The 71,382-nt window shown below is 31.1% G+C and overlaps 8 protein-coding genes, 1 long non-coding RNA gene, 1 other non-coding gene and 1 pseudogene across 11 annotated transcripts; 5 read left to right on the top strand and 6 right to left on the bottom strand.

The window, feature by feature from the left end:
• Positions 1 to 10,562: 10,562 nt before the first annotated feature.
• LOC123194263 (serine/threonine-protein kinase RIPK-like) lies at positions 10,563 to 12,825 on the top strand. 2 transcript variants are annotated; one of them, XM_044607420.1, is made up of 5 exons: positions 10,563 to 11,185; positions 11,515 to 11,650; positions 11,751 to 11,890; positions 11,984 to 12,107; positions 12,199 to 12,825. In XM_044607420.1, the coding sequence occupies exons 1-5, from the start codon at positions 10,784 to 10,786 to the stop codon at positions 12,663 to 12,665; spliced, it is 1,269 nt and encodes a 422-aa protein (XP_044463355.1). In that variant the 5' UTR covers positions 10,563 to 10,783; the 3' UTR covers positions 12,666 to 12,825. The 2 variants fall into 2 exon arrangements, with proteins under 2 accessions (XP_044463355.1, XP_044463356.1); XM_044607421.1 differs by having other exon boundaries at positions 10,564 to 11,185; positions 11,754 to 11,890.
• A 10,819-nt stretch (positions 12,826 to 23,644) lies between these two features.
• On the top strand, positions 23,645 to 26,438 carry LOC123194742 (trimethyltridecatetraene synthase-like). Its single transcript, XM_044608121.1, has 2 exons — positions 23,645 to 24,606; positions 25,619 to 26,438. Exons 1-2 carry the CDS (start codon positions 23,689 to 23,691, stop codon positions 26,240 to 26,242), a joined length of 1,542 nt encoding a protein of 513 aa, XP_044464056.1. The 5' UTR covers positions 23,645 to 23,688; the 3' UTR covers positions 26,243 to 26,438.
• A 1,987-nt stretch (positions 26,439 to 28,425) lies between these two features.
• LOC123194745 lies at positions 28,426 to 30,202 on the bottom strand. The gene is made up of 4 exons (XR_006497325.1): positions 29,963 to 30,202; positions 29,780 to 29,886; positions 28,716 to 28,916; positions 28,426 to 28,604 (listed from the first exon to the last, which is right to left on the bottom strand). It is a non-coding gene; the product is annotated as an uncharacterized LOC123194745 (long non-coding RNA).
• Positions 30,203 to 31,148: 946 nt separating this feature from the next.
• On the bottom strand, positions 31,149 to 31,934 carry LOC123194744 (trimethyltridecatetraene synthase-like). The gene has a single exon (XM_044608123.1). The coding sequence runs from the start codon at positions 31,913 to 31,915 to the stop codon at positions 31,280 to 31,282; it is 636 nt and encodes a 211-aa protein (XP_044464058.1). The 5' UTR covers positions 31,916 to 31,934; the 3' UTR covers positions 31,149 to 31,279.
• A 6,389-nt stretch (positions 31,935 to 38,323) lies between these two features.
• On the top strand, positions 38,324 to 41,286 carry LOC123194743 (trimethyltridecatetraene synthase-like). The gene is made up of 2 exons (XM_044608122.1): positions 38,324 to 39,286; positions 40,431 to 41,286. Exons 1-2 carry the CDS (start codon positions 38,369 to 38,371, stop codon positions 41,052 to 41,054), a joined length of 1,542 nt encoding a protein of 513 aa, XP_044464057.1. The 5' UTR covers positions 38,324 to 38,368; the 3' UTR covers positions 41,055 to 41,286.
• Positions 41,287 to 42,719: 1,433 nt separating this feature from the next.
• Positions 42,720 to 45,164, bottom strand: LOC123194173. The gene is made up of 4 exons (XM_044607332.1): positions 45,160 to 45,164; positions 44,398 to 44,581; positions 43,077 to 43,277; positions 42,720 to 42,962 (listed from the first exon to the last, which is right to left on the bottom strand). The coding sequence occupies exons 1-4, from the start codon at positions 45,162 to 45,164 to the stop codon at positions 42,933 to 42,935; spliced, it is 420 nt and encodes a 139-aa protein (XP_044463267.1). The 3' UTR covers positions 42,720 to 42,932.
• A 257-nt stretch (positions 45,165 to 45,421) lies between these two features.
• LOC123195104 (trimethyltridecatetraene synthase-like) lies at positions 45,422 to 48,201 on the bottom strand. The gene is made up of 2 exons (XM_044608708.1): positions 47,241 to 48,201; positions 45,422 to 46,230 (listed from the first exon to the last, which is right to left on the bottom strand). The coding sequence occupies exons 1-2, from the start codon at positions 48,153 to 48,155 to the stop codon at positions 45,607 to 45,609; spliced, it is 1,539 nt and encodes a 512-aa protein (XP_044464643.1). The 5' UTR covers positions 48,156 to 48,201; the 3' UTR covers positions 45,422 to 45,606.
• A 4,036-nt stretch (positions 48,202 to 52,237) lies between these two features.
• On the top strand, positions 52,238 to 56,145 carry LOC123193858 (RING-box protein 1a-like). The gene is made up of 5 exons (XM_044606928.1): positions 52,238 to 52,449; positions 52,566 to 52,616; positions 52,704 to 52,763; positions 55,616 to 55,687; positions 55,786 to 56,145. The coding sequence occupies exons 1-5, from the start codon at positions 52,317 to 52,319 to the stop codon at positions 55,821 to 55,823; spliced, it is 354 nt and encodes a 117-aa protein (XP_044462863.1). The 5' UTR covers positions 52,238 to 52,316; the 3' UTR covers positions 55,824 to 56,145.
• A 555-nt stretch (positions 56,146 to 56,700) lies between these two features.
• On the bottom strand, positions 56,701 to 56,782 carry TRNAS-GCU. Its single transcript has one exon. It is a non-coding gene; the product is annotated as a tRNA-Ser (tRNA).
• Positions 56,783 to 58,605: 1,823 nt separating this feature from the next.
• On the top strand, positions 58,606 to 61,568 carry LOC123194172 (annotated as a pseudogene).
• A 902-nt stretch (positions 61,569 to 62,470) lies between these two features.
• Positions 62,471 to 65,576, bottom strand: LOC123194301 (guanine nucleotide-binding protein subunit gamma 3-like). Its single transcript, XM_044607473.1, has 5 exons — positions 64,487 to 65,576; positions 63,581 to 63,633; positions 63,432 to 63,476; positions 63,306 to 63,350; positions 62,471 to 63,162 (listed from the first exon to the last, which is right to left on the bottom strand). Exons 1-5 carry the CDS (start codon positions 64,634 to 64,636, stop codon positions 62,532 to 62,534), a joined length of 924 nt encoding a protein of 307 aa, XP_044463408.1. The 5' UTR covers positions 64,637 to 65,576; the 3' UTR covers positions 62,471 to 62,531.
• Positions 65,577 to 71,382: the final 5,806 nt, after the last annotated feature.

The raw sequence follows: 71,382 nt of genomic DNA, 5'->3' as shown, positions 1-71,382 counted from the left end.
AGTTGGTGGGTGAGAATTTGAGAATTCACTATACCTTGGGTGGGATAAGTCTTTTGGCCTAATAATAATAACAATAATAATAATAATAAATAGTTAAAATTAGTTTATTTTTAATTTTAAACTGTTTAATTATATAATAATATATTATTATTTATATATAAAATTATATATATAATACTATTTTATCAATAAAATTATATATTATTATATAATATAATTTTAAATAAAAGATAAACTAACATTTTATCATATAATAATATATAATTATTTGAGAGATTTTCTCATCGTTCTTTATTGTTGGTCAACATTTTCTTTTGTTTAATTGATCGTTTCAAATATTTGATGAATTTGATTGTTAGAAATATAATGAATTTGATTATTATTTTAACGATTGAGTTGTAAATGTCATTAAATTAAAGAGAGTAGAATTGTATTTGCATGATATTGGAAAATTGGGCAATAAACTCAAGCTATTGATTGGATTTCAATAGTTCATGTGTGTTATCATACATGAACTGGGTAAATGTTAAATGAGAGGTAAGTGCAAACATGTAACTCTAAAAAGATGCAATTGTAAGTTGCTTGCATAGAATAGGGGGTGTAGTTAATGTAACCTCTAGATAAACAACGTATAATTTTAAGTGTGGACTTGAGTCTTAGTAACTTGGGGTTAAATGTAAACATTCTACGTGAATGAAGGAGATAAGTTAAACATTCTTCGCATAAAGGGGCAATGATAATTTTCCTTTGCAAAGTTGAAGGGTCCATCAACTATCTTGGTTCATTTTTTGATTTATGTATGAATTTGATTATTTTTAATGACCATTAACTAAAATTTTGAGAACTCTATTAAATGAGACAATTTCAACGTCTGAATTGAGAACTGACCCTTCTTATCTTTTTTTAAACAAATAGCATTTCTCTATTCGAATTATTCTTACAACTGAAAATACATTTGAATCTAATGTCATAAAGCCTTTTAATCTTACCAATAGATGTTTCATTTTTTCATTTCTTATGTAGAATTCTATCTTTAAAATTCAATCAAATAGTTCAACCTCTCAGATCGTTTTTTCAACCTTTTGATTCTTTTAAAACACTTTCACAAAGGGTATCTGCTTGTTTCAAAGCACCTTGACTAATCTATCTAGAATTTGAACTGATCACACCTCATAGACAAGGTTCTCTAACAACTCAATCTTGTATGTCCTCAAAATGTGTTAAGATCTCTCACATACTAGTAAAGAAATGGGACAAAGAATACATTATGAATGTGATGCACGCTTGTTGGCAATGTGAGTATGCACAAACCTTAATGATTCACTCCAAAACCTCAAATGGATTGATAAATTTGTGAGCCAATTTATCTTTTCTCTCGAAGCTCATAACTAGTCTGTATAAGGCTACTTTAACAAAAACCTTGTCATCAACAATAAACTTTAGATCTTTCTTTCTCTTGTCCACATAACATTTTTTAATAATCCTAGGCATGCTTCATTCTTTGCCTAATTAGTCTGACATCTTTAATCATTTTCTCAATCATCTCCGACCTAAGTGATTGCTCTAGTGTAATTCTCTCACCCAAATCATCCCAATGAGTAAGGGACATATAACTTCTACTATAGAGTGTCTTATATAACTTTATTTTGATCGTTGTCTGATTACTGTAATTATAGATGTAATTCATTAATGGTACTAGATCTGTTCAACTTACCCTATGATCCAGACAACAAACCCAAAACATGTTCTCAATAATATGATTGGTCATTTCATTTTGTCTATTTGTTTAGGGATGTAAGCAATACCAAAAGCAAGTTCAATACCAAATGATCTCTGCAAACTCCTCCAAAAGTTAGATACAGTCCTTGTATCCCAATCTAACACTATGGTCCTAGGTATCCTATGTAATCTCAGTATCTCCCTTATATATAATTGACTATCAAGGTAGCATCCTTCATTACCAGAAAATACGCTAACTTGGTAAGTTGATCTACAATCATCCATAGCGCATTAAATCCTTTTTTAACCTTGGGAGCCCAACTATGAACTTCTGACAACCTACTCCCATGTTCGCTCAAGAATACTCAAAGACTATAACCTGCTAACAAGTGAGACATCTAGCCACGAACTCACCTGCATCCCTCTTTATGTTGGGTTAATAGAAACTCTTGTTTAAGTCTTGATATATCTTCATACTCCTAATATAGGTCAAAATAACATTATGAGTCTATCAAAATCCTTTGTCTTATCTTGGTATCTTGAGGAACATAAACTCAATCTCTGAATCTCAAAATATCATCGATCAACTTAAAAAATTAATAGGTTGGAATTATTGATTAAGTGGTAAACACCTTGAATATTTGAGTATGATATAGATATTAATATCAATTTGGATCTAGGATTGAATTATTGTACTATACAATCATCAAACATTTAGGCCTTAAAAGACTTAGCAATGTTTAAATTTGCTTTGACCTATATTGTGAAATTGGTATGTTAGTACATTTCAAATTCTTAAGACATACCACCGTAGAGATAACCACAATTTCAAATAATATTGTATATTATATATGTTTTAAAAACACTTATTGATTCATATTCATGTAGGAAAAATAAGATATAAAAGAAGAATTTGACTTTTGAGTACTTACAAACAAGACATGGTTTCAATACTGTAATTTGCCTAAAAGATTGTCAAGTTTATATTATCATGAAGTAATTTCTATATTTTCAATTGAAATCAATAAAACAATCTTCCAATTTGTTTTTCTTTCTAAAGGTGTTTCGGACTAAATATAGTTAAATACTTTAATCTTTATTCTCATCCATGTGAAAATTTGGATTATTTTTGCCACTTCTAAATAACCTGGAAACGATATGTTTCCTACGTAAAAAAAATAGGGGATTTATTTCCACCCAAGATTTTGTGAAATTTTAAACTCCCATTTGTTAATTTTTAAAAATTTAAATTTTTAGATTTTTGTTAAAATTTATTATAAAGATTAAGAATAAAAATGTTATTTAGTTAAAAATATTTAAAGAATTAAAAATTTATCACATTAATTAAAAAATTTAACAATTTTCACCCACCTCAAGTTTGAAATGTGCGTATTTCTTTTTTAGAGTTTTGAAACTCTCATTGAAAATGATGAACTTTGTTATCTCCGATCGTGTTCTCTCTCATTCCCAATCTAAAACCCTAAACCTTGACTGTCCCTGACGAAGATGATCGTCTTTGTCTCAGAGACGAAAACAATTTGTCATTGTTTGAAACAAAGACAATCGTCTTCGTCAAAGACGACCAGAGTTTAAGGTTTTAAATGAGAAGGGAGAGAGAATACGGTCGAAATGGTTTCAAAACCTTAAAGGAAAATAGTCACTTTTTAAACTTTGGATGAAAAAAAATTATTAAATTTGTAAACTAAAGAAGAAAAATATGATAAATTTTTAGTTTTTTAAATATATTTAACTAAATGATATTTTTACACTTAACTCTAATCATGAATTTTAACAAAAAAGTAAGTATTTAGATTTTTAAAAAAATTAACGAATGAAAGTTTAGGAGTTCATAAAACTTTAGATAGAAATAAGTCTTTTGCCCCAAAAAATGAAGTTCATAAAGAGATTAGTCTACTCAATTCAAATACAATCAGAGTTATAAAATATAAATAATATGTATAAATAATAATATATTATTATATAATTAAATAATTAAAAATTAAATAATATTAAATTATATAATAGGATGTTATTTTTCATAGATATAATTTTATATATAAATATTAAATATTAGAATCTTTATTATATCATCTGCACGCTAAAATGATGATGTTTTAGACTTTAATTAAAAATCACGTGGGGAAAAGCCTTTACACGTTTAAGAGGCAGCCAGAGCCAGTCCAACTCTGAACTTCTTCAACAATTTTTTTTTTTAATATGAAAAGCTGGCCCAATCATAAGATTGACTTTGGCCCATTACCTAATTATTATTTACCCTATTCATTACTGCACGTTGTCGTTTCGTTTATAAACACGCTTACACCATAGACTGTTTCCCTGCGTTTTGGTCAGCCCTTTACACGTGCATATTCAAATAGGAAATGGCCAAAATTCTTGTTCCCACCCAAGGTTAAATGTAACGCTAAACTCTTCTAATTTCTACTTTTAAAAATTTAAAATCTCATCTATAAATAATATTTTATTAAAATTATTAATTAAAATTAAAGATAAAACTATTATTTAACAAAATAATTTTAAAAAATAAAGTTTTATCATATTTTTTCTTTAATTTGAAAATCAAATAATTTTTCTTATCTAAAATTTTAAAAGTAGCAATTTCATCTTTAAAAATTTGAAACATTGGTCCTCCTACAGGTTATCTTTCTTTACCAACTTGTTCCCATCCTTTGATTAAAATGATTAACTTTAATAAAGACGATTTTTTTTTTGTCGGAGGAAATGTCTATTGTCAATGGATGAGAATAAGTCAACAGAAAGAGATAAGTTAGGAGAGAGAGTTAAAGTGATTGGAGATTGCAAACTTTACTGTTTTTGAGTATAGTTTTAAAACTCTAAGGGTGAAATTATTATTTTTTAAACTTTAAGTAAAAAGATTATTATATTTTTAAATTGTAGAGAAAAAATATAATGAAATTTTAGTTTTTTAAATTATTTATTAAATAATAATTTTACCATTAATATTAACTAAGTTTTTTAATAGAATTTTACTTATAAGTAGGAGTTTACATTTTTTAAAATTAAAGAGTATGAATTTGGAAATGCACCTAACCTTGGGTGGGAACCAGACTTTTGGCCTATAGGAAATTGGCTGTGTTTCGGACGGTAACCACTAACGAGAGTCTTCGTTAGCTCAACTGGTTCCCTTGCGTGCAATCGTCTACTATTAATTTATGTTTTGAAATAAATGGTTCGGTCAACCCATTATAAACAAGATTAATAAAATAATTAAATATAGTAAATTAATTTGAATATGTTGACGGGGGAAAATGTCAACATTCTGACTCATAGTTCGTATACAAACTAAGACTTTTCTCCTAACTTTAAGTTTACTATTATTATTATTTTTATTTTATTAGCCAGATTTATTGAAATTGAAAACGAGTATATATGAAAGAGTATTTTTAGAGAAAATTTCCAGTCAAAATGCACATAAAATTAAAAAATAAAAATTCATTTGTTTGGTGAAGTTCCAAATACATGCATGTAAAAACTGAGAAGTTGAAAGTAGTTGTGCTTTAATTGATTTGTTCATCTTAATTTTTTGACGAGGACGCGCAAATAATATATGATGACGATAAAAAAGTGTTTGTTTACGTAATATTTATTATAAAAAATAAAAAATAAAACATTTAAAAAGTTATTAAATATAAATTATTATTATATTTAATTAAAAATAATAAAAAAAATATAAGATATTATTTTACTTTAACGTTTTTAAATATAATTGTTTTAAAATATTTTTATATTATTTATTATATTAGTTAAAGTCAAAATATTTTTATCATTAAAACAAATAATATAATTATAATAAAATTAAATTTATTTTAATAATATTTTAATATTTAAGTTGAAAATGGTATTCTTATATTATTTATTACATTATTATTAATAATAATAAATTATAAAAAAATTATTATTTATAAATTTAAAAAATAATTTAAAAAATAAAAAATAGGTTATAAAATAATATTTCGATCCCCTGGACAAACCGGCGCTAACAATAATTAAACATTTCGTTTTAGTATCAATGGATAGGGCTATAAGTAATTAGAGAGAGACATATTTGTCAACTCATAATGCATATGATGATTAAGTTTGAGTGGTGTTGATGGGAATTTCCGTACACCAACAAATATGCGAGGCTGCCAAACCGTGCTAGAAAATAATAATGATGATTGGAATTACTTGAATGATTTTGCAACCACTGTTTGGGATGAGAGGAAATGACGATAATGGGTATATGATTTTAAGTGAACGAATTAAATACAAGAATATTTTTAATGTTGTTTGGTTTAGAGGGATATTAACTAAAATCGACAAAAAAATTTTCAGTCTAAACTTTTTTAGAAAAACATATAACAGTTTTACCTTTATTGACAAATTTAGTTGTGATTCTAAAATTATCCTCTTCCGATTTATTATGTCATTCTCAATGATTTACATCATATTTGATCGCATAAATTTTTTTACCAGATTTGATAATTTCTTATTTGAACTCTCACTAATTCATATTTTAAGGATTAAAAACATACTTAATTGATAAATTTTTGTTTAGGGTTTCAAATAAAGATAGTAACAAAAAAATAACATAAGTAAGGAGTATGATAAGTGCGAAAACGATGCAAATAGGGTGCACATAGAGTGTGTGAGTACATACAGAGTGCGTAGAAGGTGCGTATAGGGTGCATAGAAGGTGCGTGAAGGGTGCATAGAGTGCGTAGAAGGTGCGCAGGGTGCATAAAAGGTGCGTATAGTGCGTAAAGAGTGCGTAGAGTGAGTAAATGGTGCATAAGTTGAGAGCAGGTGCATGGGGTGCGTGAGTTGCGGAAAATATTGAGCTAATTGGCTGGGGAAACTAAAAAATTAATACAACCGCAGTTGTCACTAATCAATTGCATAAATATAATTTATATAAAAAACTGATTTGAGTAATTAATGAGTTGAATTGTTATCTTGAAAGTAGGTGAATCCATTTAGTCCATCAACACAACTTCACTTTTTTACTCTTTATTTAAATGATTAGGAACAAACTATATTTCACTTTCTTTCATTTTCACTTGCTTCAATTGATCTTTGTTGCTTCATTTTCACTTGCTTAAATTGATTGAAAAAATTGATAGAAATGATATTCATGCTTGAATTTAGTGGGCAATGGCGTAAACAAGGTGATAAGAATTTAAAATATATTGGTGGAGCTCAATCGTTAGTTTTAGTACGTAGAAAAATCAATTATGATGGATTTGTAAAAATAGTATCTTCTCGTTTAAGTATCGATAGAAGTTTTTCTGAGATAAAAATTTATATGTCAAATCTAATAGAATTTAGTGATTTGTCATTTTATTAAAAGATGATTATGATATTCAGATGATGATGAAGTTGTCTAGGTCATAGAGAAAGTCTTCCTTGTTTTTTGAAATGGTAGCAAATCAAATTGAGCAATAACATATAGAAGAAGTACAAGCTAAGAATGAACAACAACATCCAAAAACAGAACAAGAGATTCACTAAGTGGTTAATCAAAACCCTTTTCCATCCACTGAAATTCACTCCGTAGATAATATATATATGCAACGAGAAAGTACATCAAAAAAATGTAGAATAAATGTAAACTTTGATCGTGATGATATTGCGATTGATGTTAGTTGAAAGCCTTCTCAAGATTGGGTACATGACGAAAGAGGTCCATCTGAAGGATGTTATCAAATGGGCGACTTACCAACAAATGATTTTTATTTTGACAGAGAAAATGAATATCATTATCATGATGATGGTGCGTGGGTGCGTGCTTGAAGAGTGCGTATGTGTGTGTGAAATGAGCCAAACCCTTTCGTCTCCGTCACTAGCAACACAAACAAATACAGATTCGGCTAAAATATATAGTATAATACAAACTTAATAAACTCTAAACTAAAAACATCTTACATAAACCTAACATAATCATCTCAATCACAATTTCAATTTTAACAATGGCATTTAAACATTCTCAGACGTACTTACCTTAGACAAATCAGACAACATTCTCAATCACAATGTTGATGTCCATAATGCCAATGTGAATGGAAGGATATCAAGATAACAAATGGGTGGGTTGTTTGTGTTTTCGGTATGCAGCGCAAGTAGGTCAAAAATGGCAACTGAATAGCGTACACACTTAAATCGCACCTATACGCACTCACGCACCCTATGCACCCACACACCTTACGTACTCTATGCACCTTACGCAATTTACGCACCCTACTTCGCCCACATTTCACTTTGTTAATATTTTCAATTGGACTAATAATTGATATTTTGAATAAGTTTTTGAATTTTTGGATCATCGAATGATAATGTAACTGATATACTATGCTAAAAGCCTATCAAAAAAAAGTTTTCCCTTATGTTTGATGCATGGCAGTTATCTGATAAGTCGAGAGGGTATTTTTGAAATTAAAACTAAATTTGACAATAAAGGTAAAACCGTTGTACGTTTGCCTAAAAAGGCTTAGACAGAAAATTTTTTGCCGATTTTAATTAATATCCCCTTAGTGTATTATTCGAGAATATATGCCCAAAATTATATTATTTACGTTTCTAAGAGAAATTTTGGTATAATATTTGAAGTTGCTATATAAGAATTATTCCAAGCCCTTAAGGTTGGTCTCCCGTTACTTCTGTATAATTATTTTCCTATAAAGCCGGACGTAACATCATATTCTTATACATTACATCCAAATAGAAAAATGATAAAAAATAAAAAAAAAAGTATGAAAATTATGTAATTATAATACGATAAATGATAAAAAATATGTTTAAAAAAAATTATAAAATTCAAATACAGAAAAGATATAAAACGAATATGTACAAGTTTAATACAATACCTCATCAATAATACGTTTAGAAAAATACTATAATATTGATAATAATTTTTGCACTTTTTATATATTTTTTGGTTAATTTTTAAATGTAAAATATTTAATTGACTATTAAACATAATATAGTATAATATTATAGTAATTAATTAAATTGAGTTTTTTATTTTATATAGTTATAATATTATGGTAATTAATTAAAAATGTAATGGATAATTTTGTATTTTAAAAATTCATAAAAAACAAAAAAAATGATAAAAATATGTGTTTAATATGTTTTAGGTTAAAAAATTCGAAAAAATATATTCGAAACATAAATTAAACTAAAATACGAATAATTCACCCTCTTACTAATTAAAATTATACACATAAAAATAAAATAATTATATAATCTGGATTTAATAAAAATTATTTCTTAGTGATGTAAACATTGTCTCGATATCTTGATTGACCCAAATAAAGATGATGTGTCTTGTAGTTGACGAAATTAACCTTATATAAAGCCTAGAGGATTAGATATATTGTCAGTTCATTTTCCACAAATATTCGTAAATATATTACAATAATATACAAATCTTGTTCTACAGGAGAAAGAAATGATAAAGTCTTCAAAACTTTAATTTTGACGGAGCAGCCAAAGAGACGATGTCATCACGCGGACGTTATTTTCTAAGTAAAATGACAATAATACCCATTGACTTTCCTCAAGTAACGACATCTCATTCTGGCAAATGGCACCCCAGATGTCCACACAGCTCATCTACTCCCTTATTGACAAATTTACCCCTCCTGACTCAAATTCGGAAGCTTCGCCCCAGTCAGATTTGTAAACAAAATCAAGAAGCCAATCTCATCCGCAAGATTAATCTTGGCTTTAATGTTAACATCAAATCTTACAGGATTAAACAATATTAAAAGAGTGACCCGTCAACGACCGTAGAGCCAATCAATCAACTACATGCAATCCTGACCGCCCGATCAACCTCGAGCAGAGAATCCGCACATCGGTCGGTTCACATTGGTTGGTGCCATCTCGTCATGCATAGAGCCTGGTTATGTCATTTTCTGTGTTAAGATAAAAAATAATTTATTTATTTAATATCTCGGCCTAAGCTTCCAGAATCCAGAAGGTTACCCAACACTGCAAATACGTCAGCCTTGTCTGTTAGCAAAGTGCATGATTCTCGATTTGACCATTTTGCCCTTTCAGTTGCCAATATTGTTGAGAAAATATTTTGATAAACATGAGGAAATCAGCATACCTTTTTCTAGCAAGAGATTATTAATCCTTAATTCCATTTTAAATTCAATAAAAATTCATGAGACATAATTTTTTTTCTTTCAATAATGCAGAACTCCATCTGAGTTGGACCGTCACATTAGGTCAAAATCAACCATATCAAATAGAATAAACTCTAAATCTAATAATCGATTTCACAATCACTAAACTAACTATACTGAAAAAGACAAACCTTAAATTTAGTGAACAACTCTACAATTATTGAATTAGATAAGTAAAAAATTTAATCTTGATAAATCGTCAAAAGAGATTTAAACTTATATTTTCTTATATATAGTATATCTTTTTTTACTATTTAAACTATTTCAGGTGAGACATAATTTATATATTTCATACCAACTTTATCAAATAATATAAAAGCTTTTCAGATTTTTCTGGAATTGAAAATGACTTGGTGAAGTAGAAGTATGCCGAAAATATGAATATGGGGAACTTCATTTTCATGGTGGCTGAATTTTTACAGGATTTAGCTATTGAATAATTGCTGATTTGAATACCTGCTTTTCATATAAAAGCTTTCGAGGAAGAAAATCCCCAACGAAACTTTTATTATTTTAACCGTCGAAAGTCAAGAGGGGTAATGAAGTCATTTTACATTGAACCAATTTTGTGGACTTAGCACAATTGAATATGTTTTGACACAACTAATAACATAAATTCATAGAAAAATTTATTGAGGAGATGCGTCCTCCTTCTCAACTTGGGTTTTCAGACGAGAGCAGTTGGCACTTTGAATATTAGTCTTTGCCTCTCCTTTAAAAGTCCCTCCTAATCCTTCTCATTTCATCATCTCCAAACCTTCTTCATACCTACTTCTCTCTCTGTCACATAACATCAAGATTTTGACAACACTTTAACCAGTAGGGCTGTCAAGGGCCATTCATCATTAGCAATGACTGCAGCGAAGAAGAATTTCAGGTGGAGGTCAATTTTTCCCACTTGTTTCTCCGTTCAAGATCAGGAGCCTGCATCAGGCAAGCCCACGAAGGCGGCGGTGACAAAGCAGAGTTCATTCCAAAGGCTTTCATTTTTGGATTTGAGTAACCCCAGTTCTACTACGCTTTCAGAAGATCTTTCCGTGTCTCTTGCTGGTTCAAACCTTCATGTTTTCACGATGGCGGAGCTGAAGGAGATCACGCAGAGCTTCTCGTCGAGTAATTTTCTTGGAGAAGGTGGGTTTGGACCGGTGCACAAGGGGTTCATCGATGACAAACTTAGGCCTGGTTTGAAGGCTCAGCCGGTGGCCGTCAAGCTCCTGGATTTGGATGGTTTGCAGGGACATAAGGAGTGGTTGGTGAGTACTTTCTGGACAAATTTGATCTCTTTTTTTAATGACCAGAACCTGTCGGGTTAGCTAGATAGGTAGACTTGGGGATACAACCTGTCTATCCACAACCACTACACGGTTAATTCAATATTTGACTCGACATGACATTGCCGAGTCTCATGCCCAATTTATTAACTTGAGGATTCCACGGTTCATCCACTCAAACCAACGCTGGGGCCCAAATTTGATCATTATACTTCATCGTTATAGTCTTTTTCCTCTACGAGGAAATATTGGAGCTTCCACTGTTTTAAATTATTAACTTATCCTCTTCCTTTTTTTTTATCCTTTGATAGACGGAAGTGATCTTTCTGGCACAATTGAGACATCCACATCTGGTCAAGCTGATTGGCTATTGTTGTGAAGAAGAACATAGGCTTCTGGTATATGAATATATGCCACGAGGCAGCTTAGAGAATCAGCTGTTCAGAAGTAAGCACTATATATAAAAAAGTTTTTTTTTTTTTTTTCTCTAAAGCTTCTTTTGGTGAAACAAAGAGAATTTAGGCTAATGTGAATTCTCCTTGTGAAGCAGGATATTCTGTATCATTACCATGGTCAACAAGAATGAAAATTGCTCATGGAGCTGCAAAGGGCCTTGAGTATCTCCATGAAGCAGAAAAACCTGTCATATATCGAGATTTCAAAGCTTCAAACATCTTGTTAGATTCAGTAAGAATTGCTTTACATTTTCCTCTATTCATCACATGTTTTTTATTATCTTTTTCATCTGGCTAATATAGAATTTGTTTGTACTCTCTCCAGGATTACACCTCTAAACTCTCAGATTTTGGTCTAGCAAAAGATGGTCCAGAAGGAGATAACACTCATGTTTCCACAAGAGTTATGGGCACACAGGGCTATGCGGCTCCTGAATACATCATGACAGGTAATTTATAAACTTTATCGAAAATACTGTTTTGGGCATTTTTGATCTCTTTAAGTTTCTTAGCCTTGACATAAAGTTAATATTTTTTCAGGTCACTTGACTGCAAAGAGCGATGTTTATAGTTTTGGGGTGGTGTTATTGGAGCTTTTAACAGGGAGAAGGTCGGTGGACAAGAGCCGTCCTCCAAGAGAACAAAACTTAGTAGAATGGGCGAGGCCTATGATAAATGATCCCCGGAAACTCGGCCGAATAATGGACCCGAGACTTGAAGGGCAATACTCAGAAACAGGCGCCCGAAAGGCGGCTGCATTGGCTTATCTATGCCTCAGCCACAGGCCAAAACTCAGACCCACAATGAGCACAGTGGTTAAGACTCTAGAGCTACTCAAAGACTATGAAGACATTCCATTAGGAACCTTCGTGTTTACAGTTCCACCCGACACCAGTTTGCCCAAGGAAGGAGATGTAAAGGAATGTGAAGCAAAAAAGGAACCAAGGAAAGAGAGCAGCCACCATCGCCATAACCACAAGCTCCATAGTCACCAAGGTCACCAATAATTCACTCAGAAAATGGGTTAAAGTCGGCCTTGCACCCAACCAAAAACCTTATTTATTATACTGTAAATTAATAGGAATGGATTTAAGAACTGTCATGAGGAAGAAATGTTTTCGTAAATTGATTCTTTCAAATACGGGAAATTATTGTCGATTTTTTCAATGGTTAAATTGTATCTTAGATTCCTTATTTCTTAGGCAAGAGACTGATTCAGATATTGACAATCAACAACTTAATTCAACTTTATCAACTACAGCAAAGCAGTTTGAATAAACAAAACGCGGAGATACTATCAGTGATTGATAATAATAATTTGATTAATCCCATCTCTAATTAATTAGTACATAATTATTGCTACTCCAAAAAAAAAAAAAAATAGTACATAATTATGGACGTAGAGACGTGATGATTCAAGGATGCGTAAAATTTAATTTTCTTTCTTTGTCAGTTCACACTGAGCCACTTGGCTCCATTTCTTTAATTGAAAAAGGCCAAAGCAGTATTTCCCACCCAAGGTATGGTGTTTGTTCAAGTTTTCCCTCGTTAACTTTAAAAATCTTATTTAATCATCCGTAACCAATTAAAATTAACAGTTTTAAAGATAAAATTATTATTTTATTTAAATTATTAAAAATAAACTTAAATTAAATTTTATTTTCCTTCCTAAAATTTTAAAAATTAATAATTTTTTCTAACCCAAATTTTAAAAAACAACATTTTCACCTTTAGGGTTTTCAATTTTTTGGAGTTAGTTTTTCGGCTCCATTTCTTCCTCTCCGGCGACCTCCAGGTGACGCTTCTTCCTCTCCGATGACCTCCAGGTGACGCTTCTTCCTCTCCGACACGGTCTCCTTCTGGAGATTGTCTTGGGCACGATTGTCGACAAAGACGACCGTGCTTCATCGAGACAAAGACACGTCTTCATCAAACGAAGACTCCTCGTCAACAAAAAGTCTTCGTCGTCGACGAAGACCTCGTCTTCGTCTTGACGAAGCATGGTCGTCTTCGTCGACAATCGTGCCCAGGACAACCGCCGAAAGAAGGTTGTGTTGGAGAGAAAGAATAGTCGCCTAGAGGTCGTCGGAGAGGAAGAAATATTGCCGGAAAACTAATTTCGAAAAATTGAAAACCCTAGAGGGGAAAATGTTGTTTTTTAAAACTTAGGTTGGGAGAAATTTGTTAGTTTTTAAAATTTTAGGGGCAAAAATGAGATAAATTTTTTAAGGATTAGGGTTCTGTTAATTTTAACAACCCATGGGTAAATAAATAGGATTTTTAAAGTTAATAAGAGGAAACTTGAGAAAACCGCGTACTTTGTGTGGGAAATAGTCCTTTGGCCATTGAAAAATAGACAAAAGTGGAAACGTTTTTGCACACTTGTTATCATTAAGAGTTTATAATATATAATATATACTTCACCATACATATTATACAAATAAAAAAAGATATGTATAATAAAATAAATCATAATTAATATAATAGAGTAGATATATTATATAATATAATATATATTTTATAATATGATATATATTATTAATATGAATCAATACTTTTTAAAGAAAATAATAATATAATAGAAATGTATATAAGAAATTTAAAATTTTTATAAGTGTTTATAATATTTTCAAAAATGATAATGTGTTTATTATTATTTTTAGAACAATGCTATGTTTACACATTTTTTATATACAAATGATATGTCATCATATAATTAGGTGTTGTTTTATTTTTAATTTAAAATCATTCAATCACACGATAACACATCATTTATGTACCAAAAGTATATACACAGTTTCATTGATTTTTTTATTATTTTATTTTTTAAAAGTCATATCATATGATATGATACGATACTCAATACATGATATATAAAATTAGATTTTTAATACATGATACGATATACAATTTGAGTACCATGCTTGTTAAATCAATTATCAAGTAAAACAATATCTAGCTTAGAAATCTTTCAATTATCTCTTCTAATTAACAAATATCATTTTAATATTATTTATTAAAGCGTTTCTTTTAGATAATTTTTAACATAATTCGTTAATTCGATAGGAAAAAAATCAGGATAAGGTTAAATTTTTTTACATGAAATTTATTTTAAGTCAGTCTGACACAATTCAAAATTAAATTGGATGATGTTATGGTTCATACAAAAGTAAACCGACATGATCTGAATCTACTCAAATATCCTAAAGAAATGTTACTTTAATATAATTTGTTAGAAATAAATTATAAAAATGTTGAAAGACAATATCAATAGTAGTTGAAATCTTTACAAATTGTACATAGTTTTATATTTATATAATTTAATTATTGACATTATTTTTTATTTAAATATTTTGTTTTATTATTAAGTAGTAAGAATGTGATTTGGATAGTCAGGTCATTGATGTACTTTAAAAGTTTTGGTATATAATTTTTAAACTATTTATAAACAAAATAAAATGTTATGTTATGTGTTTTATTAATAATAAATTTAAATAATTTGATGGAGAAATTAAAATGATAAATCCATTTTAAAAAGTAAAAATAATAAATAATTTCGAGTCTATCAAAGCAAGTCAAGTCAACTCAAATATTCCAAGGTTGGGTTAAGATTAAAATTTTGATATGATTCTATTTTGAATTAAGTTAAAGTTAAATATCTCTAATAGAAAATCTGAACTGATATGATCTTTTAACACGAAGTACCAAGTCTAATTGGCATAAATAATTTTGTATTTCATAAGGAAAAGTAAATTTTAAAATGAAGCTTCTGATAAGTATTCACCGTAAATATTGTTTTAAAAAAGTTTTATTCTTTTAGAAAGTATTCCAAAAATCCCCTTAAATATTAACTATAAGTCTATAATGAGGACAAAACAGAGGATAAAATGAAGCTTGTATTGCCCTTAGGTAGTTTGACTAACAAAAACTGTACATTCTCTATTAGATAGTAGCATATGTAACCTTTTTGTTAGGCCTATTAATAGAGTAATTCTTAGTTTTGTCAAAAAGTATATCAAAATTACAGTAGATCAACATAAGATTTATTATTTTCGAGTACGAAAAAAGATATCTTATGATGTTATTTAATAGATGATTATAATCAATTACATATGGGGTCACAATAGGATTGGGATGGTGCCCAAGTTCAATAATATTTGATTGTTACTTCGAAAGTCAAATTATGAAGTCAAGAGTATTCGAGGCAGACACTATTTTTGTGCTTCAATTTTGATGAGATATCAATATGATAAAAAAATTTAATTACATGGTACCAATACATTGAAATATATAATTGGTTTAACATTAATTCTAAATAAATTAGGTAATCATGATATCTTGTTAGAGGTTACTCGTGATCCGTAAATAAATAAACAATTAATTGTGGGTAATCAAAATTTTATTCACTATCAATTTAATAGAAAACTTATGAGTCACATATAATAGATAGTTGTCTATTAAGAGTGAGATGACTTAGATTTATTACATATATAATGAATTTTCTCGAGTTTCTCAAATATAATGAATTTAGATCTTTATTAATGTGAATTGTTATTTATGAATAAATACAAAACATATTATTGGGCCTAATTGAGTTAAACAAAAAGTTTAGGGGCAATAAAAAAAGTTAGGGGTCTGGAGTGTCATTGATGATGTCTATGGTTATCAAAGTCACATACAAATTTGGACTTATTCTCGTATCAGTTGACCTAACCATCAACATATATGGAGTGAATAAATTCTCTTAATTTCTTCATTCAACATTTTTAAATACACTCACCCAAATCATAAGCTAATGCCTGTGAAATGTCTCTAACCCCTTCATTGTGTTTATGAGATACACAAATTATAAATCTTAAACCTTAAACCAATTTATATACGTCATTTTAGGTCTTACTACAACAATTAGAATATAAGAATACTCAAATAATTTTGTTATGAGTGTCTGAGAATATTTAAGGGATAAATTGAGATAAGTGAACACCATCATCAAAATAGAATTAATAATAATAAAACTATATGTATCCAGTTTTATATTTTTAATTAACTACCTAGATAATATAATAGGCCAAAGGACAATTTCCCACCCAAGGTTTAATGAAAAGATAAATTCTTATCCGTTAGCTTTCAAAAACCCAAATAACCATCTATTTACTGTTATGAATAGAGGTAAAATTATTATTTAATTAAAAATATTAAAAAAAATAAAATACTACCACGTTTTTCCCCCACTCAAGATTTGAAAATTTGCCATTTTCGCCCTAGGGTTTCAGTCCTTCTCCGACCAACCTTCCTTCTATCGGTGCTCCCTCTAGCCTCCATGACGAAGACACGCTCATGAAAAGACCACGAAGATGACAATTGGAAGCGACGTCGTTGAAGATCCGTCGCGCAACAGATCGCCTGGAAGTAATATCTGACGACAACGATCTCCAACTAAGATTTAGGGTTTTAAACTAGGAGGAAGAGAGAAGTTGGAAGGGAGACAAAACGCAACCGAAGACGGTGAACTCCGTTGTCTCTGGTGATAGTTTCAAAACCCTAGAGGGAAAATGTGATTTTTCAAACCTTCATGGGAGGAAATCAGATTTATAAACTTAAAGGGAAATAAATTATTTTTATTTTTTATGAAATAACAATTTTACACCTATTCATAACAATAAATAGGTGGGTATTTGAGTTTTTGAAAGTTAATAAGTGAAAATTTGTTCTTTTATTAAATCTTAAGTGGGAATTTGTGATTTGACAATATATTATTATATAATTAGATAATTTTAAAAAATAATAAAATAATATATAATTATATAATAATATATTATTTAAATACTCAAATTTATATACACGTAATATTTTTCCACTCATAGTTAGATATGTTTACACTTGTCCTTTTCGCAACATTTAAAAATATATAAATTAAATTATCCTTATTACATAATTAAATTAAAATATTATATAAGATGTGAATCATGTGTAATGGATCAATTCATAGACAGTGCGACATTGCATGACAAGAGAGAGAAGAAATCCGGAGATATCTCTTCACAAAAAACGTGAAAGCAGACATAGTTGAAAAATTAGATCAATTTAGGAAACAATATAGTTATATATATATAAATAGTATATATAATTTTATATATAAATAAAAATATATTATTGTATGAGTAAATAATTTTAAATTAAAGATAAAAATATTTAATTATATAATAATATATAATTTTTTATGTATAAAATTATATATATTATTTTCGTACATAATTTTATTGTTTGAGATAACAAAGTGATCTTACACACGTGAAACAAATTATTTGAATTTCCTAATTGAATTTGGATGTGTTGAAGAAACTATTCTAGTATATTTATTAAATGGCCAAAGGACTATTTTCCACCCAAGCTTTACTCTATTCTAAAAAATATATTTATGGGATTTCAAAAATTTAAACATTTACTCATAAGTTAACTTTTGTTAGAATTTTTAGTTATAAATAAGGGTAAAATCATTATTTTACCACTAAATCTTAAATATTAATAATATTTTTCTCTTAGATTTTAAAACTAATATTTTACCCCATTCTTAAAGTTTGAAAAATTAACATTTTACCAATAAAGTTTGTTTCCCTTCTTTGGCCATCACTATTTTGATTGATGGCCGACACTTTTCACCAATTTTTCAGTTTAAGGGACGAAAGACAATGAAAGACGATTGCCCACCATGGTGTAAGAAGGACGATGCCTTCATCATTTAGACAACAAAGGAGGCTACGAAAGAGCGAAAGAAACACCAGAGATGGAGGTCGTTGTTCGCTAGATAATTAGTCGTATTTGTTTTCCAAACCTTAAGGAGAAAAATAAATTTTTAAAAATTTACCCTTAACAGATATTGTTAGTTTTCCAATCTAAAAGAAAAAAATAATATATAATTTTATTTATTTTATTAAAAAAATAATTTTACTCTGATAACTAATAATTTTGATTAAGTTTAACAGTTTATGAGTATATGTTTAAATTTTTAAAATATTGTATATTTTTAAGAACACGCAGCTAAAATTTAGATAAAAAATAGTCTTTTGCCTTATTAAAAACATTAAAATAATCAAATATTAATTTAAATGTATTCAAAATAAACTTATAAATAGCTTAACTATAAATTAAAAAATTTGACATAAATTAATTTAACAGGGTTATTTTTAATATTAAACAAACAAACTGTATCACAACAACTTCTTCACGATTAAAAATAGTGACGTTGATAATGGCCGGCCCCCTACGACAACACTTTTCTCCTAACTTTCTTGTGAAGCTGACATTTTTTGCCGTATAAATAAACGTGTGCCAATGTCTTATTTTCCACAGAGAATTTTTTATTTTTATTTTAAAAAAGTTAAATTCTCGCACGTTTTTCACGGTTATTAATAAATTTATTAATTTTTTTAAAATAACTGTTATATATTTACCTGTTATTAATCACTTAATCTCGTCAGATATATTAAAATTATAATATTGTATTTTTGGTAATTCTTTGAGGGTATATTTATTACTTTTAAAACTATTAAAGAGTATATTAAAATTATAAAAATTTGAATAACATTCTGACTTTTTTTGAATTTTTAAAAATCTCTTAAAAATTTTTAATACTTCTGATATTTTTAAAAATTATGTTTTTTATTAAGTTTTAAAAAAAGAAAGTAGAAAAAAAAAAGAGAAAAAGGAAAGATAAGATAATTTATATAAAATTACTTGTTTACCCTTTAACCAATAGATTTCAATAATAAAAATTTAACTTTTCAAAAAGGTAGAGAATTTATTATTTAAATTCAAAAAGTTAAGGGAGAACTGTGAGGAGAGAGACATTTATGCAAAATAGATCATTAAGATTCAAAAAGAAGAGGATCGTCCTATATGCATATTTAAATTGTAGCATATTTCAACTTTACCCTTCTGTTGTAGCATATATACATGGGAAAAGGACTATGTCCCACCCATGTTTTACTCTATTCTCAAACTTATACCCACGACAGATTAAAATCCATTTTTTCCACCCGTGACCAAACTTTCGTCCATTTTTTCTGTTAAAGGGAGGGGTAAAATAGTCATTTTACTGTTTATATTAAAAAGTTATTAAGTTGATTATTTTTCACTCCCCATAGGTTTTAGAAACTAATATTTCATATTTACCTAAAGTTTTTAAACTTTGAAAAATAATATTATCACCCCCAAACCTAGGGTTTTCATATTTTTCAAAATGTAGTCACCCCCCATAACTTTCAAAAATAGCAGTTTCACTCTCGTTCTTCAATTTCATCTTCCAACATCGTCTCCGGCGTCGTCACCGGCCCCCTCCTTCTCCTGGTGCGACGACGGTGGTGCAACGAAGAGATCTTTATCTTCACATCGCACGAGAGATCTCTTTGTCACACCACCGTGCGACGAAGAGATCCACCCAGATGGCAAAGCATTGTCGTTCGTCTGTTCTTCCAAATCTGGACGACGCTTCGTCGTCCAAATCTGAGCGACGAAGGGTTGTCTTTTGTCGTCCTTTATAGTCGGAGATGAGAGATCGGTGGAATGCATCGGTCGTCGGTGGTAGTCGTAGAAGGAAGCAAACCCTAGGGATAAAATCTAAACTTTTTAAACTTTGAGGATAGGTTGACACGTTAGTTTTTAAAACCTAGAGGGAGGAAATGGTGGACTTTTAAAGTTTTGAGGTTTATAATTAAAATAACGATTTTACTCCTATCCCTAATTGAAAAAATGGACGATAGTTTGGTCACGGGTGGGAAAAATGGATTTTTATCTATCGTGGGTATAAGTTTGAGAATAGGGTAAAACATGGGTAGGAAATAATCCTTTTCCCTATATATATAAAAGAAGAGGAGAATTGTAGCATATATATACAATTAATTAATTTACCCTTCTGTTGCGTGACAAACGGCCTCTACTTGTGGGAAAAGGCATTGCATATTTAAACTTTTTTTGTATTACTATTCCCTTTTACAAATTTCATTATTTTTTCTCAAATTTCACACAATCAAATCTCAATCTCTCATTATTTCATTATTTTTAATCTCATTTTTTTTCATCAACTCTTAATATAAAATTGTTTGAATATGTAAATAATAACTTTTTATATTGATAATTTTATTTTTATTTTAATTTTGCTAATTAAAATATTTAACAAGATATAAATTACTTTATTTGTACAATGTTATAATTAGGGTTGGACTGAACCAAGCTAACTCAAGTTTAAAAGTTGGCTCGACTTGATTCAACTAAGTTCGAATTTATTTATTTTGAATATGAATCGAGTTCGAGTTAAGAGGTTCGATTCATTTTAAAACCAAACTGAACTCGAGCTATAGAGAGTTCGACTCAGTTTGGCTTGGGAGTTGGATGGATGATTCGATTTGATTCAAACTTCACTCATGGCTTAATTTGAATTATATGAAATAATTGTTAAATGACGTTGTTTTGTCAATGAGCCACGAATGCAAACCATGAATTTGAGTCATAATATCTAAGCCATAAATTTGAGTCAAACTTCAACTAAAGTAGAATCACCCTTAATATTGGTTCGATGAATTTGAACCAAACTATTTTTCATTCGAACCGCACTCGAGTCAAAAGGTATTTGAGCTTAATTCGGTTCATATCTATCCCTAGTTATAATATTTTTTATGATGTAATTATAATTTTTTTTGGTCATAAGGAAAAGATTATCAATAAAATATTTTTTTTATTTTAATAATTAGAAAATAGTTTAAAAACATAATTTAAAATTTTTAATTAAAAATTATTTTTAAAAAAAATTCGGGCCACCCGTTACTATAGGCCCAGATATGACCCCATATTATCTATCAGGATAGATTGCCACTTCATATTTTTTCTGTGGTGGTTCAACCTATAACGTCTATCATTGTGCACGTCTTAAACTCTTAAGTTTGATTTGACCTATAAATCTGATCTGTTTGTCAAAGTTGATCTGACCCAATTTACCGCAATCTTTAGACACATATAACATTTGTAGATAGCAGGACACTGACATCCAAATGTGAAAGAGATATCTCCAGACTTCCTCTCCCTTGTGAAGAAATGTGGCACCTTTAACAATCTATGAAACACATGATTCACACAGGTCCATTAATTATCACATGAGTCACAACTGACATGTTCTAGCACCTAGCATGAAATTGTCTTCTTCGAAAATGGCAATTTGGGAGGGTTGAAAATTGGATTTTGCTCTGCATTGGTTGATGTGTACTCGAAGTATGGGAAAATAAGCTCGGCCGGAAAAATATTTGATGAATGTCTAAAAGAAGTTTACGGTTATGGACAACTGTCAGTTTTTGGTATGCAAAGTCTGATAAAATGTAAAAATATTTTATCAGACTGAGGAAACTCTACCGTATAGATGTAAAAATATTTAATATCAATTTATTTTTGGAATTTGATTTATTAATATTTTCTGCAAGCATATTGAAGTAAAATTACATAATTACCCTTTTAATCCAATTTTTCCATTAACGGACTTAATGCATGGGTGGAAAAATGTTATTAATATTAAGAACCTTAGTAGGCAAATGTTTATTACCCTTTTTATTAATATTTTAATTTAATTATAAATAAAAGATTATTTTAATTTATATTTTTTCAAGTGTTGCAAAAAGGGCATGCAATTATTAGTTGTAAAATACTATGTGAATTTAATTTTACGCATCTAAATTATTTATCATCATATAATTAGTTATTAAATAATTTTTAATTAAAGATTATTTAATAGTATAATAATATATTATTTGAATAACTAATTTAGTATACACAATCGAGTATACATAGTTTTATTACGATCATTATATTCACTTTGTACCAAGTTTTGACAAATTATTGGTTATAGAGAATAACACTTTCAATAAACAATAAAATTATGTGCATAACAATGTGTCAATATGTGATTAGATGTTATTTTATTTCTAATTTTTAACTATATAATTATATGATAACACATTATTATTTATACACAAAAGTTATGCTTAAATTATTATTTATACACATTATTATTTTTAACAATGTGTCATATGATGACAAGCGAGCTCGAGCTACAAAATACTGACTTAAGTTTATTTAAAGCTAGCTCATTTTAAATTTATTTGAGTTGAATTTATGTTTAAATTCAAATAAATTTGATTTAACTCTAACTCTAATTTGATTATACGATATTTAATTAATGTTAAAAAATTAGACATAAATTAATTTTAGAGGAGAATTTAAGAGTCAGTTATTTTTAATATTAAATAAACAAACAAACAAACTGTATCACAACAACTTCTTCATGATTGAAAATGAAAGTAACGTTGATAATGGCCGGCCCCTACAGCAACAACACTTTTCTAGCTTTATTGTGAAGCTGACATTTTTTGCCGCATAAACGTGTGCTAATGTCTTATTTTCCACAGAGAATTTTTTATTTTTCCTTTAAAAAGTTAAATTCTCGCACGTTATTCATGGCTATTAATTAATAAATTTAATAATTTTTTAAAAATAACAGTTATAATATATTTACCTGTTTAAAAATTAATCACTTAATCTCCTTGGATATATTAAAATTATAGGAAGTTTTATAATATTGTATTTTTGTTAATTCTTTGAGGGTATATTTGTTACTTTTAAAATTATTAAAGAGTATATTAAAATTATAAAAATTTGAATAACATTCTTTAGACTTTTTTTGAATTTTTAAAAATCTCTTGAAGTTTTTTAATACTTCTAATATTTTTAAAAAATATGGTTTTTATTAAGTTTTAAAAAAAGAAAGTAGAAAAAAAAAGAGGAAAAGGAAAGATAAGATAATTTATTTAAAATTACTTGTTTACCCTTTAACCAATAGAATTCAATAATAAAAAGTTAACTTTTCAAAAAAGTGGAGAATTTATTATTTAAATAAATTGACCTTACATTTGAAAAACCTGAACCATTAGCCTATAAAGACCTCCCAAACCAAACTGAAGTCTCATCTAAAGCGTAAATGCAATCACAACAATGGAAGCCTTAATTTCTTGGGTTGTCTTAGCCACGGCATGGCTAGCTGCGCTAATCTTCCTGAGAAGAATAATCTCAACTTCCAGGAGCCAATCCCTACAGTCTCCACCTCCTGGTCCTAAACCATGGCCAATCATCGGCAACCTCAACCTCATTGGTCCACTCCCTCACCAGTCACTTCATAAACTAGCCGAAAAGTATGGACCCATAATGCAACTCAAGTTTGGCTCTTTCCCTGTTGTTGTTGCCTCTTCTGCAGAAATGGCTAAACTTTTTCTCAAGACACATGATCACATCTTCGCCTCCAGACCATCAACTGCAGCAGGCAAGCACACAACTTATAACTATTTGAATATCACATGGGCTCCTTATGGACCATACTGGCGCCAAGGCCGCAAAATTTACCTCACCCAACTGTTTAGCTCAAAACGACTCGAATCTTACGAGTACATTCGTGCTGAAGAATTGCGAGCCTTTGTCTCTCGTTTGTATGCCTTATCAGGGAAGCCTATTGTGCTCAAAAACCATCTCTCACGAGTTACTCTAAGCATTATAAGCAGAATTGTGTTGGGGAAGAAGTATTTTAGCGAATCGGAATCAGAAAACTCATCGATCGTGACGCTTGAAGAGTTTCAAGAGATGCTAGACGAGTTGTTCTTGCTTAATGGGGTGCTAAATATTGGTGACTGGATTCCGTGGCTAGGTTTCTTGGACCTGCAAGGGTACGTGAAGCGAATGAAAGCCTTAAAGAAAAGATTTGATCGATTTCATGACTGTGTGTTTGATGAACACAAGGCAAAGAGGAGAAAAGTGGAGGATTTGGTGGGAAAAGACATGGTGGATTTACTGTTGCAGCTGGCTGATGATCGCAATGTCGACGTTAAGCTAACGTATGATAGTCTTAAGGGGATCACTCAGGTATTTACATGCCTCCCCGTATTTGATTCAAAAGAGTTAAATTGGATAGCACTGTTTAATAATTTAGATCAAGTTTGATTTAATGTTGTTTAAATTGATAAATTTTTAAAAAATAGTTTTTATTTTAAATTATAATTTGAATGATTTTTTAATTAAATTAAATTATAAATTGTAAATACATATATACAATTATATTTGATAAAAATTTTTATTCAATAATTAAATATATAATTCAATTTTTTTATATTTATTTGATCACATATATATATATATATATATATATATATATATATATATATATATATATATATATATATATATATATATATATATATATATATATATATATTATATATATATTAAAATTATATTCTAAAAATATATAATCCATTTAATTTTATTAAATTATATATATATAAAAATAAATAATTTTAATATTTTTAAACCATATTTTAAATTAAACAAAATTATGTTTTTTTAGTATGATTTAATTTAATTTAATTTGAAATCTGAAATAATTTAATTCAATTTAATTTTTTTTCCCTTTCCATTTCTCCGTCTTGAAGATGTCACTTTAGTTACACATTCATAGAATTTATTATATTTAATTAAAATATGTGTATTTATTTTAAATATATAAATGATATATATTTATATATGTCATCATATTATTAAATAATTTTGAATTAAAAATATAATAATATTTAATTATATAATATATAAATATTACTGTTATTGTATTCGGATTTGTATTTTTCCCTTTCTCTTTTTTTATTATTATTATTATTATTTTTTCTTTTTGGAATGAAAGAAAGGCAGTGGATACCATCAACCTCAAGCAGGCAAATGAAGAATAAGTTTTAATTTCTAAAATTCCTAAAAAAAAAAAATCCTCATATTATCAATTATTTTATAAACAGTAGCAATTAAATTCATCATTAATTATATGATATTGTTGCTATGGTTAACATATATAAATTTTTCATGGGGTTTTCTATTTATGCATGTTCAGGATCTGATAGCTGGAGGCACAGATACTTCAGCTACCACTGTTGAATGGGCTATGTCTGAACTCGTGAAACAACCAGAGCTTATCAAGAAAGCAACCGAAGAACTTGATAGAGTAATTGGCAGAGAAAGATGGGTTCAGGAGAAAGACATCCCCCAACTTCCTTATATTGATGCAATTATCAAAGAAACTATGAGGAAACATCCTGTGGCAGTGCTCTTAGCCCCGCACTTGGCTTTGGAAGATTGCAATGTTGCAGGCTACCACATTCGTAAAGGCACTAGAGTGTTCATAAACTCTTGGAGTTTAGGCAGAGACCCTTCGATATGGGAGGCTCCCGAAGAGTTTCGCCCTGAGAGATTCTTGGGCAAAGCAATTGATGTGAAAGGCCAAAGCTTTGAGCTGTTGCCATTTGGTTCTGGAAGGAGGATGTGCCCTGGCTATAGCCTTGGACTGAAGATGATTGGGTCTGTCTTAGCTAACATGTTACATGGGTTTAACTGGAAGCTACCTGGCAATATGAAACCAGAAGAAATTGGCATGGAGGAAATTTATGGATTGGCAACAATAAGAAAGTTCCCACTTACTGCAGTCGTGGAACCCAGACTCCCACTTCATCTTTATTAGTTGAGATATCGTTATAATTAGTTTCTGCTTTTCCTTTAATAATAATAAGTGGGGGTTGATCATGTTTCTTCAACCTCCCTTGGCACTGTCTCTAAAATCTTGAAATTCGTGAGACAAGTTTAAGGCAGTCCATTTCAAGTATTTTCCATGTAATCCATAGCCATTTACTCAAATTATGCAATCAGATATCCATATATATGCAATCATATAAATAGAACTTCTAGGGAGAGGAAGGGAATGATAGTCTACTTGACTTCTGTAGACTGTTAGAATTTCTCGTGGCTGAGGCATTTCGACTTCCATTTCTCTTTCTGGCGGTCGACCCTTGAATACTCGCATTCTTAGTCTGCTCTGTTTTGCTCTATGAGAGTAACGAGATTTGATTATCCTTTTTTGGCTAAAGGTCATTCCTTCATATATTTTTAGACAAATAAAATCGTGTTGGAGACTCAAATAAAGAAAGAGTCACACATCTAATAAATAAAACATAAGAGAGTGGTATATAAGTGTGTGGATTGAACTTTAACATAAGTCAATTGGTTTTGTGTAATATGGGTTTCAATCTTCACACTTGTAAGCTCAATATGTATTTTCGACATGGTATCAGAGCACGAGCCAAACGGCGGGTTTAACAGCCTAAATGTTCCTGGATACAAGTGACAATGCACCCAACCACACACCGGTTGAGCCGAGAGGCAGGTTTAACAGCGTAGGTGTTTGCACTTAAGCGGGGGTGTTGGAGACTCAAATAAATAATAAAGAAAGAGTCTCATATCTAATAAATAAAACATAAGAAAGTGGTATATAAGTGTGTGGATTGGACCTTAAAACAGCCTAAGTGTTCCTGGATACAAGTGACAATGCACCCAACCACACACCGGTTGAGCCAAGAGGCAGGTTTAACAGCCTAGGTGCTTGCACTTAAGCGGGGGTGTTGGAGACTCAAATAAAGAATAAAGAAAGAGTCTCACATCTAATAAATAAAACATAAGAGAGTGGTATATAAGTGTGTGGATTAGACCTTAACATAAGCCAATTGGTTTTGTGTAATATGGGTTTCAATCTTCACACTTGTAAGCCCAATATGTATTTCCGACATGATATCAGAGCACGAGCCAAATGACAGGTTTAACAGCCTAAGTGTTCCTGGATACAAGTGACAATGCACCCAACCACACACCAGTTGAGCCGAGAGGCAGGTTTAACAGCCTAGGTGTTTACACTTAAGCGGGGGTGTTGGAGACTCAAATAAAGAATAAAGAAAGAGTCTCACATCTAATAAATAAAACATAAGAGAGTGGTATATAAGTGTGTGGATTGGACCTTAACATAAGCCAATTGATTTTGTGTAGTATGGGTTTCAATTTTCACACTTGTAAGCCCAATATGTATTTTCGACAAGTCGGTACTGGATGGGCATTCTCTCTACAGGGTCATTTACACCGTTACGTCCATCCTTACTGTGCCCTTCAATCTTCAAAGACATGGTTATCCAAAATTCAAATTCATACACGGTCATGTATCTTTCACATGCACAGTTATTCATGGCAACCAACTCGTACTGTTTATCTTTATTGTCTGTACAAGTATGTACCACCAATATGCACAATCATATATCTTTTTACACTTAGAGAAATTTCACACTTCATGCATGCGTTAAATGACCCTAATGCCCTCACTACACATATACAAGCGTGTACTCTCGGCATGCACAGTTGTGCAACACTCTTTGCTTAACACATACATAAATTTAATTCGTTTGGGTTTACTTGAGAGCAACGATAAGTTGTTGATTGAAAAACACCTATTAAACTTGTTATCTAGATTTCATTTGGGTGTAGCCGACCTACCGTCGTCAAGCTATGAAGAAAAAGACAATACTTGGCATACGTGGTTGTTCATCAGTACAACCACGACCAGATTTAGATAGCGTCGACAGAGAGAGAGAGTGTTGATGGAGAAGATAGGTTCGATTGAATTCCAGTCATCGAAGATGGGAAGAAAAAAAAAAACCCTAAAGAGAAAAAATCTGACTTCCCACCTATCTAATAATTTTCTATTATGATTAAGGGTAAATATCGTTTATTTAAAAATATTTAAAAAACTAAAAGTTTATCATATTTCTCTTCTCATTTAGTTTGAAAATTTAATAATTTATTTTATTCAAAGTTTAAAAATTGGTCATTTCCCTCTTAGGGTTTGCATTTTCTCTTTTGCTTCTCTGGTGACTGAAACTGACCTTTCCACCTATCTTCTTCTCCCACTCAAGAAACATCATTGGCAATCGAAGAAGGAGGAAGAGCATCGTCCTAAGCCACGAGATCTGTTGCCCAAGTGTTGAGCCACGAAATTCGTTGACAGTCTAGCATGAGCACATCTTATTACAATAATAATAAAAAAAAAAACTATGGAACTAATTCTCTAATCTAGAAATTCACACTAAATGGGGAAAAAGGTATGAGAAGAAAGTCACCTTTGTGTCACCAAGAAATGGCATTGGTGTTCCACCATACCCAACCTGAGAAGATTTTGAGGGATCATTGGAACTAGAATCGCCATTAGGTGCACGCCCAGCGGCACTTGCTCGAGCTTCCCATGCTTGGAGAGTTCCAAATTCAGTCACAGCCAAATCTTTCACTCTGTCGAGTTGACTCATCAAGGGCTCGAGCTGAGTCTGCAGTCATTTAACCAAATCAAAAAACAAAAACACAGATATGGAGCCCTAAGGGCCCAAAAAACCATACAAGATGAAAACAAATATCCAATTCCAAAATATCAACAAAAAGCCTACTGAAAATTTCCACAAAAATCTTCCTTAGCCAGGGAACCAAAGCTTCCCAACAGTGAATAAAGAAAAAACTTCCGGGAACTCAAAATTATAGGACGCACAAAAAGAAGCCCAGCAGCATACTTTTACCCCATGTAACATGATCTCTCCCCAAATTCATCATAAAAAATTCTCCTATTTCTTTCTATCCATAGAACTTAAGAAATTGACAACACTGCACAATTCCAAAACACAACTTTTCTTCCGCATCCCCAAGTGGCATCTGGCATGTCATTTTAAACAAAGCCAAAGAACAAGACCCACTTCTTAGAAAATTCAACACAGAGGCAGTGCAAAATGAAGTGGTCAGGTAATCTTGTAGTCTGTCTTTAAAAGATGCATAAACTTGAAGATAAAGATATATCAGTTCTTTTCTTTCGAATCAAATGACTTATATTGATTTTTCTAAGCACAACAGTTCACACTAACACCTTAACCTTGCTAGAAACTTGGCTTTCCAAATCAATTCAGAAGGCCCAAGTAAAACAGTGGATTATCAATAACACTTTCGATAAGAGGTTTAGAAAGAAAAAAAATAATAAGGACCTGTCAAGCAACAAAATCTACCATCATTCTTTCGCAAAATTATAATACAAACTGTCTGACATTAAATAAGGCTACAATCAACTCAGCACAAGACCAGTAAACTTCACTGCTAATTGCTAAGCAATGACAAGGATCATTCTATTTCAACCAAGGATTACACAAACCTTGTCACCAAACCAGCTACAACGCAATTATCCATAAAGCAGAAAGATATTCTCTTTGACTTATTCAAACCTCCCCGTGCTATAGTGCCGAAGCATACCTATAATCTCTGCAAAGCAGATCTCTATTTAAGGCAAAAATGTGAGTAAATATATCAAATAATGGGGAAAAGTTAAGCGATCTACCATTATGTGATGATAGTACCACAGAAATTCAGATGATGCATGGTAGACAGAGGAAAAGTACCAACATTGTAAAACCTCCAGTTTTTGAAGCATGCTCTTCAGTTTTTCACGGCGCCGCTTCCTTGCATTATCATCTCCATCTCCTCCTTCTTGAGCTGCAAACTTGTCACTCTCTGCCCGGAGTTCTCCATGGCAACTTTCACAGCGAAAATTACCATCTTCCTCACAAACCAATCCCAAATTATCCAAGGAATTATATGTAAATATTTTAACTAAACGATATTTTTACCCTGAATATGACTATTTGAATTTTTGAAATTTCACCCTTAATCTTCGGGCCTAAATTTTTCAATCCAGCAATGCTTGTGCTTCTTTATATTTTAATTCTATGTTTGATTCTGTTCATTCTCAAATTTAAATATCAATTTTAAATAAATGATGTTGACCTTTTTTCCTTAAACACGAAGTATTTAAAATAGTTTTAATTAAATATTTAAATTAGAATAATAAATTTCGAGTAATGAAATTTAGGATTACGTTACGAAAGAAAAATATATATAAAAAAAAGTATGAATTTAATTAAAAATTATCATACTATTTCTACATGCATTCTTACATTATTTTTTATATGCATTCATAATGAAATTTAGAATAGGTTATGAATCTTATAATAACTCATGCTAAAAAGATATTATCTTACAATCTATCAAACATATTTTGCTCAACGGATGTCAACCCTTAATATGAGAGATATAATTGATATAATACCAACAAACAACATACAATGTTAAACTTACATCATGATGATATCAATCAATGGTGTGCAAATCTTTACTCACACCATTTATCTTCGTTATGCAAAATAGTACTTATGAAAGGTTAATTGATAGTGATACAAAAGTGTTGGCACCAAGAGAGGAGTAATCTGATCGATAACTTGTTTATAATTTTTAGTTTTTAAAATTATTAATTAATTCCGGATAAAAAAATTATAAACTTTCAGAGATCAAACTGTTATTTAGTTTCTGTAAAGACAAAATGTATTTTTGTTTTTTCACCAATTTAGAAAAAAAAAAACGTGTGAAATGGATTTTTTAAATTTAAAGGATGAGAAATTTATTTCATCAAACTTCGGGTGGGATATGGTTATTCAACCTAATATAAATAATCACGGTCGCCAACAGTGCTGGAACTGCCTTAAACTTGTCTCTATTCCAAGATTTTAGAGACAGTATCATGGGAGGTTGAAGAAACATGATCAACCCCCACTTATTATTATTAAAGAAAAAGCAGAAACTAATTATAACGATATCTCAACTAATAAAGATGAAGTGGAAGTCTGGGTTCCATGACTGCAGTAAGTGGGAACTTTCTTATTGTGGCCAATCCAAAAACTTCCTCCATGCTAATTTCTTCTGGTTTCATATTGCCAGGGAGCTTCCACTTAAACCCGTGTAACATGTTAGCTAAGATAGACCCAATCATCTTCAGTCCAAGGCTATAGCCAGGGCACATCCTCCTTCCTGAACCAAATGGCAACAGCTCAAAGCTTTGGCCTTTCACATCAATTGCTTTGCCCAAGAATCTCTCAGGGCGAAACTCTTCGGTAGCCTCCCATATCGAAGGGTCTCTGCCCAAACCCCAAGAGTTTATGAACACTCTAGTGCCTTTACGAATGTGGTAGCCTGCAACATTGCAATCTTCCAGGGCCAGGTGTGGGACCAAGAGTACAACCACAGGATGTTTCCTCATGGTTTCTTTCATGATTGCATCAATATAAGGAAGTTGTGGGATGTCTTTCTCCTCTACCCATCTTTCTCTGCCAATTACTCTGTCAAGTTCTTCGGTTGCTCTCTTGATAAGCTCTGGTTGTTTCATGAGTTCAGACATAGCCCATTCAACAGTGGTAGCTGCGGTATCTGTGCCACCGGCTATCAGATCCTGATAATGCATAAATAGAAAACCACATGAAAAATTTATGTATGTTAACCATAGCACCAACATCGTATAATGATCAATGTTTTTAAAATTGGATTGGCTCGATCAGTTCAATCGATTAAACTAAAAATTAGCTCTAACTCTAGTCTGATTAACATAGAAAAATAATTTATTCATTAACACGATTAAACCCAATCAAAATCGGATCTGATTGGATGAATCGATCGAACTAGATTCGGCCAAAATTTTGGGTAATTTTTAATTTTAATTATTTTTTAGTAATTTGATTATTTTTTATTAGATTAGATGAATTTCTAAAGATTTACAATGAAAAATAAAAGAAAAAATCTCATATCCATTGAAAGACAATAATTTGTAGAATGATGTATTTTCATAAGATTGAGACTTTTTTATTTTAATTGTTTCATTGAAATCAAATTAATAATTATTCTTCCTTAAAAACAATATCTTCTAATCCCCATAAATATGGGTATCTTGATTGACTTTATTTTTTTTTATAAATTTTTAAACAAAATATATTTATTATAATATAATAATAAGTTAAGCTAATTGAATCAATCAAATTATAAACTAGTTAGATAAACGATATGATTATTAATTTAATTTTAAAAACATTGACAATGATGAATTTAATTTCTTATCTTTATAAAATAATTGATAATACGAAGCTTTTTTAGGGATTTTAGAATTTAAATTTTAAAATTCTTTCAATAATTGAAGAGTGTTTGGTACAAAGTTACATCAATAGCAGTTCATTTTTTTGGACATATCTATTTTTAAATATTCACCTGAGCATTCTTATCCAAATATGAATTTGAGTCATATATCTAAGCTATAAATTTGAGTCAAACTTCAACTAAAGTAGAATCACCCTTAATATTGGTTCGATGAATTTGAACCAAACTATTTTTTATTCGAACCGCACTCGAGTCAAAAGGTATTTGAGCTTAATTCGGTTCATATCTATCCTAATTATCAGAGACGTCAATGGACCGGGCCGACTCCAGCTCGGCCCATTGGCCTGATGGGTCGGGCCGGGCCGAGGCCCAAACAGTAACAGGCCTTCGGGCCGGGCCAGCCCTTTAAAATATCAAAGCCCAAAGCCCGGCCCATATACTAACGGGCTTTAAATGGGTCAGGTCTTATTAAATGGGCCGGGCCGGGCCTTATTAAATGGGTCGGGTCGAGCCTTATTAAATATTTAAAAAAAGTTTTAATTAAAATTTTTAAACACAAATTATTTTTTAATTATTAAAATCGAGGACAATACCCCGAATATTTTATTTATAATCCCTCACTTATGGCGGAGAAATACCGTGGTTACATGATAAAAAATATTATAAATTGTTAATAAAATACAAATAAATTAATTTACATATTGTATAAATTACAAAACATAAATAAAATTTATCTACTATATAATATTTATCTATTCATCTTCTACATCCAAATCTTTGAATTCTTCAAAGACATCTTCTGTCACACGATTCTGTAATTTAAAATCAGCTTTGATCTAATCTTTCATGCACATTATCGCTTCGACCATATTTGGATGTAAATTGGATCGTCTATCATCCAACACGCATCCCCCTGCACTAAAAGCGGATTCCGATGCTACAATTGACACCGGAGGTGTTAGTAGATCTCGAGCCATGGCTGCAAGCACAGGAAAGGTTTCTGTCTTGTCTTTCCACCATGCCAAAATATCTAGTTTTTCAGCATTATATCTTTGAACAATTTTAGGATAATGGTCAATATTTATATAATTGTAAAATTGACTATAATTTATACTTTGACTAACAGTTTGTTTACCTTTGCGCAATAAAGACCATATGCGTGACTTTTTTTTACCTGAACTATCAGAACTTACCTCTGGTGCAGAACTTTGTCCAGTTTTTCCATATTTTTGTTCATAAATACTATACATATCAAATAAAAATTCTTGAACATATTCAACAGAATTTACATTGCTATTAATTGACAAATTTTCATTAATAACATCAAATAAATTTTGTAATCCATTAGTTTTTGCCCTAGGATCTAAAATAGTAGCTGCAGAATAAAGTAAAGGAATTTCACTCCAATATTTTTAAAATTTTTGTTCCATTTGCATACATATATTTTGAAAAGCATTATGAGAGTGACGATACCTATGTTCTTTAAAAATATCACTTATTTCTATCATACTATATATTATAGAACAAGTTGTTGGATAATACACACCTGAACAATGATCTGTGGCTGTTTTCAATGGCTCTAACAAGTTCATTAAAGCCATAGCTATTTCCCAATCTTGATCTGTCAAAAAAATAGGATCTTGCGAATCCATTGGTTGGGTATTGAAGTATCGTGTTATAGGAACTTCATACCCTTCGCATGCTTTCAACATGAGATATGTTGAATTCCACCTAGTGCTAATATCTATTTTTAATTTTTTCCTTCTTAACCCCATTGATCTACATAATTGATGATATGCTTGTACCCGTGATGGGGATGATGAAATATATACAATGACATGTCTAATTACTTCTAAATGTTTTTTTGCCAAACTCAAGCCATCTTGAGCGATTAAATTAATAATATGACATGCACACCTAATATGAAATAATTTTCCATTAAATGGAGGAGATAAATGATTATACATATATTCAATAACTTTATTATTATTTTTAGCATTATCTAAAGTAATTAAAAAAATAGAATTATTAATTTTATATTCATCAAAAATATTTGCTAATGAACGATAAATTGCAAGACCATTATGTGGATATTCTAAATTTCTAAATGCAATAACTTTTTTGCATAATTATCAATCAGAATTAATATAATGAGCAGTCGCACAAAGATACCCTATACGTTGATTTGTAGCAGTCCATAAATCAGAAGTTATTGAAATAACACCATTAAAATTACTTAATTCTCTAATAATTTTTATTTTCATTAATTCATAATTTCTCAATATATCTGACCTAAGAGTTGACCTAGAAATTCTTCTAAATGCTGGTTGAATACTATTTTGCATCATCCATTCTAAAATTTCATCTTCTGCATAACTAAAAGGTTGATCAGAAGCAACGACATATCTGGTCATGTAATCTCGCACCTTCATTTGATCGTACGTAAAAGTTGACATTTCTCCCATATGTCCAGAACCGCTCGGACCTCCTGCTGAAGTGATACCTGGACCAACAGATCGCGATCTGGTGAATGCAATTTGTTTTTGTCCTCTAAGTTCATGTGGAATTTTTTTACAGTAATCAGTAACATGTCGGCGAAGATGTCTCGTCACTTGTACTTGCATATGTTAAACAGGAACTGCAATGTTTGCATACTGCTTGACAAATTAATTTCCCCTCTATTGTTTCCTCAATTCTATCAAAGTGTTCTCATACCATTGACGTTTGTTTTCTTTTTCTGTCTGTCGAATAATGTGAACCTGTACCCGTACCACTTTCACCTATTGGTGCTCTACCTATTCCACCTTGTGTATCATCAATAATATTATCAGCGCCAGCATGATAATATTCAAATGGATTGAATTCATTTGACATTGGATCCATTTGTAATATTTAGTAATGATAAAATTAAAATAAAATGAAATTAAAAATATAATAAATAGTTGAGATTGAGAGTTTGAGAGATTAGGAGTTTGAGAGATTGTGAGGTTGAGAAATTTGTAAATTGTAATTGTAATTGAAAGTGAAAATGAAAAATTGAATAAGTTTTTATAGATAAAAATAAATTAATTAAAAAAAATTTTTAAAAAAGTTTGGCAACGGCTACTAGCGCTAATAGCTGTTGCCAACGGCTTCTACCTTGTGGCAGAAGCTACCCAACGACTTCTGCCACAAGGCAGAAGCTATTGGCTAGCTTCTGTCAGGCAGAAGCCGTTCTGCCTGGGCTTCTGCAAGGCAGAAGCACCTTCTGCCGTTTGATAGAAGCAAATTCTTGCTTTTGCCGCAAGGCAACAGCTTCTGCTGCCTTGCAGCAGGATACCGGAAAAAATTAAAATATATATATATATATATATATATATATATATATATATATATATATATATATGAACAGTGTCGTGCCGGACCAGGCCAGCCCATGAGTTTAATATTAAAGCCCAAGGCCTGGCCTAGTAAGCCCATGGGCCCGGCCCGACACGCTACAGTACCGGGTCGGGCTTTGTCATGCCCGGGCTTTTTCTCATGCTTCGGGTCGGGCCTCCATTCGACCTGGCCCAATTAACGTGTCTACTAATTATGATATTTTTTATGATGTAATTATAATTTTTTTGGCCATAAAGAAAAGATTATCAATAAAATATTTTTTATTTTAATAATTAGAAAATAGTTTTAAAACATAATTTAAAAAATTTAATTAAAAATTATTTTTAAAAAAAATTCGGGCCACCGTTACTATAGGCCCAGATATAATCCCATATTATCTATCAGGATAGATTGCCACTTCATATTTTTTTCTGTGGTGGTTCAACCTATAAGATCTATTATTGTGCACGTCTTAAACTCTTAGGTTTGATCTGACCCATCAATCTGATCTGTTTGTCAAAGTTGATCTGACCCAATTTACCGCCATCTTTAGACACATATAACATTTGTAGATAGTAGGACACTGACATCCATATGTGAAAGAGATATCTCCAGACTTCCTCTCCCTTGTGAAGAAATGTGGCACCTTTAACAATCTATGAAACACATGATTCACACAGGTCCATTAATTATCACATGAGTCACAACTGACATGTTCTAGCACCTAGCATGAAATTGTCTTCTTCGAAAATGGCGATTTGGGACGGTTGAAAATTGGATTTTGCTCTGCATTGGTTGATGTGTACTCGAAGTATGGGAAAATAAGCTCGACCGGAAAAATATTTGATGAATGTCTAAGAGAAGTTTACGGTCATGGACAGCTCTCAGTTTTTGGTATGCAAAGTCTGATAAAATGTAAAAATATTTTATCAGACTGAGAGAGGAAACTCTACCGTATAGATGTAAAAATATTTAATATCAATTTATTTTTGGAATTTGATTTATTAATATTTTCTGCAAGCATATTGAAGTAAAATTACATAATTACCCTTTTAATCCAATTTTTCCATTAACGGACTTAAAGCATGGGTGGAAAAATGTTATTAATATTAAGAACCTTAGTAGGCAAATGTTTATTACCCTTTTTATTAATATTTTAATTTAATTCTATATAAAAGATTATTTTAATTTATATTTTTTCAAGTGTTGCAAAAAGGGCATGCAATTATTAGTTGTAAAATACTATGTGAATTTAATTTTACGCATCTAAATTATTTATCATCATATAATTAGTTATTAAATAATTTTTAATTAAAGATTATTTAATAGTATAATAATATATTATTTGAATAACTAATTTAGTATACACAATCGAGTATACATAGTTTTATTACGATCATTATATTCACTTTGTACCAAGTTTTGACAAATTATTGGTTATAGAGAATAACACTTTCAATAAACAATAAAATTATGTGCATAACAATGTGTCAATATGTGATTAGATGTTATTTTATTTCTAATTTTTAACTATATAATTATATGATGATACATTATTATTTATACACAAAAGTTATGCTTAAATTATTATTTATACACATTATTATTTTTAACAATGTGTCATATGATGACAAGCGAGCTCGAGCTAGAAAATACTGACTTAAGTTTATTTAAAGCTAACTCATTTTAAATTTATTTGAGTTGAATTTATGCTTAAATTCAAATAAATTTGATTTAACTCTAACTCTAATTTGATTATACGATATTTAATTAATGTTAAAAAATTAGACATAAATTAATTTTAGAGGAGAATTTAAGAGTCAGTTATTTTTAATATTAAATAAACAAACAAACAAACTGTATCACAACAACTTCTTCATGATTGAAAATGAAAGTAACGTTGATAATGGCCGGCCCCTACAGCAACAACACTTTTCTAGCTTTATTGTGAAGCTGACATTTTTTGCCGCATAAACGTGTGCTAATGTCTTATTTTCCACAGAGAATTTTTTATTTTTCCTTTAAAAAGTTAAATTCTCGCACGTTATTCATGGCTATTAATTAATAAATTTCATAATTTTTTAAAAATAACAGTTATAATATATTTACCTGTTTAAAAATTAATCACTTAATCTCCTTGGATATATTAAAATTATAGGAAGTTTTATAATATTGTATTTTTGTTAATTCTTTGAGGGTATATTTGTTACTTTTAAAATTGTTAAAGAGTATATTAAAATTATAAAAATTTGAATAACATTCTTTAGACTTTTTTTGAATTTTCAAAAAAAGTGGAGAATTTATTATTTAAATAAATTGATCTTATATTTGAAAAACCTGAACCATTAGCCTATAAAGACCTCCCAAACCAAACTGAAGTCTCATCTAAAGCGTAAATACAATCACAACAATGGAAGCCTTAATTTCTTGGGTTGTCTTAGCCACGGCATGGCTAGCTGCGCTAATCTTCCTGAGAAGAATAATCTCAACTTCCAGGAGCCAATCCCTACAGTCTCCACCTCCTGGTCCTAAACCATGGCCAATCATCGGCAACCTCAACCTCATTGGTCCACTCCCTCACCAGTCACTTCATAAACTAGCCGAAAAGTATGGACCCATAATGCAACTCAAGTTTGGCTCTTTCCCTGTTGTTGTTGCCTCTTCTGCAGAAATGGCTAAACTTTTTCTCAAGACACATGATCACATCTTCGCCTCCAGACCATCAACTGCAGCAGGCAAGCACACAACTTATAACTATTTGAATATCACATGGGCTCCTTATGGACCATACTGGCGCCAAGGCCGCAAAATTTACCTCACCCAACTGTTTAGCTCAAAACGACTCGAATCTTACGAGTACATTCGTGCTGAAGAATTGCGAGCCTTTGTCTCTCGTTTGAATGCCTTATCAGGGAAACCTATTGTGCTCAAAAACCATCTCTCACGAGTTACTCTAAGCATTATAAGCAGAATTGTGTTGGGGAAGAAGTATTTTAGCGAATCGGAATCAGAAAACTCATCGATCGTGACGCTTGAAGAGTTTCAAGAGATGCTAGACGAGTTGTTCTTGCTTAATGGGGTGCTAAATATTGGTGACTGGATTCCGGGGCTAGGTTTCTTGGACCTGCAAGGGTACGTGAAGCGAATGAAAGCCTTAAAGAAAAGATTTGATCGATTTCATGACTGTGTGTTTGATGAACACAAGGCAAAGAGGAGAAAAGTGGAGGATTTGGTGGGAAAAGACATGGTGGATTTACTGTTGCAGCTGGCTGATGATCGCAATGTCGACGTTAAGCTAACGTATGATAGTCTTAAGGGGATCACTCAGGTATTTACATGCCTCCCCGTATTTGATTCAAAAGAGTTAAATTGGATAGCACTGTTTAATAATTTAGATCAAGTTTGATTTAATGTTGTTTAAATTGATAAATTTTTAAAAAATAGTTTTTATTTTAAATTATAATTTGAATGATTTTTTAATTAAATTAAATTATAAATTGTAAATACATATATACTATTATATTTGATAAAAATTTTTATTCAATAATTAAATATATAATTCAATTTTTTTATATTTATTTGATCACATATATATATTAATTTTATATATGTAAATTATATTCTAAAAATATATATTTAATTTAATTTTACTGAATAATATATATATATATATATATATATATATATATAATAATATTTTTAAACCATATTTTTAATTAAACAAAATTATGTTTTTTAGTATGATTTAATTTAATTTAATTTCAAATATGAAATAATTTAATTCAATTTAAAATTTTTTTCCCTTTCCATTTCTCTGTCTTGAAAATGTCACTTTAGTTACATATTCATAGAATTTATTATATTTAATTAAATTATAGATATTTATTTTAAATATATAAATTATATACATTTATATATATCATCGTATTATTAAATAATTTTGAATTAAAAATAAAATAATATTTAATTATATAATATATAAATATTACTGTTATTGAATTGGGATTTGTATTTTCCCCTTTGTCTTTTTTTTTATTATTATTATTTTTTTGGAATGAAAGAAAGACAGTGGATATTATCAACCTCAATCAGGCAAATGAAGAACAAGGCCCTACAGGTTTGGTGACTGTGAGGCCGAAAATTGATTGATTTATTTATTTTTAATAGAAAGTTGGGTAATATGAAATCCACAGAATTTAGGAAACATATTTGGATCAGCATGTTCACGAGAATCTTTAAAAATAGATGATATATGATGTAACTTTGTAATGAATTGTATTATGAAAACAGTCTTCAATTATTGAAAGAATTTTAAGTTTTAATTTCTAAAATTCCTAAAAAAAAAAAAAAACCTCATATTATCAATTATTTTATAAACAGTAGCAATGAAATTCATCATTAATTTTATGATATTGTTGCTATGGTTAACATATATAAATTTTTCATGGGGTTTTCTATTTATGCATGATCAGGATCTGATAGCTGGAGGCACAGACACTTCAGCTACCACTGTTGAATGGGCTATGTCTGAACTCGTGAAACAACCAGAGCTTATCAAGAAAGCAACCGAAGAACTTGATAGAGTAATTGGCAGAGAAAGATGGGTTCAGGAGAAAGACATCCCCCAACTTCCTTATATTGATGCAATTATCAAAGAAACTATGAGGAAACATCCTGTGGCAGTGCTCTTAGCCCCGCACTTGGCTTTGGAAGATTGCAATGTTGCAGGCTACCACATTCGTAAAGGCACTAGAGTGTTTATAAACTCATGGAGTTTAGGCAGAGACCCTTCGATATGGGAGGCTTCCGAAGAGTTTCGCCCTGAGAGATTCTTGGGCAAAGCAATTGATGTGAAAGGCCAAAGCTTTGAGCTGTTGCCATTTGGTTCTGGAAGGAGGATGTGCCCTGGCTATAGCCTTGGACTGAAGATGATTGGGTCTGTCTTAGCTAACATGTTACATGGGTTTAACTGGAAGCTACCTGGCAATATGAAACCAGAAGAAATTGGCATGGAGGAAATTTATGGATTGGCAACAATAAGAAAGTTCCCACTTACTGTAGTCGTGGAACCCAGACTCCCACTTCATCTTTATTAGTTGAGATATCGTTATAATTAGTTTCTGCTTTACCTTTAATAATAATAAGTGGGGGTTGATCATGTTTCTTCAACCTCCCTTGGCACTGTCTCTAAAATCTTGAAATTCGTGAGACAAGTTTAAGGCAGTCCATTTCATGTATTTTCCATGTAATCCATAGCCATTTGATTTACTCAAACAATGCAATCAGATATCCATATATATGCAATCATATATATAAGATTTCTAAGGAGAGGAAGGGAATGATAGTCTACTTGACTTCTGTAGACTGTTAGAATTTCTCGTGGCTGAGGCTTTTCAACTTCCATTTCTCTTTCTGGCGGTCGACCCTTAAATACTCGCACCCTCAGTCTGCTCTGTTTTGCTCTATGAGAGTAACGAGATTTGATTATCATTTTTTGGCTAAAGCTCATTCCTTCATTTATATTTTTTAGACAAATAAAGTCGGTACGGGATGGGGCATTCTCTCTACAGGGTCATTTACACCGTTACGTCCATCCTTACTGTGCCCTTCAATCTTCAAAGACATGGTTATCCAAAATTCAAATTCATACACAGTCATGTATCTTTCACATGCACAGTTATTCATGGCAACCAACTCGTACTGTTTATCTTTATTGTCTGTACAAGTATGCACCACCAATATGCACAATCATATATCTTTTCACACTTAGGAGGTGTTTGGTTTGGGTTTTTCTAAATTACCTTGATAATCTATATTTTATTTTTTTGTTCGGTTTGTCAGTAATAAAATATTACAGTAATCTTCTATTACCAATACTGACGTGACAGGTAATATAGATGGTAATTTGATTATCACATTCACCTTAGATATTTAAAGATTACCGAGGTACTCTTAATTTTATTATAATTATATTATTATTTATTAATTTTTTGAGACAAAAATAAATTTATTTTTAATTAATATGACAAATAATATTAAAAAATTTAAAAATAATTATATTCAAGGGCATTTAAGTAAAATAATTTACTAATAATCTTTTATTACATTTAACCAAACACAATAACTATTTATACTTATCAAATTTTATCAAATATAGTAATCATTTATACCCAGTAATCTTCTAAGTAATCTATCTTCAAGGTAATATTTCTATTTTGCTAATAAAATATTATCTAAACCAAACGCCCTCTTAGAGAAATTTCGCATTTCATGCATGCGATAAATGACCCTAATGCCCTCACTACACATGTACAAGTGTGTACTCTTGGCATGCATAGTTGTACAACACTCTTTGCTTAACACATACATAAATTTAATTCGTTTGGATTTACTTGAGAGCAACGATAAGTCGTTGATTGAAAAACACCTATTAAGCTTCTTGTTATCTGGATTTCATTTGGGTGTAGCTGACCTACTGTCGTCAAGCTATGAAGAAAAAGACAATACTTGGCATACGTGATCGCTCATCAGTACAACGACAACCAGATTTAGATAGCGTCGACAGAGAGAAAAAGTGTTGATGGAAAAGATGGGTTCGATCGAATTCCAATCATCGAAGATGGAAAGAAAAAAAAAAGAAAACCCTAAAGAGGGGAAATATGACTTTCCACCTATCTAATAATTTTTTATTAGGATTAAAAGTAAAAATATCGTTTACTTAAAAATATTTAAAAAACTAAAATTTTATCTTATTTCTCTTCTCGTTTAATTTGAAAATCTAATAATTTTTTTTATTTAAAGTTTAAAAATTGACCATTTCCCCTTTAGAGTTTGCATTTTCTCTTTTGCTTCTCTGGTGACTGAAATTGACATTTCCACCTATCTTCTTCTCCCACTCAAGAGACGTCATTGGTAGTCGAAGAAGGAGGAAGAGCATCGCCCTAAGCCACGAGATCTATTGCCCGAGTGTTGAGTCACGAAATTCGTTGCCTTTCCTTAACAGTCTAGCATAAGCACATCTTATTATAATAATAATAATAAAAAAAAAAACTATGGAACTAAATCTCTAATCTAGAAATTCACACTAAATGGGGAAAAAGGTATGAGAAGAAAGTCACCTTTGTGTCACCAAGAAATGGCATTGGTGTTCCACCATACCCAACCTGAGAAGATTTTGAGGGATCATTGGAACTAGAATCGCCATTAGGTGCACGCCCAGCGGCACTTGCTCGAGCTTCCCATGCTTGGAGGGTTCCAAATTCAGGCACAGCCAAATCTTTCACTCTGTCGAGTTGACTCATCAAGGGCTTGAGCTGAGTCTGCAGTCATTTAACCAAATTAAAAAACAAAAACACAGATATGAAGCCCTAAGGGCCCAAAAAACCATACCAGATGAAAACAAATATCCAATTCCAAAATATCAACAAAAAGCCCACTGAAAATTTCCACAAAAATCTTTCTCAGCTAGGGAACCACAGCTTCCCAACAGTGAATAAAGAAAAACTTCCGGGAACTCAAAATTATAGGACGCACAAACAGAAGCCCAGCAGCATACTTTTACCCCACGTAACATGATCTCTCTCCAAATTCATCATAAAAAATTCTCCTATTTCTTTCTCCCCATAGAACTTAAGAAATTGACAATACTGCACAATTCCAAAACACAACTTTTCTTCTGCATCCCCAAGTGGCATCTGGCATGTCATTTTAAACAAAGCCAAAGAACAAGACCCAGTTCTTAGAAAATTCAACACAGAGGAAGTGCACAATGAAGCGGTCAGGTAATCTTGTAGTCTGTCTTTAGAAGATGCATACACTTGAAGATAAAGATATATCAGTTCTTTTCTTTTGAATCAAATGACTCATATTGATTTTTCTAAGCACAACAGTTCACACTAACACCTTAACTTTGCTTGAAACTTGGCTTTCCAAATCAATTCAGAAGGCCCAAGTAAAACAGTGGATTATCAATAACACTTTCGATAAGAGATTTAGAAAGGAAAAAAAAAATAAGGACCTGTCAAGCAACAAAATCTACCATCATTCTTTCGCAAAATTATAATACAAACTGTCTGACATTAAATAAGGCTACAATCAACTCAGCACAAGACCAGTAAACTTCACTGCCAATTGCTAAGCAATGACAAGGATCATTCTATTTCAACCAAGGATTACACAAACCTTGTCACCAAGCCAACTACAACGCAATTATCCATAAAACAGAAAGATATTCTCTTTGACTTATTCAAACCTCACCGTGATATAGTGCCGAAGCATACCTATAATCTCTGCAAAGCAGATCTCTATTTAAGGCAAAAATGTGAGTAAATATATCAAATAATGGGAAAAAGTTAAGAGATCTACCATTATGTGATGATAGTACCACAGAAATTCAGATGATGCATGGTAGACAGAGGAAAAGTACCAACATTGTAAAACCTCCAGTTTTTGAAGCATGCTCTTCAGTTTTTCACGGCGCCGCTTCCTTGCATTATCATCTCCATCTCCTCCTTTTTGAGCTGCAAACTTGTCACTCTCTGCCCGGAGTTCTCCATGGCAACTTTCACAGCGAAAATTACCATCTTCCTCACAAACCAATCCCAAATTATCCAAGGCATTATATCTAAATATTTTAACTAAATGATATTTTTACCCTGAATATGACTATTTGAATTTTTGAAATTTCACCCTTAATCTTCGGGCCTAAATTTTTCAATCCAGCAATGCTTGTGCTTCTTTATATTTTAATTCTATGTTTGATTCTGTTCATTCTCAAATCTAAATATCAATTTTAAATAAATGATATTGACCTTTTTTCCTTAAACACGAAGTATTTAAAATAGTTTTAATTAAATATTTAAATAAGAATAATAAATTTCAAGTAATGAAATTTAGAATTATGTTACGAAACAAAAATATATAAATAAAAAGTATGAATTTTATTAAAAAATTTTATACTATTTCTACATGCATTCTTACATTATTTTTTACATGCATTCATAATGAAATTTAGAATAGGTTATGAATCTTATAATAACTCTGCTAAAAAGATATTGTCTTACAATCTATCAAACATATTTTGCTCAAGGGATGTGAACTCTTAATATGAGAGATATAACTCGCATAATACCAACAAACAACGTACAATCTTGAATTTACATCATGATGATATCAGTCGATGGTGTGCAAATCTTTACTCACACCATTTATCTTTGTTATGCGAACAGTGATACAAGAGTGTTGGCACTAAAAGAGGAGTAATTCGGTCGATAACTTGTTTATAATTTTTAGTTTTTATAATTATTAATTATGGATAAAAAAATTATAAACTTTCAGAGATCAAATTGTTATTTAGTTTTTGTAAAGACGGAAAGTATTTTTGTTTTTTCACCAACTTCGAAAAGAAATGTGTGAAAATAGATTTTTTTTTAATTTAAAAGATGAGAAATTGAATTCATCAAACTTCGGGTGGGAAATGGTTATTCGACCTAATATAGATAATCGCTGTCGCCAACAGTGCTGGAACTGCCTTAAACTCGTCTCAATTTCAAGATTTTAGAGACTACCATGGGAGGTTGAAGAAACATGATCAACCCCCACTTATTATTATTAAAGAAAAAGCAGAAACTAATTATAACGGTATCTCAACTAATAAAGATGAAGTGGAAGTCTGGGTTCCATGACTGCAGTAAGTGGAAACTTTCTTATTGTGGCCAATCCAAAAACTTCCTCCATGCTAATTTCTTCTGGTTTCATATTGCCAGGTAACTTCCACTTAAACCCGTGTAACATGTTAGCTAAGATAGACCCAATCATCTTCAGTCCAAGGCTATAGCCAGGGCACATCCTCCTTCCTGAACCAAATGGCAACAGCTCAAAGCTTTGGCCTTTCACATCAATTGCTTTGCCCAAGAATCTCTCAGGGCGAAACTCTTCGGGAGCCTCCCATATCGAAGGGTCTCTGCCTAAACCCCAGGAGTTTATGAACACTCTAGTGCCTTTACGAATGTGGTAGCCTGCAACATTGCAATCTTCCAGGGCCAGGTGTGGGACTAAGAGTACTACCACAGGATGTTTCCTCATGGTTTCTTTCATGATTGCATCAATATAAGGAAGTTGTGGGATGTCTTTCTCCTCTACCCATCTTTCTCTGCCAATTACTCTGTCAAGTTCTTCGGTTGCTCTCTTGATAAGCTCTGGTTGTTTCATGAGTTCAGACATAGCCCATTCAACAGTGGTAGCTGCTGTATCTGTGCCCCCGGCTATCAGATCCTGATAATGCATAAATAGAAAACCACATGAAAAATTTATGTATGTTAACCATAGCACCAACATTGTATAATGATCAATGTTTTTAAAATCTGATTGGTCCGATCGGTTCAACCGATTAAACCAAAAATTAGTTTTAAGTCTAATTTGATTAATATAGAAAAACGATTTATTCATTGATTCGATCAAATCCAATCAAAACTAGGTCTGATTGAATGAACCAGTCGAACCAGATTTGGCCAAAATTTTGGGTATTTTTTAATTTTAATAATTTGATTATTTTTTATTAAATTAGATCGATTTTTAAAGATTTGTAAAAAAAAAAAAAAAGTATCTCATATCCATTGAAAGACAATAACTTGCAGAATTATGTGTTTTCATGAGAATAAAATTTTTTTATTTTAATTATTTCATTGAAATTAAATTAATAATTATTCCTCTTTAAAAATGATATATTCTAATCTCCATAGATGTGGGTATCTTGATTGATTTTATTTTTTTACAAATTTTTAAATAAAATATATTTATTATAATTTAATAATAAATTAAACTAATTGAATCAATCAAATTATAAACTAGTTAGATAATTGGTTCGATTATCAGTATAATTTTAAAAACATTGACAATGATGAATTTAATTCCTGATCTTTATAAAATAATTGATAATATGAGGATTTTTTAGGAATTTTAGAATTTAAATTTTAAAATTCTTTCAATAATTGAAGAGTGTTTGGTGCAAAGTTACATCAATAGCAGCACATTTTTTGTGGACAAATCTATTTTTAAATATTCACGTGAGCATTCTTGTCCAAATATGTTTCCTATAGAGATCTTGTCGGTGCAATTTTCTTATTAGAAATCTTTTAATAGTAAAAAGAAATAATAAAATAAATATAAAAAAATATATACTTAATTATTTATTAAAAAAATTAAATTAAATTATTTTATAAATAAATCAAACTGTAAGATTTAAGTGATGTTACTCGATTTTATAATTTAAAACGTGCAAATACCTGAGTGAGGCCTTTGAGACTATCAAACGTTAGCTTAGCATCGAGATCGGGATCATCGGCCAGCTGCAATAGTAAGTCCACCATGTCTTTCACATCAGAATCCTTCACTTCTCTACTCTTTGCCTTGTGCTCATCGAACACATGCTCATGAAATCGATCAAATCTTTTCTTTATGGCTTTCATTCGCTTCACGTACCCTTGCAGGTCCAAGAAATCCACCCATGGAATCCAGTCACCAATATTTAGTACCCCGTTCAGCAAGAAGAGCTCGTCCAGCATCTCTTGAAACTCTTCAAGCGTCCCAATCGATGAATTTTCTGATTCCAATTCGCTAAAATACTTCTTCCCCAACACAATTCTGCTTATAACGCTAAGAGTAACTTGTGTGAGATGGCCTTTGAGTACAACAGGCTTCCCTGATAAGGAATGTAAACGAGAGATAAAGGCTCGCAATTCCTCAGCACGAATGTACTCGTACGATTCGAGTCGTTTCGAGCTAAACAGCTGGGTGAGGTAAATTTTGCGGCCTTGGCGCCAGTATGGTCCATAAGGAGCCCATGCAACATTCAAATAGTTATAATTTGTATACTTGCCTACTGCAGTTGGTGGTCTAGAGGCAAAGATGTGATCATGCGTCTTTAGAAAAAGTTTAGCCATTTCTGCAGAAGAAGCAACAACAACAGGGAAAGAACCAAACTGAAGTTGCATTATGGGTCCATATTTTTGGGCTAGTTTATGAAGTGATTGGTGAGGGAGTGGACCAATGAGGTTAAGGTTGCCGATGATCGGCCATGGTTTAGGACCAGGTGGTGGAGTTTGTAGGGATTGGCACCTCGAAGTTGTGATTCTTCTCAGGAAGATTAGCGCAGCTAGCCATGCCGTGGCTAAAACAACCCAAGAAAACAAGGCTTCCATTATTGTGATTGTATTTGTGCTTGAGGTGAGACTTTAGTTTGGTTCTGGAGGTATTTATAGCCTAATGGCTGAAGGTTCAAAGGCAATTTCTCCACAAGAAAGTTACAGAAGAAATTATAAAAGCGACAACATAATTCAAGATTAGATTCGAATTGAATCAAATTTGTGTTTGGATCAATTTGTACATAATAGGATTCGAGCTTAGGCTCATCAAGTTTGTTACAGCTAAATTTGAACTCAGCTCATTTCAAACTCGAGTTTTTAACTAGTTCGTTATTAAAATAATATTATTTTAATACATATTGATCAAAATTATATTATTTTGTATTAAAATTTTTAACTTACAAGTTTAACAAGCAAGTTTGAGCTTGAAAATACTGACTCGAGTTTATTTAAATCTCTCTCATTTTGAATTTATTTAAGTTGAGTTTATGTTTAAATTCGAATAAATTCGGTTTAACCCTAACTCTAATTTGATTATATGATATTTAATTAATGTTAAAAATAATTGACTGTTAAATTCTCATCTGAAACTGTTGATTAGAGAGAATTAAAGTTATGGAAGAACTGTGAAGAGAGAGATATTTATGCAAAACAGATCATTAAGATTAAAAAAGAAGAGGACCGTCCGATATGCCTAACAATTTGACTTACTCTTAATTGCATAATATGCATTCACACTCAAAATTATTAATAAATACAATACCCAATTTTCTTTTATTTTAATAAGTGGAAAGACGCCCTTTCATAACAAAAATGAGTTTACGGCAAAATTTTATGTTTATAATTAACATTCAATGATTTTAATATTTTTGAACAAATATGCGAATAATTTATTTAACACATCCCAAATTCAATTAGCAAATTCAAATAATTTGATGCTCGTATGTAAGATCACTTAATTATCTCAAACTGATCGAATTTTTTCAACCATGTTTGCTTTTATGCTTTCTATGAAAGTATAGTAGTTAAATTGTGTATCAAAAATTTAATTTTTTATATCGTGTATCATATCATATTATATAATATACTTTTTAAGAAATAAAATAATAAAAATATATAATTAACACATCATCATTTGAAAAATATTATAAATACTTTAAAATATATATTTATTTTTTTTCTAAAATGTATTGTATAATACATTCATTGTATAGTATTAATTCAATATACCTTATTATATTTATTGTTTTTTATTTTACTAATCAATATTTAACAATATATAAATTAATTTATTTGTACTATATTATAATTAGGGTTAGACCTGAACTAAGCTAGCTCTGATTCAAAAGTTAGCTTAATTCGATTCAGTTCGATTCAAATTTGTTTACTTCAAATTGAATTTGAGTTAAGAGATTTAACTCATTTTAAAATCAAGCTGAACTCGAGTTATAAAGAATTCTACTCAATTTGGCTTGCGAGCTGGATGGATGATTCGATTCGGTTTGAACTTAACTCGTTACTCAATTTGAATTATATTAAATAATTGTTAAATAATGTTGTTTTGTCAATGAACCATGAATTCAAATCATGAATTTGAGTTACATATCTGAGTTATAAATTTAAGTCAAACTCCAACTAAAGTAAAATCACTTTTAATATTAGTTCGATGAATTTGAATCAAACTCAAATCAAACTATTTTTTATTCGAACTGCACTCAAGTCCAAGAGTGTTCAAGTTTAGTTCTATTCATATCCACCCCTAGTTATAACATTTTTTATGATGTAATCACAATCTTTTTTTGTTATAAATAAAAGATTATCAATAAAATATTTTACATATTTTTTATTTTAATAATTAAAAAATAGTTTATAAAATTTAATTAAAAAAATTTCAGGCCACTCCTTACTATAGGCCCAGATATGACCCCATATATCAGGATAGATTGCCACTTTATATTTTTTTTTACCGTAGTTTAACCTATAAGATCTATTATTGTGTAAGTCTATTAGATTCGATGTGATGTGCTTGTCAAAGTTGATCTGACTCCATATAGCATTTGTATATAGCAGGATACTGACATCCATATGTGGAAGAGATATCTCCAGACTTCCTCTCTCTTGTGATGAAACGTGGCATCTATTACTATCAATGAAACACATAGGTCCATTAATTCTCCCATGAGTCACATCTGACATGTTCTGGCACCTAGCATGAAATTGTCTTCCTTTTTGGGGGTGGGGCTGGGGGTTGTTGGTGGAATTTGGGAGGGTGGGCCGTGGGGTGGGGTGGGATGGGGCGAACCGGTGCGGGACGGGCGTCTGGAAAATTGAATTTTTAACGTAATAATATATTATTTAAATAATTAATTTAGTATACATAATTAAGTATATATAGTTTTATTATTATTAATTTTATTTCAAAGGTGATATTCATTTTGTATCAAGTTTTGACAAATTATTGGTTAGAGAGAATAACACTTTCAATAAACAATAAAATTATGTACATAACAATATGTCAACATATTATTAAATATTGTTTTATTTTTAATTTTTAACTATATAATCATATGATGACACATTATTATTTATACACAAAAATTATATACATAATACTACTCTTTAATAAAAATCTATAAGGAGGCGTTTGGTTGAGAGATTTTAAGATTACCTTGGTAATCTATCTTTCATTCACTTGTTTGGTTTATCAGCAATAAAATATTACAGTAATCTTCTATTACTAATGCTGACGTGGCAGGTAATATAAGTGGTAATCTGATTATCACCTTTATCTTAGGTATTTAAAGATTACTGAGGTAATCTTGATTTTATTATAATTATATTATTATTTATTATTTTTTTAAATAAAAATAAATTTATTTTTAATTAATATGACAAATAATATAAAAAATAGATAAAAATAATTATATTTAAAGACATTTAAGTAAAATAATTTACTAATAATTTTTTATTACCTTTAACCAAACACAATAATTATTTATACCTATTAAATTTTATGAAACATAGTAATCATTTATACCCAATAATCTTTTAAGTAATCTATCTTCAAGGTAATCTTTCTATTTTGATAATAAAATATTACCCAAATCAAACACCCCCTAAGAGTACCTAATGATATCTATAGTGGTATACGATTAAACTAAGTAGTTCCAAGTTACCCATTGAAGTATAATCAAACATAATAAACAATTAACTCTTTATTTCTAAGGGCAAAATAGAAGACTACTATATTTTAACTTAATACCCATTTTACCCTTCACTTAATCTACCTCAACTTGGTTATCAATAGTATACCTTCAGATTCCATATTTTGATGACATATATTCTACTTACTCACTCATTTAATGAGGGATAACTTTTGGTCCCATAAACTGTCTTGGAAAGCTCTAAGATTTCATACATTCATCTAAGATTCTTATTTGATATGACTTTCTAAACTCATGAAAATTCGAGTTAAAACACTAATATTGGGACTTAAAAAACTAAGTTGAGATAGAGAGTTGATACTTTAGTCAGATGAATTAAATGTTACGCATTCTCCTTCCCTATGTTGGTTTATTACATCTCATGATTGGCCCCTAGTGTAGTATTTTTCAGCTTTTAAAGCACAAAGTTAATTTTATGAAAATTCACTAATTGTGAATATATCCAATACACCCAAAAATAATTGAGTTTATTCAATTACTTTGATTATTATTATCTAATAATATTGTCTTGTTGTAATATATATTAAGATTGTTGGAGATAATTGTGTTATATTTCATAAAATCTTAATTTTGGCAACAAACAAGGGCTTCGGTGATAGTAACAGAAACTAGGGGGTTATCATAAACCTTATCAAAGCACATTTGCCTGAAGGAAAATTAAATAACCAGTATAAGGATATGTTTGTCATCTTACACTTATAAAGAATAATTAAATAAAATTAAAAAAACAAGCTTTTTTTTTTTTTTGCAAAACTATAGAATAAATATTATTGAAAGTTAAAAAAAAAATAAAAAATAAAGGAAAGTTAATTATGAATTGGACATATTTTTGATACATCATATCATACATCAGATTTTATACGGGCCTCCTACTTTTATTACTGTTTGAAATCCAAGCCCAAATCGTCTAATATTCCAGAACCGGTTTTGAAAAATTGCCCATTCAGTCGTTCTCCTCTGGTTTGTTACAGTCGATTCAGAGGTTTAAAAAATAATGGCTTCTTTGGACTCCGACGTTAATATGGTTCCAGTTGGTGAGGCATCGAGCAGTTCTACTTCTTCATCCTCCAAGAAGCCTAAATGTTTCGAGATCAAGAAGTGGAGCGCTGTTGCCCTCTGGGCCTGGGGTAACCCTAACCCTGGTTTTTTTATGTTATCTATTAGACATTATTTTTTTTTATTGCATTTTTAGTTGTTAGTTTCAAATTTTAGATATTAATGTTGTTTTGGTTGATTGATGCAGATATTGTTGTTGATAACTGTGCGATTTGCAGAAACCATATTATGGATCTCTGTGGGTTATCTTTTCGAATTTCGTTTTGTGTTTATTTTTTTGTTGGCTCTTTATGAATTGTTGAGTAATTTGGTTTTTGGTGTTAAGGCATCGAGTGTCAAGCGAACCAGGCCAGTGCCACGAGCGAGGAATGCACTGTAGCATGGGGTATGTTTTTAAGTGCTCTTAAAGCCTTTGGCTTATTATTTTTAAGGATGTGTGTTCCCTTTTTTGGTTATAAATAAAAATTAAAACTAAAACAATGATGGTTATAATTTATATGATAGTTAAAATACGATGGACTCAAGGTTTCTGGAGAATGTAATTAAGTAATGTTGTAACAATTTATGGTATATTTATTTGACAATTTTATTGTTGCACAATTATTACAAAGGATGGTAATTTTGCTTTTTGAAGTCATTAGAGCATGGATAGATAACTGAATAGCTTTAGGATTTAGCATGGGCACTCCTGCATATGAAATCCTGTCTTTGTTCACTGTAATCTGGAGACGTTGATGAATTAGGCATTCGATTATATGATTTAGCACAATTTATTTTTGGTATTTTGCAAATGCATTTATATGATCCTATATGATAAAGTTGCAAGTACATTGATGGTTTAGACTCTGGATTATGAATGGAAGTATGAGTATTTATTGAGGTTTGTACCTATATAATAGTGTGTTGCTACAATTACTATATTTCATTCAAGTATGTTGATTGTCATCTTTGAATTGTTGGAGAATCACCGGAGATCAACATTACCCAGATGAGCACAACTAATTAATTGATACTGAACTCTTCTACTGTTCTAAACTTTGAGATTTATGATAAGTGAATGAGATTTTATAAGCTTTGTTTGGTTTCATCTTTTACTTTAAATTTAATTTTTCAGTATTTTGTTATGGATCCTTGTTGATAGTCTGGCAATGTTATTTTTGAAGTTGTCAAAGCATGGATAGATAAAAATATTAGCTCTACAATTAAGCACTCCTGGTCATACAGTAAGATGTCCCTTGTTCATCGTGATTTGGTTCCTAGACTTATGCAAGTTACATCAACTCGGTATTTAGGTTTTTGGTATGGGGTGTAAATGTTTTAGCTTGTTGGATCTTGCATGCGTGTTGTTCCTTCAAATATGTGTGTGAGCATGAACCTGTGTATGGTGTGCATATGTGTGTTTTTGTGTATGTGTATATGATGTCTATTCAAAAAATTGTCTCTTCTTGTTCATCTATATTTGAGTTCTGATTCTTACAAATTACAGAGACAATGATGAGGGCTTAGTGTTTAAATTATCAAGAGAAGTTTGTAGTTCAACCCGTAAAACTGAATTGCTTAAAAATCACAGTTTGGTTTGGTTTGAGTTGAAAATTTTTCAAATTGTTTTTTTCAATTTGGGTTACCAAACCGCAAACTATATTTCTTTAATATATATGAAAGTATGTTTGACAGAATTTTCTAATAAATAATTAGATGTACAAACCATAGTAGTCGAGTTGTGTATCATATCTTATAATATGTCTTTTAAAAAATAAAATAATAAAATATTAATATAATAATATAAAATTATAATTGACACATCATCATTTTAAAAAAGGCCAAAGGACTTATTTCCACCCAATGATCATTGCATTCCTAAATTAGTACCCGTTAATTATTAAAAACTCAAACACTCACTTGCGAGTTGTTAAAATTAACGGAACTAATTAATGCTATCTATTTCCCCCTAGGATTAAACTTTGAAATTTTGCAATTTTCCCATAAGGTTTTTTTCTTTTTCTCCCCCTTTTTTTTTGGCATCGGTAACTAGAGGAAGAACGTCCTTGTCATTGGAGGAAGACAAAGACGTTCTACGTCTGGTTATCAATGTTGAAAAAGAGAGGGAGAAAAAAAAGAAAACCCTAGGGGAGAAAATATAACATTTTAAAGTTTAAACTTGGAAAAAATTGTTAGTTTTTTAGACCTGGGGGAGAAACGGATAATGTTTTATTATTTTTAATATATTACTAGTTAAATGATGATTTTATCTCTGAAATTTAACTAATTATATTAATTTTAACTGTTCATGGGTGGATGTTTGAATTTTTAATAGTTAACATGTACTAATTTGAGAATGTAATGAACTTTGAGGTACCAATTTGGGAATGCAATAAACTTTAGGTGGGAATAAGTCCTTTGGCCTTTTGAAAAATATCAAAAAAAACCTTTTTAACATTTGAAAATTTTTTATAAACACATATGTTGCGCCATCATTTTCTTTTAAAAAGTGTATTGATCTGTATCGGTTCAATACATCTTATGATATATATAACTTTTTACTTATATCATATTGTATTTTACGATACATAGTGTATTGTAAGATATTGATAACTATGGTTTAAATTATAATAAAAAACGTATTTTTTCAGTTTGGTTGGAAACTGAAACTTAAAATGGTTTGGTTTAGTTGAAAAATTTTCAAACTGTTTTTTTTCCATATTGGTTTGAAAAAACTCTCAAACCGGATCATACACCCCTCTAGAGGTTTGAGAAGATCATTAGGTTTCTAATTTAGAGTGTGAATTTTCAGTCGGCTAGACCTCTACGATAATATGATGTTGGACTTGATTTGTTTAACTCAGATAATTGTGGAGTCTGAGTCTTCTAAATCACAAGTTTGTCTTTCCTGATACATTTAGTTCAAATCATGGCAGTAGCACTGATGTGCAGTCTTACAGAGTTGGAGAATCACATAGTGAATCATTGCATTACATTTGTAAGCATATATTGGCCACAACTAATAAATTGTTGCAAAACCCTTTTACTGTTTGTACAGCTTTACTCAAACCTGGCTGAAATGAAATAGAATCAAATATGTGCAATAAATCACGTCTACCCCTTGACCATGGTTTGGGTCTTTGGTTATTACCTTACCAAATTCTCAATTAATTTTCATTGTTCATTGACATAAGTAGATTATATTGGTCGTAGCCTTTGCTTTTGGCTTCACCCACTAACATTGATTTGTATCTGTAGGGGTTTGTAATCATGCCTTCCACTTTCACTGCATCAGTCGATGGCTTAAGACTCGTCAAGTTTGTCCATTGGGTATGCCTTATGTTTCCTCTATATTTTGTTGTTATTGAAACTTCATGTTGTAGTTTATGCATTCTCATTTGTTCTACGTGGTTGGCCTGTTTGTGCAGATAATAGCGAGTGGGAGTTCCAGAAGTATGGCCACTAGAGCCTTTGAGTTGTTGGATTATCAGTCTGCTATCTAGTGGGGATTTGAAATAGAATTTATGGGTCTCTATTGGCCCTTTTCCCGGACAACTTTTTGCCAGATCTACCTAATGATCATTTTGTGAATTATTAGATCTGACTTTGTATTTGATCATGGGTATACTGGATTCATTATGCCATGCATTGTATTACTGTGGTTCAGTGTTGCGTTTTGGCAGTTAAAGGTTGTACTTTTGCATGGTTATTGACAGTATGATTCGAGTGTTTGTGAATTGTGATGAATGCTCTTACTGGATTTATGCAAGTGTACTATGTTGTTCTCATGATTAGTTTACAAATTCTTCAGCAGGTAGTTGTTTGATTTAGTTCATTCCTGATGTATTATTTATTTGAAATGATAGGTATAATTATTACTGTATTTTTTTTTATAAATAAAATAATTATTATTTATATAAATAAATTGTATAAACTGAAATGATAGATTATTTATTTTTTTCTTCAAAATCATCTAATTTTTTATGTTAGATTGCATGAATGACTCAAATTATATGAATAAGTTTGCATAATTTATTTGTATATTTAATAAAAAACTGACTAAGTGAGAGACATATAAAAGTGTGGATAGATATATAATCTGTGAATCTGTAAATAGTAATATTTTATGTATTTTTTTATACATAAATATATATATATATATTTATATATATTATTACATAATTATGTTATTTTATTTAAAATTATTTTAATTATATGATAAAGTATATAAATAGGTGTATATATATTAAAAATAAGTATATTTAGTTTCATTAGTATGAAAAAATCACAATGAATTAAAGCAGGCATTTCCGGATTGAAATAGTCAAACATGAAAAAATAAACGTCGCCTGAGAGATTCGAACTCTCGCGGGGAAACCCCATGTACTTAGCAGGCACACGCCTTAACCACTCGGCCAAAGCGACATCGTTGGACAACCATTTCTTTCATTGAATTAATTCTATAAATTCAAAAATCAAATTAATTAATCATGGCATAAGATTAGTGCTTGTATATCTTAATAATAAATTCTATGATATTTTCCTTATTTTTTAATGCTAAATTAGATTAGATTTTCAATAATGTAAAATCAAATTTATTCTTATTTAAGTGATTTATTGTACCAACTAAAGGAACTAATTTTGAGTTTTATGAAAAATAAATGATAATAATAGTTATTAACTTTAAGTAAATAATTATGTTATCCATTATTAATGATTAAATATAATTCAAAATATAAGAGATAATAATACAAATAAACGAGATTTTTAACGTGGTTCAATCTATTATTTAAAAACTTACCTACATGATTATGTTATAAAAAATGTTATATCACTAAAAGCCAAGACTTGAAATGCCTAATTATTAGATCTTTTACCTCCCTCCCTTTTCTTGTGGTGAACTTTTATAAGACAGAGATATAGAGTTACATGTAGATGTGGTATTTAGAAATTCGTCTTTTAAAAATGAATCTAGATATTTAATTCTATTTTAATTGTATAAAAACAAGATAATTACATTGATAATATAATCCCAATTCGATTAGAGAGGATCACTTTCCCTTATAGACACATCTTGTAGATTTTAAGAAGATGTACTAGCATATGAAATTTTTCTCTCTATCTCTGAGTTTATTTCTACTTGTGCTTTTAAACAATTGATAAATAGGTGACATGTTTGATTGTTTTTATATTCAAAGTGTTAAACTCGTAAATTTAGTCAAAAAAGAGTTTTACCATATAATAACTGCCCCTTAATTTCTAAAGCACAATTTTAATGTTAGAAACTCTTTGCTATTATGCACAAGGGACATGTGGAGACTTCGGTTTTATTATCAAATATCATTTCAAACCCATACTAATTTTTCACATGTATTATTTCGTAGCTAAAGTAATAAGAAATTTCATAACTAAATGTATCCGTATAATCATTTATATTTAATAATTTTTAAATAATTTATTTTTAAGATAATCTTTTAATTTTGATAATAAAATATTATCTAATAATCTTTTAAATATTTTTTAATTTTTATAATAAAATATTATTCAAAACAATTGTACCATTGTACTCCAATTGACACACAAGAATTTAAACAAACATCACACCTCCAACTACCACCTCTAGCTGGAAAATGATAGAGAAATTATAGGCTAAAGTGTTTAAGGTTACAGTTTCATATAATAGTTATTCGCATCTTATAATATATAATATGATATGATATAGATAAAAAAAGATATATATTATAAGATATATCAAATTAATATGATATAATATATATCATATAATACAATATATATTATCAATACATTTTTTAAATAAAATGATGGTATAATATTAGTTTATATAAAAAATCTTAAATTTTTAAAAATATTTGTAAGATTTTCTAAAATAATAATATGATATCTAAATTTTTTAATTATTATTTTATTTTTAAAAAATTGATCATATGATATAATACGATACTTAATATTAATTTTAACATTTCATTAATTTTATTAATTTTGGACTTTTTTCTTTCTCTAAAAGAAAGGGGGTGATTTTTGGATAAGCTTGCAATTGTAATGGTACTTTGGTAAATTAAGCACTAGCTAATTATAAGTGAATTTTCATTTATTTATTTGCGGTAATGGCATAAGCGTAAAAAAGGGAATAACATAGCCTAATTCATAAAGGAAATGTTTATAAAGGCGTGCATCATTCCAAAATTTGAATGCTTGCTCATTCTCATTCTTCACCTCTCTGCATGTCCATGCCTTCTTTCTTCTTCTTCCTAACTATTCTCCTACAATGCCTCTCATCCTCAGTGTCCTTCAAGCAAACCTACATTGTCAACATGAGGCCTCAGGACAAGCCCTTAGTCTTCCTCACTTACCGTGACTGGCATTTATCCGGTCTTCAGTCTCTTTCTTCCACTCCGGATGATCTTATTTACACCTACACCGACGCCTACAACGGCTTTGCTGCCTCTCTCTATCCTGCTTAAGCCGAGGCTCTCTGCCTTTCCGACTGTGTCATTGGCGTTTACGAAGACACTCTTTACACTCTCTCAACACTGAGTCTGGGGTGGGGGGGCATAGCAATCAGGATCTCGACCACGCCTCATGTAATGTCATTATTGGCGTCCTTGATACTGGTGTTTGGCCTGAGTCTAAAAGCTTCGTGATACTGGTGTTTGCCCTGAGTCTAAAAGCTTCAACGATTCAGACACGCCCCGACTTTCGAGCAAATGGCTAGGTGAGTGCGAATCGGGCCCCGATTTTAGTCCTAATCTTTTCAACAAGAAGCTCAACGGTGCTTGATTTTTCTCTAGAGGTTACCGCATGGCTTCTGGTGGTACGCTTTTGAGAAACTCTAACGAATCTCCCCGTGATGATGACGGTCATGGGACTCACACGGCCAGTATAGCTGCCAGTTCACGTGTTGCCAATGCAAGCCTGCTCGGTTATGCCTGCGGCACAGCTCGTGGAATGGTCACTCACGCACGTGTGGCTACCTACAAGGTTTGCTGGAAGACTGGATGCTTCGGATCGGACATTTTGGCGGGTATGGATCGGGCCATACAAAACGGTGTGGATGTTCTATCGATCTCCCTGGGTCATTTGCTCCCGGATTGCAGAGATGTAGTTGCCGTAGGAGAATTCACTGCAGTGGAGAAGGGTATTTTCGTCTCATGTTCAGCAGGAAACAGTGGGCCCACTGAAGCCACTCTTGCAAACGTGGCCCCGTGGATCATGACTGTTGGTGCAGGAACATTTGATCGTGATTTCCTTGCTTAGTTCTGGGAGACAACGGAAAGGCTACCGGTGTCTCGCTTTGCAGTGGCAAGGGAATGGGAAATAAACCGGTTTCATTGGTTTACAACAAAGGCTCAAACCGTTCTGCCATACTGTGTTTACCCGGTTCACTTAAACCGAAGCTCGTACGTGGGAAAGTAGTTATTTGTGACAGAGGAGTAAACGCACGTGTGGCGAAAGGAGTCGTCGTACGGGACGCTGGTGGAGTTGGTATGATACTGGCGAACACGGCGGAAAGCAGAGAAGAATTGGTGGCTGACAGTCACTTGCTACCGGCGGTAGCAGTGGGTAGAGAAGTGGGCGATAAGATTAGGGAGTTCGCCAAGTCAGGAAATCCAACGGTGCTGCCTACATTAGGTGGGCCGGCGTTGAACGCTAGGACATCTCCAGTGGTGGCAGCGTTTTGCCCAAGAGGGCCTAATACGGTGACTCCGCAGAACTTAAAGCCGGATTTGATTGGGCCTAGAGTCAACATATGGCCTGCCTGGTCAGAAGCCACTGGGCCAACTGTATCGGAGATGGACAAAAGGAGAACTCAACTCAATATAATTTCAGGTATATCGTATAACTGCCTTAAGGCAAACTTTTTACTTGTCATGGATAAAACTCTCCAAGAGTACGATTTTCAGAGGTTAAATTAAGAACGATGGTACAAATGTGATTAATTTAATATATTATTTAAATATTTTTATTGTTAAATTTAGCCTAAGGATTTTTTCTCCCGTAGTCATTACTCTTTTCTTAAGTTTATATTGTTTATATTTTAAAAACTAAAATATTCATTTATATATTAAATTTTATTATTAAAATTAAAAGTAAAATTGTTATTTAACTAAAAATATTAAAATTTTAATTAAAAAATTTAACAAATTTTTCCCGGGATTCGAAAAGTGAGGAATTCACTCTTAGTGTTTGAAATTTTTTGAAGTTTTTTCTCTGATAATCAAAGTCGACCTTCTTCATCCATCTTTTATCGGGAAGGGCAACCACTTTTATTTTATCTGATGCTTGAACAATAGAAGAGGTTGGAAATTGTGTTTTTTATGTTTGATGGCCAAATCATCCACAAACAATTTATAATATTTTTAAGTAAATAATTAGATATTTAATAATTGAGTGTTATTTTATTTTTAATTTAAATTTATTTAATTATATGATGATATATTATTTATATATTTAATTATTTAATATACATATAATTTTATTAATTATATTAAGAGATTCGATTTATCTCGGACATTTAGGTACATCTAGGTACATCTATGTCTTGCCCACACATTAGTGGAGTGGCTGCGTTGCTGACAGGAGCCCACCCAGATTGGAGCCCAAGTGCCATAACATCGGCTTTAATGACTACAGCCTATACTATGGACAATACCAAATCTCCTCTGCGTGATGCTGCAAACGGTGGATTTTCAAACCCATGGGCTCATGGCTCGGGCCACGTCAACCCGCAAAAGGCCCTCTCTTCGGGCCTTGTATATGATATTTCCACTGCAGAGTACATGGCATTCTTGTGCTCTTTGAAATACACTACTCGACATATCCGAGTCATCGTCAAACGCCCCGTCTACTGTTTGAGAAAATTCAACACCCCGGCGACCTTAATTATCTGTCATTCTCAGTGTTTTTTAGAAACAGGAGGGTGGTTGGATACACTCGGGTGTTGACAAACGTTGGGCCTGCAAGATCCTTGTACAATGTGAGTGTCTCTAGCCCAGCCAACGTTGGGATTACGGTGACGCCTAAAACTCTTTTCTTTGGGGCTGTAGGGGATAAAAAGAGACACAGAGTTACCTTTGTGGCGAAGAAAGGTGTTGGTCAGATGGGTGGCTCTGAATTTGGTTCAATTGTGTGGGCTAAAGCTCAACATCAAGTTAGGAGCCCAGTTTCTTTTTCGTGGACACACAGTTGGTGAGCTAATATGCCTGTGGTTTTTACGTATTATTCTGGGTTAATATATGAAATGGAATACCATGACCAGTTTGTTAAATTATCGCTTTCAGATTGTAAAATTCACTTCAAAATTTGTATTATTAGTTCAACTCGACGATGGGTCCTGTAATTCGAGAGATCCAAGTTAGCAATAAGCTAAGATTGAATTCAAACCGAATTTATTTAAACTAAAAATCGAGTTCACTTAAGTGAGCCCACAATAAATATGAAAAATTTTCGAGTTTGATCATGAGCTATATATTTTCAAACTCGAGTTTTAGATGTGTTCGTCTTACCAAACTAGTGAGCTTAAAATTTTTTTATATAAATTAACTAAAACAAGACTATTTTGATCTATTCGGATCCAAACAACGTCGTTTTAGTTTTTTTTCAGGTACAATACCAATCCGAGTTTAAAGTTTAATTTGAACTCAAACTGAACTTAAACTTGACTTCCCTTAAGTGAACCAAACTTGAACAAAATTGAAACAAACTAGAGCTTGAGTTTAAACAAACTCAAACTCAACTTTATTTGAAACCAACCCTACCATGAGTTATACCCTACCAATAAGGCCAAATGATTGTTTTTCACCTGTATGTGTGTGGCCTGTAATAACTAATGTGCCGTGGCAAGTAGAAACCGTGAACCATTCAAATATTGCCCACCAATTCAATCATTCAAATCAACAATTATTTTGCTGTAGGTCCAGGGAATTGAATTATGGAGTCACATTTTTCAAATATATAAGCAGTGTGACAGCCATTAGTCAACAAGATTCAGTGTCAGTATTCCAAGCCAGAAGTATAATTTAGATGCCCCATTTCCACGTCTAAATTTCTACAATCACTCAGAATGACCGTGAAAGTTGGTGGGCAGTATCAGCATTGAAAAAAATACCTCAAATTTCTTAATGACTGTTATTATGAAAGTTCCCTTGTGATAATTCTAGAAGAATAGACAACATGGATTACAAGTGCCGCAGGTCTTTTTACAACTGCAACAAAGGCATACCTTTGAACATTTTGGGAACTTAGGGCATGCACATTTCCATTGGCAACATGAGCAACCCAGTAAACATGAGCAAGTTGAGCGACAAGAGAAGTCTGGGCAACATGCGGAGCACTTGGGACAACATGAACAGTCAGGGCAACAAGATGAGCAGTTCGAGTGACATGAACATTCTGGGCAACAAGAAGAGCAGTTTGAGTGACATGAACATTCCGGGCAACAAGAGGAGCAGGTTGGGCAACACAAGGAGCAGTTCGGGCGACATGAGCAGTCTGGGCAACAAGAGGAGCAGTTTGGACAACAAGAAGCGCAGTTTGGGCAACAAGAGCAATCCAGGCATGTAGGAAACCCGCAGACACAACCGTCTCTGCTGCATGAGGTCTTTCCACAGCATCGTGATTTTGGGCAAGAGCAACATAAACACTTAGGGAATGAACAGCAAGAAAATGAATTACAGTTACAAGGATTACAGTCGCAGATTTGTGACAATTTTAGACAAATGGAGGACCCAGAATAACAGCAGCAGCATATCCAAGAAATCCAGGAGAATTTAGAATGCGGCCTTCCACTGCACAAGAATGGAAGCTCAAATTAACATATAGAGGAATTAACAAAACAAGAGATTACATATTGGATCTAATGAATAAAGCAAGTCATTTTCAATGCACTCCTGATACAGAATCAAATAAAATGATGATGATAAAATAGTACCAAAGCCACTTCCAGAAGCACCATGACCTTCGTTTCTTCCGGGCTCTGCTTGAGAGAAAAAAACTATTAGAATTGTGACCTCTCTAAGAACTATACAAAAGATAGTGAAAATTATATCATTCTTACAGAGGTATAAAAGGATCTGCAGTTGTAGCTGTAAAATCAGCAACCCTGAGGATTTTAAGTTCAATCTATTACAATTTGGATTAAAATGAATGAAACGACGAGCAAATAAATTAGATTGCGTCGCAAGGCATATACAAAACCAAACATACTCTTTGCAGCATCTGGAAGCTAGGTGAAGGCGGTCAACCGATTTTAATTCTTCCTGCTTAAAAGTTTAACTGTTAATAACATTTTACACTTCATAAGAAAAATTTAAATGAATTCAACATCGGGCTGCAATCCTTGCAGGTAGGCTTTTCCATTGAATTGGCAAACAGAAAGAAGCAAACATATTTCAACACGAGGCAAGATGAAACAGATGGCCTATTGGTAGAGTAAAATAATACAATATCAGGGTTTTCAGCTATAAGCATATTAAATCTCAAATGGTTGCCAAAAGTTCCATGAAGTGGTTTAAAATGAAATAATATTGCATAACAGTAGACAGGGATTTTATTGATTGGAGATAAAATTTGCCAAAAATAATAGTTGTGGATATGTCTAAAGTGAAATGTAACTCCGCTATCACCCAAACAATAGAATGAACCAAAATGTTGCTAAAAAAGGAAGCTCAACAGTCTGACTGATACCCAGCAAGAGTCCAATTGGTGGGAAGACCTGAACTTGCTAGCTACATGGACACAGTGGTTGCTCCTAATGATCTGTTTCTATTTTCATGATAAAATCAGCAAACAATTAAAATTGTGTGCCAAGATAAGCCTATTGTCAGCAGCACCTTATAATGGAAAAACTACCTACCATAAATGACCAATCTCTATCTTCAAAGAAAAGTTTGAAAAAACATGGAATTTATCAATCTCTTCAGCATAATGAACACATGCAACAGTTATAGCTCTTCTGTCCACTATATACTTAAAATTTTGTGTTCATAATAATCAGAGTTGTACTTGTACCTCTGTAAATAGACTAGTGAAACAGCTCACAAAGAAAACTAGTTAAAAAGACTTGATAAGACAGAAAGAGAAGAATGCAAAAATTTTGAAGTTAAAACCCACCTCGAGGAAACCAATCTCCCTCTCAAGAACCTGAACCCTGGCCATTTCCCGGCGCTTCCCATACAAATCCGGATATTCCGGCGGGGATTTGGGACGCGGTGGTGGCGGTGGCGAGGGCAATGAAGAAGCAGAGCTAGAATGAACCGCCATTAACCTGAAACTTAAATTACCGATAGGTGCCCGTGAAAAAGGTTCTGTATTCACTCAGTCACGTACCCAAAAATAGGAAAAAAACGAAGAAAGCCATTTGAAGAAGAAGAAGAAAGTAGTTTTACAAGTAAAAATAAGAAAAAAGAAAAGAAAAGAAAAACCACAATAGAAAACAAGTAGGAGCAGGAAAGTAGAAGGAACAGAGAAGAAGGGAGGAAGTAATGTTAGGCATGAATGGAAAAAAGGAAAAGAATGCGTTGTGGAAACGGCAGATGGCAGTAATTAGTCGGTCTGACAAGGATAATAACTGAGGCAGAAACAAAAGAAGAAAAAGTTCGGCTTCTGCAGCAGCTGAAACAAATGTAGAAGAGTAGTAGTAGTAATAGAATGTACATGTTAAGCATTTATAGTGTAAGCTTTTATATTAATACTGTAGGTAGAAAGATTAAATGAAGACTTAAAGGGTGATAATAAGTATAGAAAGGGAGCCATTATTGTATCACAGACTGTGCGTGGCGATGGCTGTGGTGAGATAGTTAACAGATCTGATCTTTCTCGAGACAAAACCTTTGTGCAGCATGGTAATAACGATAGTAATAATAATGGTAAAGACGGCTGTGAAAAAGCCTGCCGCAAATTTGTGTACGAACCCATTAAGCAAAAATAAATAAAAATGACAAGTGCAGAGGTGGATTTTGATGGAGGTTTTTTGAGTGTAAGCTAGAAAGAAGAAGGCATATTACATAGAGCAGAGGCCATGTCTATGTGACTGTCCCTCTCTTTCTTTGTGTATGTGAGTATGTGTGTATTATTTGCTTTGTGTCTGTGTTGGTGTGTAGGGGCAGTTGCAGAGGCAGAGGCAGAGGCAGAGGGCAGAGAAGAGAAAGGCACGATGAAGTACCTCAGATCGCACATGACTTCTGCGTAGGAAAGAGGAAAAAGATTTGTTTCTGCGCGTTGGATTCTTCAAACCAAATAGAACAGCCCTGACTTTGAGAAGAAACAGATTGCACCACAAACTGGGTAAATTCCGGCAAGTAAAATTTGGTTTTTACAGCCCCCGAGGCAGTTTTTATAGCAATGGAGGGGAGCATATGGTATTAAGTCTTTTACCATAATGTTTTAAGATTAAATTTTTTATTAACTTGTGATTATAAAATTAATTATAAAATTAAATTTTTTTTAATCAATTTGACGTGGTTAAAACCACCTTTCCAAGAGCAGTATTGAATTTAAATGAGTTTGTTTGAGTCTAATATAAATTTTATTTGAATGAACTTGAATTGAAATATGACATATACGAATTCAAATTAAAATATATTTAAAAACCTAATTACAATCTCTAAACTCAAGTTTAATATATATAAATTTGAGTTCAAACTGAAATTCAAAAAATTTAAAAACTGATCATAAACTTGAATCCAAGCTTAAGTAAATTAAAAAAATTTTGAATGACACTATATAAGCTACAAAAGAATCAGATTTAACTAAACCAATTCAATAAACCTCAGCCAGATTCAGCTTTTTTATACAAATTTGAACTAAACATAAATTTTTAATCCACGAAATGACTTGAATACAAATGAATTATTCTCCCAACTTAACAAATCCGAACTGAATCTACTTGAATTTCAATTTTTTTGGATTCATTTTGGGTGGGTATTAGGGCTGGATTCGAGCCAAGCCGAGCTCGAGCTCGAGCTGGCTCGGCTCGACTCGATTTGAGCCCAAAACGAGCCGGGCTCTGCTCGGCTCGATCGAGCTCGAGCCGAGCTCGAGCTGGCTCAGGTTGACTCGGTAATTTTTTTTAAAATTTTTTATACAAAACGACGTAATTTTGATTCATATATATATATACAAAATGGTGTCGTTTTGATATGAAAAACGAGTCGAATCGAGCCATAAATGAGTCGAGCCGAACTTGAACCTAGTCGAGTTCAACTCGAGTAGAGCTCGAACTGAATTCGAACCGATCATAAAAAAATCGAGTCAAGCCTAAACTGACTACGAACTAAACTTAACTCAGTTCGAATCCAACCTTAATGGGTATAGAACAAGTGAGATTTCCCATTTAAAAATTTAATTACATTTTTTTTACTCTATAAAATTAGAGGTAAAAGATGTCATTTGATCGTACGGCTCTCAAGTAGCTGATTTTTTGGCTAAAGTGATTGATTAGGTTCATGATACGTGCTCTCGAGTAACGTGCGCACGCTTCTGAGAATTATACATTGTCCCACTAGTCAAAAGGGTCCCACGTTGAGAAGACAAGTCATCGTAACTTCAGTGGATATGCATTCCCGCTCCTTCTCAAGAAATTAATTTTAAAAAAATAAAACATAAGGTGGATGGAAGTGACGTTTCACATTAGCGGATTAAGTTAGAGATTCCCGGTGATTCAAAGTTAACGTGAGCCGATGTGCGTTTTTTACCAGAGGCAATCATTGTCGGTTACTTATTGTGTGATGATTATCTTCACGTAAAACAATTACGGATTTTATATATAAATAATAATATATTATTATATAATTAAAAATTAAAAATTATTTAATTATATAATAATATATTATTATTTATTTATAAAAATTATTTACATAATACTACTCAAATAAACTAAATTAAATTAATTTTAACATAAACATAATTTAAAAAACCACAATCTCTTTAATATTTATTTAAAAAAATATTATATGAATATATTTTTTATATATAATTTAGATATATAGATGATGTGTAATTATATGATTAAATATTATTTTATTTTTAATTTAAAATTATTTAATCATATAGTAATATATAATCTGTATATAAATAATGTATACATATAATTTTATTGAATTATTTAAGATAAATAACTTCCCAATTTTTATTTTATATGTATTTTACCTTTATTTTATAAAAATTAAATTTTAAAACTTTAAATAATCATCCACAATAATTTTAATTGCATTGGATTAATACAACTGTAATTGGAATTGTATTGAAATAATGTGATTTCAATTAGAAGTGAAATAATGCAATTTCAATCAAAATACTGGTCAAATTCAGTTAGTATTTTGGTGTGAATTTGACATAATTTTAATCCTAATTTCAGTTCCAATTATACTTATTGATTATATATAATTTAATGTTTGACTTTTGACCAAATTTTGAAAAATTTTCATTTTCCTACTTCTTATCGTTTTTATGTAATTCAAATGAAAAATAGTCGTTCTCTTATTTCAAAACCATACTCTTAACTTTAATGGGGTGATTGTGTGTCGGGTCAAACTTGTTCCCAGCTCTAATGTGGGACTTGGGCTTATGTCTTTAGACATAAATTTTTAATATTATTTAGAGATTATATTCATCAATATTTTAAAAATCAGATTGGTGATTAAATCGATTGTTTCATTAGTTCATAATTCGATCAGTTCAATCAGGAATAGACTAGTTCAACTATTATAAAATTATAATAAATAATTTTATTTAAAATTTATAAAAAAATAATATCAATAAGAATACCCATGCATATACTTATAGAGATTAGAATATATCCCTTTTAAGGAGTAACAATTATTCATTTGATTTCAATGAAACAATTAAAATAAAATAATCTCAATTTTATGATTCAAAAAAACATAATTATTCAAATTATTGCTTATAAAAGACATTTTAATAGATATAAAATACTTTTTTTCTTCTTTTTTATTTTATTTTTGAATTTATTTTTCCTTACAAACCCTTAGAGATTCATCCAATCTAATAAAAAATAATCAAATTACTCAAAAATAAGTAAAATTTCAAAAAAAATTAAATTTTGGTAAAAACCAATTTTGACCGATTTTGATCAAATTTGATCGGTTCAATGAATGAACCGTTTTTTCATGTTAACCAAATCGGACCTAAAGCCAGTTTTCTGTTCAATCGATTAAACCGATCGGTTCAATCCGTTTTTAAAATCATTGATATTGATATAACTAAAATCCAAATTTATACAAAAATGTAATTTATTACAATTTAATGCTCTCTAACCTTGAAACTATCACATTGTGACACCTATAATTACGTCCCAAGGTTATTATGATTTCTTTTACATTATTTAACTCGATTAAAATTGTATTTAAATGTTCACGGAGGATGGACATGTGTCTGTTAGACATTAATGATGAAGGAATGATTGCTCAAAGCTAAGAAAGTAAATTTGATACCATGAACACCCGTTCAAGTAAAATTGGCACCCATTCATGAGCAGAAATTATAAAAAGTAAAAAAAGTATAGTTCTAAAAAGGAGAGAAATACTTTTTAAGTGGGATAATTATTACAAATGCTTATGCATAGGAGTTAAACACTCGTTTGTGGTGGCTAAGTTAGAAAAATCTTTATGAAAGAGTTTGATTTTAAGAAAAAGAATTTTACATTGTTATTATACATTCACACATAAACATTTCCAGTGAGATAGAATGATTGATTTCTTGTTGTTCGAAGTTCAACTATTGAATTTTAAAGCTAGAATGTCACCAAAAAAATTTTTAAGAAGACTCACATCACTCAAAGGAGAGGTAAGTAATGTAAATATAAATGAATAACATGTTGTAGTCTGTTTGAAGAATCTAGAATGTTAAAATTCCTATGCATGCATGTTCCAACTATGTTAAATTTACATTACATGAGAGATAGAAGTGAAATTATTGGAGATTGATAAAAGTTTGAAGCAAAATTATGATATGTTGTTAATTTGATATGATATATGATTTATGACATGCTATACAAGTTATTGAAATGAATTTCATGACCTAGGTACGTAGAGTCTTAATTTTGATACATTATGATATAGGAATAGTTGTTAAAAATTAGAAATTTTGAGTTATTAACTTATTGAATGCTCGTTCATGGTGGAGAACGATTGTTCAATTATAAAGTTGAAGATGAATAATGATCCATTTAAGAGAGATGAAAGATAGTGAGCTTATGAAGGGGCAAACGAACGTTACTAAACAATCATTAGATAAATAATCACACTCATTCATGCCTTAAAATTTATGTACGGTCATGCATAGACTATGAACGCCCGTTCATGAAGCTATTTCATATGAAATAGGATGATACATTACCTATGTAGCCTTAAGTTGTGCACACTTAGACAAACAAATAGGGAATAACTTTAATTTGTGTGAAATAAGATGACCGAATGTATATAGTAACCTTAGTATATGTGAAATAAAGTGAATAAACATATGAACTGCCTTAAGTTGTGTGATCTAAGACACCTATTATGAGATAAAAAAGCTTCTAAGTTGAATTGATGTTAATAAGGTTGTAGAACTAAATATTTAAGTAATGGGCCCTTAGTTTTGCAATTTGTGGTATGAGGTTAAGAAATGAAAGTTAATTTTATGTGATCTTTGACTCGAAGAGATTCAATATGTGTCAATGTTGTATGATCTTTAACATTAAAAGGGAGATGATAAGCACTATTGTGTGTTCTGCAACATAAAGTTAAGTGGAGGTGTCACTATTGTGTGATATGCGATGTAAGGATAAGATGCCATTGTTGTGTGATCTCGACATGATATTAGGGGAATGCGCTATTCTTTTGTGATTTTTATCACGATGTGCTAATGTTGTGTGATATTTGGCACATGTTCATAAGTCATTGTTGAGTGATTTTTGAATTAGGAACCCAATGTCAAAACATTAGTGTTATCATGTGATGACATCTAGAAGATGCCTTGTGCATATGCTTGTATGAGGGCATTCGTAATAGAGTGTCAATGTAATAGTCCATGTATATTGTGTGCATGAAAAAAGGGATTGCACTAATTTATTCCTCATATGGTCAAAGAGATGCTTCATATACATGCCTATGGTAGGGAACACTTCCAAGTGATTTTAGATGTGTATGTGTATTATGTTCATGGAAATAAGAACTTTAAGAGTTTATTTTTCCTCATATGACCAGGGTGTCCATGCATTTGCAACCTAATATGGTTGGCAAAACTAATTTAGTGATGAGAAGTGTTTGAGATTGTAACATCCTTAATCTCTAGGGGCCTTATTGTCTTTCCCTAAATTTTAATTTAGAGTCGAATCATATTTGAATTGAATCCAAGTTATAACAGAAAAAGAATTATGATTGGATGGAAAACAAGGATGAGACCTTGTTTTTGGGCCTAATGGTTGACCCATGCATGCAAAGCGCAATTGGTGGATTATTATTTGTTTAATTTTATTGAAGACTCCAAGAATTAGTAGTCATAGTTTCATTAAAAGTGGGATGCCTATATAAGAAACCTCCCACCAAAACTGACGGGACTTTTGCTACTTTTATTAGAAAAGAGAAAGAGAATTATAGGAGAAGAAATAGCTAATAAAGGAGTGAACTTTTGATAATCTTAAGAAGAATTTCGACAACCTAGAACATGGGAGAAGACGTAAGAGAACCGATGGTCAAACATCTTGCACTTTCCTTGCTTTTGGACATTGGAAAAAAGGAAATACCTAGGGAGAAAAAGCAACCACCAAGGATAACATAAACAAAGGAAAAAAGAGCAATCTACTACTTTTCAAATAAGAGATTAACAACCTTCCTAACCAAGATATCATTAATGGTTGTAATATTCCTTTTTCATTTGAACTATGAATATATCCATTAAGACCTTGTGATGATAGAAGATAAAATCTTGCGTAATTTGAATCTACCTTTCTCTTCAAAAAAGTCTTACGACTTACTAATGCATATGGAGAAAAATAAGGAAAAATTAGG

The sequence above is a fragment of the Mangifera indica genome, chromosome 13 (genome assembly GCF_011075055.1).
Source record: "Mangifera indica cultivar Alphonso chromosome 13, CATAS_Mindica_2.1, whole genome shotgun sequence".
NCBI classification, from domain to species: Eukaryota; Viridiplantae; Streptophyta; class Magnoliopsida; order Sapindales; family Anacardiaceae; genus Mangifera; species Mangifera indica.
The sequence above is the reverse complement of the archived record's forward strand: the minus strand, read 5'-3'. Positions and strand labels throughout refer to the sequence as shown.

What these genes read in the sequence shown, in the direction of transcription:
- LOC123194742 (XM_044608121.1), top strand. Translation starts at nt 23,689, where the DNA reads ATGGAAGCCTTAATTTCTTGGGTTGTCTTAGCCACGGCATGGCTAGCT. An exon ending in GTCTTAAGGGGATCACTCAG is followed by an intron (nt 24,607 to 25,618) that starts GTATTTACATGC and finishes ATGCATGTTCAG; the next exon opens with GATCTGATAGCTGGAGGCAC.
- LOC123195104 (XM_044608708.1), bottom strand. Translation starts at nt 48,155, where the DNA reads ATGGAAGCCTTGTTTTCTTGGGTTGTTTTAGCCACGGCATGGCTAGCT. An exon ending in GTCTCAAAGGCCTCACTCAG is followed by an intron (nt 46,231 to 47,240) that starts GTATTTGCACGT and finishes ATGCATTATCAG; the next exon opens with GATCTGATAGCCGGGGGCAC.
- LOC123194743 (XM_044608122.1), top strand. Translation starts at nt 38,369, where the DNA reads ATGGAAGCCTTAATTTCTTGGGTTGTCTTAGCCACGGCATGGCTAGCT. An exon ending in GTCTTAAGGGGATCACTCAG is followed by an intron (nt 39,287 to 40,430) that starts GTATTTACATGC and finishes ATGCATGATCAG; the next exon opens with GATCTGATAGCTGGAGGCAC.
- LOC123194301 (XM_044607473.1), bottom strand. Translation starts at nt 64,636, where the DNA reads ATGGCGGTTCATTCTAGCTCTGCTTCTTCATTGCCCTCGCCACCGCCA. An exon ending in GCAGATCCTTTTATACCTCT is followed by an intron (nt 63,351 to 63,431) that starts GTAAGAATGATA and finishes TCTCTCAAGCAG; the next exon opens with AGCCCGGAAGAAACGAAGGT. An exon ending in TGCTTCTGGAAGTGGCTTTG is followed by an intron (nt 63,163 to 63,305) that starts GTACTATTTTAT and finishes ATTCTTGTGCAG; the next exon opens with TGGAAGGCCGCATTCTAAAT.
- LOC123194173 (XM_044607332.1), bottom strand. An exon ending in GCATGCTTCAAAAACTGGAG is followed by an intron (nt 43,278 to 44,397) that starts GTTTTACAATGT and finishes AAATGACTGCAG; the next exon opens with ACTCAGCTCAAGCCCTTGAT. An exon ending in CATTTCTTGGTGACACAAAG is followed by an intron (nt 42,963 to 43,076) that starts GTGACTTTCTTC and finishes TGCTTATGCTAG; the next exon opens with ACTGTTAAGGAAAGGCAACG.
- LOC123193858 (XM_044606928.1), top strand. Translation starts at nt 52,317, where the DNA reads ATGGCTTCTTTGGACTCCGACGTTAATATGGTTCCAGTTGGTGAGGCA. An exon ending in AAACCATATTATGGATCTCT is followed by an intron (nt 52,617 to 52,703) that starts GTGGGTTATCTT and finishes TTTGGTGTTAAG; the next exon opens with GCATCGAGTGTCAAGCGAAC. An exon ending in GGAATGCACTGTAGCATGGG is followed by an intron (nt 52,764 to 55,615) that starts GTATGTTTTTAA and finishes TTGTATCTGTAG; the next exon opens with GGGTTTGTAATCATGCCTTC.
- LOC123194263 (XM_044607420.1), top strand. Translation starts at nt 10,784, where the DNA reads ATGACTGCAGCGAAGAAGAATTTCAGGTGGAGGTCAATTTTTCCCACT. An exon ending in AGGGACATAAGGAGTGGTTG is followed by an intron (nt 11,186 to 11,514) that starts GTGAGTACTTTC and finishes ATCCTTTGATAG; the next exon opens with ACGGAAGTGATCTTTCTGGC. An exon ending in CAAACATCTTGTTAGATTCA is followed by an intron (nt 11,891 to 11,983) that starts GTAAGAATTGCT and finishes TACTCTCTCCAG; the next exon opens with GATTACACCTCTAAACTCTC.
- LOC123194744 (XM_044608123.1), bottom strand. Translation starts at nt 31,915, where the DNA reads ATGCATTATCAGGATCTGATAGCCGGTGGCACAGATACCGCAGCTACC.